The sequence below is a fragment of the Staurois parvus genome, unplaced genomic scaffold (assembly GCF_062004578.1).
Source record: "Staurois parvus isolate SC_StPar_1 unplaced genomic scaffold, SC_StPar_1.0 ptg001146l, whole genome shotgun sequence".
NCBI lineage: Eukaryota > Metazoa > Chordata > Amphibia > Anura > Ranidae > Staurois > Staurois parvus.
This window is the reverse complement of record NW_028318942.1, coordinates 662,710-734,798: the sequence shown is the minus strand read 5'-3', so window position 1 is coordinate 734,798 and position 72,089 is coordinate 662,710. Positions and strand designations below refer to the sequence as shown.

At 42.8% G+C, this 72,089-nt stretch overlaps 1 protein-coding gene across 1 annotated transcript; it reads right to left on the bottom strand.

The window, feature by feature from the left end:
* Positions 1-20,423: 20,423 nt before the first annotated feature.
* LOC149439222 (SLAM family member 5-like) lies at positions 20,424-62,176 on the bottom strand. Its single transcript, XM_089659274.1, has 4 exons — positions 62,020-62,176; positions 34,267-34,584; positions 28,098-28,364; positions 20,424-20,619 (listed from the first exon to the last, which is right to left on the bottom strand). The coding sequence occupies exons 1-4, from the start codon at positions 62,174-62,176 to the stop codon at positions 20,486-20,488; spliced, it is 876 nt and encodes a 291-aa protein (XP_089515400.1). The 3' UTR covers positions 20,424-20,485.
* Between the last annotated feature and the right edge of the window lie 9,913 nt (positions 62,177-72,089).

Sequence of the window (72,089 nt, the reverse complement as noted above, 5' to 3'; positions counted from 1 at the left end):
GGGGACAGACAATATTCAAGTGGCTCTAAAGTCTAAAACAGACAGATCCTCCATAATAAAGGTCCTAAATAAGTTGAAACTGACAGCTGAATTTCTGGCTGAAATTGCAGGAGATATGGTACGCATCTAAACAAATCTCATGGTGCATGTAGTAACAGCGAAGGGACTCTCTGGCTAAAACACTGGGCCATTGATGCAGCCTCCAAGCAGGGACTTTGTGTTATCCTCTATAACAGTTATTCTCTGTTTGGGAAAACACTATATGTGGCCATTCGGAGGGTTATTGGGGGTAAATCTGGACTGATCTCCAGGACAAGAAGAGACAGCGGTCCTTTCAGACCAAACATTTTTCTCGCCAGTGCAGAGAAGCAAGAACTTACAGACTGAGGGAGATAGTATGTCAGGTCTCAGTGGCCAAGGACCCTAGAACCTTTCCTGCAAACAGGAAAACACTCTTCCCAGGCCACCAAGTACTCTGATGAATTGTTGTTGAAATGTCGTTGAGGTTTTTCCTGCCCAGGCTCTCCATTTTTCAGGGTCTTTATGGACAGAATTACAGATCAATGAATTGTCAATGTGTTGAAGAGTGGCTGCCACATCAAATTTGTCAAGAAGCCAGAGATCTGTTTATCGTTTATCAGCTTACCCAGAGAAGAGGTGGTCACTGAATCATTACGTAGAAGAATTATTGCAATATAAAGCAATCTGTCCAGTTGTGGGGGCAGAATGTGGCAAAGACATATACACCCTAATATTTCTTGTGAAAAAAGCTAACAGCAAATTCAGACATCAAAAACCTAAACTCATTTATCAAATCAATCAACCAATTTATTATTGGATGAAATACAGAAGATCAATTACAAGTCAACTACAGTGGTTGTGTCATGGGGGCCTGGATGATTTCTGTAAATTTATCGGATGCTTATCACCATAATCCCATAGCAAAGTCTCACCAGAATTATCTATGGTTCTCAGTACATTGGAGGCATTGTCAATTCCAGTTGCTCAACTGCTTACCTTTTAGTCTGGCCAGAGCCCCCAGACCTTTCTTGAAGATTTTGTCATTGGTAGTGGGAATTCTTTGCTTATATCATCTGCTAAAGTTTCATTATTTAGAAAACACTCTGCTTCTGGTGTTCTGCATTCTTACTCCAGACTTCACTACTCCCGAAGATTTGAAGGCTTATTCCACCAGAAGTGTGTCATCCTTTCCTTTTGGGCTTCGTGGGCAAAGATATCACTGGAAGAGAGGTGCGAGTTGGTTCTCCCAAAACACATTCATTAGCCATTACTTAATGAAATTTTCCTCTTCACCATCGCTTCCTTTCAGTATGCAGTTTTGTCAGCTGCACATGCAACCAATTAAATTGATCAGCAATACACTTTCTTGGTATTTAGTGTTTTCTTTTCTTGGTTGAATATGCCCCTCACTCCCCTTTTTGTTTTCTTGTTGTCATAATTACTTAGTTATATTCTCTGAGGTTGCTGACATGGAGGCCAGGTAAATGGAAAACAGGTTTAGTTTCTATATGTACTGTCATTTTTTGTAGATTAGTAGTCAGACTCCCTGGCACTTGCACCCTTCCATCAACCTTGCAGGGTGGGAGCATAACACATTTGACAGTTTTGCATTATCCTAGCATTGACTTCACTTGTCACATGACATCTCAGAGACACAAAAATATTGGCGCCATTGGTGCCTGGAATCTGCCAGATGCTGTGACTTCAAGTCTGAATAGGGAACTTCATAATGTCCACCATGTGTCATTGGCTGCAGGTCATATTCTGATCAATGTCGGAATAGTAAAAAATCTCCACTCATTGCCCAATATACTATAATTTATTAGTACTTGCTTAGGAGACAAATGCCATCTTGCCCCAAAACCATCTTCCAATGCATTGGATACTAGGTCATTTTTTTACACATGAGTAAATGGACAAAATACAGATTAAATCACCAAATTTATCCATCAAAGTCCATTTATTGCATGCCATTGGAAGCTTTTACATAAAGTACATATAAAGGTATAATGTGTTGTATACTTGTGAAGTATATAACTAAGTGAATACATGTATACATTTAATTGCATGCCAGTAAAACAAGAAGATTTTTAGTTAAGACAAAATTACAACGAGCATACATATACTGCTGTGTATTCTTTAGTTTCTATAGATACTGTAACAATAACTGACTTCAACAATTTACACAATTAAATTAGACTCTGAACTTATCAAAGTAAAAATTTTAAGTTAATTTAACGTAACTATGGTCAGTTTTGCCAACTTATAGCTATATGCAAAGGGCCACCAAGAGGGATACAGCCAGCCCTTCCATACCGGGCCAGTCCCTGGATCAGCAGGGGGGCCCAGGTTTGACTTTGAAGCAAGATGAGTCCCATACTGTTCAAAGCATAGAATAAGTTCAGGAACCTCCACAACAGTTGTCACAGGTTCACAAGGGAATGCTGCTCATATTCCTCATTCGCTGACTGTCACTTAAGCATCAGGGATGGCCAGAGAATTAAGTAAACATATATAATTTATTTCAGGTACTTATATAGCGCCGTCAATTTACGCAGTGCTTTAGATATATATATTGTATGTTCACATCAGTCCCTAACCCTCAAGGGGTGTTCAATCTAAGGTCCCTAACTCACATTCATACATACACATACTAGGGCCAATTTAGACAGGAGCTAATTAACCTACCAGCATGTCTTTGGAGTGTGGGAGGAAACCAGAGTACCCCGAGGAAACCCACGCAAGCACAGGGAGAACATGCAAACTCCAGGCAGGTGGTGCCATGGTTGGGATTTGAACCTACGACGCTAGTACTTCCAGGTGGAAGTGCTAACCATGTAGCTACTGCTCATCTTCCTCATTCATTGACTGTCACTTAAGCATCAGGGATGGCCAGAAAATTAAGTGAACATATACAGTTGTGTCCAAAATTATTCAACCCCCAATGCTGTAAAGGGGTTTAGGGACTATAGTGTACATTTGGAATTGTATTCAGAATCAAATCCTACAAGGACGTTGTAACTACCCAAATGCAACTAAAATGACATCAATTGTTTATGTAATACAGTAGTAAATGGTTCTTATGTGGTTTCTTCATTGCCACAATTATTCAACCCCTTAAAGACTACCACTCTGAAGAACAGAGGTTCATACAGGTGCTTTCCATCAGGTATTGAAAACACCTGTGGATGTCACCGAGCAGCAATCAAGCATAATAAGCACCAATTAGGCAGCTTTAAAATGACTGTGATACTCAGCTCCTTCTAGACATTTACTGGTGTGGTTACAAACATGGTGAAGGCAAGAGAATGGTCCAGGAAGACAAGAGAAGAGGTGATTTCTCTTCACAGGAAGGGCAATGGCTATAAGAAGATTGCAAAGATGTTAAACATACCAAGAGACACCTTAGGAAGCATCATTCGCAAATTCAAGGCAAAGGGCACTGTTGAAACGCTACCTGGTCGTGGCAGAAAGAAGATGCTGACTTCGACTGCTGTGCGCTACCTGAAGCGTAGAGTGGAGAGAAGTCCCCGTGTGACTGCTGAGGAACTGAGAAAAGATTTGTCAGATGTGGGTACAGAAGTTTCAGCCCAGACAATAAGACGCACACTGCGTAATGAAGGCCTCCGTGCCAGAACTCCCAGGCGTACCCCCTTGCTGTCTCCAAAGAATAAGAAGAGTCGACTGCAGTATGCCAAAAGCCATGTGGACAAACCACAAAAGTTGTGGGATAGTGTTCTGTGGACTGATGAAACAAAATTAGAACTGTTTGGGCCCATGGATCAACGCTATGTTTGGAGGAGGAAGAACAAGGCCTATGATGAAAAGAACACCTTGCCTACTGTGAAGCATGGTGGAGGGTCAATCATGCTTTGGGGCTGTTTTGCTTCTGCAGGTACAGGGAAGCTTCAGCGTGTGCAAGGTACCATGAATTCTCTTCAGTACCAGGAGATATTGGATGGAAACGTGATGCAGTCCGTCACACACCTGAGGCTTGGGAGACGTTGGACCTTTCAACAGGACAATGATCCCAAGCATACCTCCAAGTCCACTAGAGCATGGTTGCAGAGGAAAGGCTGGAACATTTTGGAGTGGCCATCGCAGTCACCAGACTTAAATCCGATTGAGAACCTCTGGTGGGACTTAAAGAAAGCAGTTGCAGTGCGCAAGCCTAAGAATGTGACTGAACTGGAGGCCTTTGCCCATGAAGAATGGGCGAAGATACCCGTAGATCGCTGCAAGACACTTGTGTCAAGCTATGCTTCACGTTTAAAAGCTGTTATAACTGTAAAAGGATGCTGTACTAAGTACTAAGATTGAATGTCACTTGGGGGTTGAATAAAACTGATAATGCTGTGAGCACAGAAAAGACATTTGTGGTTATTTCATTATAACTGTTATGTTATATTTGTCTGACCTACAAGTGCCTCTTTAATGTAAATGTAAGCAAGATGACTGAATGATCAAAAGCAATGTCAAACTGGCCAAAACACTCAATTTCAGTGGGGGTTGAATAATTTTGGACACAACTGTATAATCCCTTTGCAATCCTCCAGTGATAGCCTACATTGCTGGCCACTTGAGCTCAACTTTCATTTATCAAGCTGCAGGTGGATGGAGAGAGAGCCACACAAGCTAATTGTTTTGGGGCAATTTCAATCAGACTTGCTCTGGCCCTACCCTTGTCTCTTGCCCGGCAGCTAACAACGTTTTCATTAGTGTATGTGACTAGCAGATCACACCTGCACCAGCAAGAAATAGCCCTCGGCTTGGGCATGTGGTGGGGTCACCTTCAGGCCTGCTTCTGAATGGCTGTCCAGCTTCTGATTGACTTAACATATATTGGGGTCAGCTCCTGTCAGCCAAACAGAAGTGCGCACTGACATTTAGGGCCTGTTTACAATATGGCATTGCTACAATGCACATTAGAAGCGTACATGTGATTCAGTGCCATTTGCTTTGAATGGTACCCCAACGCACCTTGCGATGGATATACATTGTAGAGCACTAACGTGTGCTGTGTTGTCAGAGATTGGTATGTTCAATATTCTTTGGCAGCACAAAGCAATTCCATTGCAAGATTTGTTGGGATAACATTCAGAATAAATTGCACTGCATACCCGTTTAACATGCAAAAGCACATGGTAACAACTGGGGGTGTGTGGGGGATAACAGACGGTGTGGAGACCCCATGTCAATCAGGCTGTGCAGGGCACCATGATTTCTAATCATGGGCACATCTATAAATCATTCTTCCAACATCTACAAAAATGCTTTTTACCTACACATGGCATCTGGAAAATCTTTAATAAATCCCTCTACTTGTATTTAAAAAAGCTGTGCACAAAACCTCATAATGATGGGAGCACACATGCAAATGCAATTGTAGGCTACCTTCCTAAACCCCTTCACGTCGGCGCCTTCTGGCCCTTTAAGAGTTTCAGAAGCCGGGAGGTGGGACGGGCGGGGTTTAGGGATCATGTGACCGCCGTGGCGCATTGTCACGGCGGTCACATGATCGGGAAAGGTCCTGATCGAAAGAGGAGACTGGGACCTTTCCGCGAGTACCGAACATGTGTGCTGGGAGCGCGCAGGGTGCGCGCTCTCAGCACATATGCTTTTTTTTTTAATAGAACGCAAATGAGTGACCACTCGGCGTCTAGGCCCAGACGCCGGGAGGCCACACATTTGTGTGCGGCCGCAGTGAAGAGCCTAAAGGTATTAGCACTTGGGGGTTCAATTGCCCATTTGCCCCCCAGCATGTACAATTAATAATAATAGACAATGTATTTTCAGTAAACTGTAAACTGCTAATTCTCATTTTTATACTGTACCTTCTGATACTATCAGTGTAAGTTTAATTATGGCCCCAGATATTAGGTCTGCACTCTGTCCACTACATACTGTACAGCTTCTACCTGTCTCTGCAGCATTAGCATATTGGTAGAAGCCCAGTGAAATCATCAGTAGAGAAATTATGGAACACATGTAAATGAACACCATAACCATAAAACAATTCCTGTCCTGTCTGATACCTGTCCTAGGCAAGAACTGATGGAAAGTCTTTCCAATGGGAACAGAGACAACAACCAACTCTATACCTCATTAAACACAGTGGGTGGTTATTTACAAAAACTAGAGAGTACAAAATCTGGTGCAATTCTGCATAGAAACCAATCAGCTTCCAGGTTTTATTGTCAAAGCTTAATTGAACAAGCTGAAGTTACAAACTGATTGGTTGTACTGATGTACAGCTGTACCAGATTTCAATTGCGCCAGAACTTTGATATGCCCTTTATTGCCACACACAATTTACTTCAATATTATACTATACTATTTATTGCTTATGAAATCCTGCATGTTGCAAGATCTAGGATGGTCTTCTTCCATACTACAAGTTGTCTTTAGACTTTTGAAATTTGTTATCTTCATACTCCAACTTTTTTGCTTTTAACCTCCCTAGCGGTATGATTATTTAATATTTTTGGTGCTGAAAGCGGTACCATTATTTTGCATGGAAATATGTAGTTTTTTTATTGTAGGCTGTAATTTTTAGGAATAACTCACTGAAATCTGTCTGAACAAGATTCTAAATCATACATTTCATTCAATAATATAATCAAACCCAAAACACTGAAATTTAAAATATAGCGCCAAGTTCGCACATCGCTGAGCAAAGTCGCAAAATCGTTTTCAGTGTCTGATGACGAATTTCTCCACGAATCATTATCACTCAATTCTGCAAGTGGTTCTGATTTACTATCGCTGTTCTCTAGCTGATCTAAACCCGCTTTTGACCTAAAGGGACACTTTTTGGACGCCATGGACTTTTCTAAGTTTCCAGGCAGAAAGAACAATCAAAATGCAGACAGGGGACAGGACAAAGCACTAGGGACAAAATGTATGTGAAATGGGTTGAAACAGCAATGTTTTACTATGTAAAATCGTTTTGAAAAAAATGACATTTTTTTTTAAATTTCAAATTTCCTGCCGCCGGCGGCGCCCGTACGTCCCGACGTCACAGGGACCGGAATACAGGAGCCGGATGCCGGCATCAGCCGGAGGAGATGGCCGAGGACGCTGCAGGGGACACATCGTGGGAGCCAAGGACAAGGTAAGTGCTTCAGGGACTCCCTATGCAGCGCCGCATGGTAAGCCCGAGTGTAGCTTGGGGTTACCGCTTTTGGTACAGGCATTTTACCCCGAGCTACACTCGGGAATACCGTTAGGGAGGTCAATAAGCAAATGATATTTCACAAGCTTTATGTAATTAACCTCCCTGGCGGTATTCCCGAGTGTAGCTCGGGGTAGAGTTTCAATACCAAAAGCGGTAACCCCGAGCTACACTCGGGCTTACCATGCGGCATTGCTCAGGGATTCCCTGCAGCGGTTACCTTGTCCTTTGCTCCCGCGATGTGTCCCCTGCAGCGTCCCCGGCCATCTCCTCCGGCCAATGCCGGCATCCGGCTTCCGTGTTCCGGTCCCTGTGACGTCGGGACGTACGGGCGCCGGAACCGGCGGCAAATTTGAAATTTTTTTAAAATGTTATTTTTTTTAAAATGATTTTTACATAGTAAAACATTGCTATTTCAAAGCATTTCACATACATTTTGTCCCTACTGCTTTGTCCTGCGCCCTGCCTGCATTTTGACTGTTCTTTCTGCCTGGAAACTTAGAAAAGTCCATGGCGTCCAAAAAGCGTCCCTTTAGGTCAAAAGCGGTTTTAGACCAGCTAGAGAACAGCGATAGTAAATCAGAACCACTTGCAGAATTGAGTGATAATGATTGGTGGGGAAATTCGTTATCAGACACTGAAAACGATTCTGCGACTTTGCTCAGCGATGTGCGAACTTGGCGCTATATTTAAAATTTCAGTGTTTTTGGTTTGATTATATTATTGAATTAAATGTATTATTATTATATTGTTATTTTTTATGATAATTTATTAAGTAAGTAATTACTAAGAATTGCAGTAACACCAAATTTCACAATGCAGTAACACAATACATAACACCAAATTTCCATGCAAAAAAATGGTACCGCTTTTGGTACAAAATTCCTGACATAATCATACCGCCAGGGAAGTTAAGGAACTTTCATTAAGAACAAAAAAAACAACAAAAATCTGCTGTTTAATATCAAAAAGGTTAAAAAGAGAAAATAAATTTGTATTATTGTAAAAGCAGGGTGTAGCGCTAAAATATCAATAAATCAATATAAATGACTAAACGGCAAACATTTGTACTTATATCAAATAACAAAGGCACATGGAAATAAAGTGCCTTAGTGATATGAGAACGTGTCAGTTCAATAAATATTCATTCGGTACATGCATCATATAAACGCATCATAGATAAGCATAAAATCCAGTGACAAAGTGCTTATATCTGAATAAAGTGAGATGCAAAGTGATAACTGTGTCACTAAATAGTGACCAATAAAGTGCAAAGTGCCAGACGTATTAATTAGACAATAGTCCACAATTAAAGTGCATAGGAGATCGTGTCGATCTTCATAATCCAGTGATCTGATCTGGTATTATGGTGATAAGATAAATGATAAGATTGCACACTCACCAGATACGCAATCAGACTGCGCATTTAGAAATACCAATTTCAGAAAACTGGAGGTTCTTTGATTGTCTGGTCAGGTGCCACTCACTGCCTGGTATCCACTGCCACACTTGGTACAGCCGCTCTGTGGGTGTTAGTAGCTCACAAGGAGCCCCAAAAAGAGGAGGCCAGATAGTGTATTACCTTTTTAACAGGTGATGTTTATTTCAAGTGTACAGTACAAAAAAAGTGAGGGAAAACAAAATCACTGACCATCTGATAATATCCAAGATGGCCGCAGGGGGTGTGGTAGGCACACCCCCTATGAATACGTGCCATTGCACGAAACGCGTCAGGGAGGAGCTACAGCAGATCAGATCACTGGAATATGAAGATCGACATGATCTCCTATGCACTTTAATTGTGGACTATTGTCTGATTAATACATCTGGCACTTTGCACTTTATTGGTCACTATTTAGTGACACAATTATCATTTTGCATCTCACTTTATTCAGATATAAGCACTTTGTCACTGGATTTTACGCTTATCTATGATGCGTTTATATGATGCATGTACCGAATGAATATTTATGAAACTGACACGTTCTCATATCACTAAGTCACTTTATTTCCATGTGCCTTTGTTATTTGATATAAGTACAGATATTTGCCGTTTAGTCATTTATATTGATTTAATGATATTTTAGCACTACACCCTGCTTTTACGATTTCATTTGAAGGTTTTATATGGTACCTTTTGGTGTTTAGCAGCTTTTTTGGATTTTAAGCGCTCGCTTGCTCTTTTTGATTACGATTTCAAATTTGTATTATTATTAACTAGAATTGTATATACGCCAGTCTCACCAATTCCCCTGGAGCCTAACTGAATTGGTCTCTGGTTAAAGTCTAGCTCAATGTCTACTATGACTTTAAATCGTTTAATCGGGTCAAATCAGCATAACAACGGAGACCTGAAACCAAATCTTGATCATACCCAAGGGGTCCCATCAATGTGGGTGTCAGGGCTCCGGGTAAGACCAGAGGTATTTGAACTGACGCAGGGAAACGCAGGCTTCAGATATGTTATAAACAATATAATTTATTAATACTAATAATACAAAACGCAGTGCAATACTAAAACATAAACAAAGTGCAAACGAATCAAACCAAGCCACCCACAGATAACAATACATACAATGCAAGCGTAGTCAGGCCGGCCGGGTCAATAACAATCGGGCAGGTAGGAACAGGAGTAGCAGGCAGAGAGTAGTCAGGTCACGAGCCGGGACAGCAACTTACGGGCAGGTAGGTACAGGGGGTCAGGCAGAGAATGGTCGGGGTCACAAGCCAGGGATCAAACAGGAGAAGTCAGCAGAGGTCAGGATCAGGCAGGGTCGGCAACGAGTCAGTCAGGCAGGAACAGGAACAGGAATGCAGGTAACAAGATACAGGGCCCATAGAAAAACACACACCAAGGCACAGACTGCAGGTCTGGCCATCCCTTAAATACACCTCCGTAATCAGCTTCAGGTGTTTGGCTGACTGCAGGGTTGAGTCTCTGATTGCTGAGAGCACCCGCTGGCCAGCCCTGGTACTGCAGCCCACAAGGCAGGTGAGTCCCACCATTACTGGCAAGTCCATTCCTGACAGTGGGAGGTATGCTCAACATCTTCTATCCAACCCTAGAAGCAAGAAAGGTTATTTTTTCCTGTAAATTTTTTCTTTTTTATTTTAATACTTTTTGCTTGGTTTGTAATTTCTGTTTTATAACTATTTGTTACCCTCTTCTATGCACTGCCTGCCTAGAGATATTAAATCTAAAAATGAACCAGCTGGTCTTTGGTTGCTATCCTGAATTGACAAATAAACATTGACTGTAGTGTGGCTAGTTGTATTGCCATTGCCAGTATGCTAAGTTGTAAATCACTGTTAATCTATGTGGGAGTGTTGCTGCACTCTTTTCCGAATTGCAGCAGCTGGCTGACAGAGATCGAGATGGCAACTCTGATTGCATACAGATATAATACATTTATGTGAAAGTTTATCAAAGGCAGAGACAGATCAAATTGCCAGGCAGGAATCGGAATCTGTGGGCATTAGGAAAGGTGACTGCAAAGGATCCTGGCTTGCAGGATAGCTTGGAGGTGTGGGGAATCACATACGTCAGAATATACATGCAAATTCAGTGCATAAGAAGTAGGTGACCTTGGCAAACCATAATATATGGTCAGGGGCGGACTGACAACTCATGGGGCCCCTGGGCAATAGGGGATTCATGGGGCCCCTGTGTCCTTGCCCAAACTCAAAAAAGCCTATGAAAAAGGTACCGGGGGCATCTCATGGGGCCCCCTACTGACCCCGGGCCCTCGGGCAGTGCCCGAGTTTCCAAATGGTCAGTCCGCCCCTGTATATGGTAAATAACAAGTCCATAAAAGTTCAATGTCCATGATGAATCAAAACACCCAGATGGCCGCCAACCCAGAGTATGCCAAACTCTAAAGGCAAATACAAAACAGAAAGGCTATGAGCTCTGAGCTAGCTGCTTCCTCCAGGGGCCCCCTTGCAGGATCAGCATGCTCCAAGCAGGTAGCCTTACCTCTGCTTGGCACACTGCTCTTCTCATCCTTGAGATGTCACATCCGCCTAGGCTTGTGGTTAATGCTGGTTACAGAGACTTCTGGTCCGGTCTGCAGCGTTCCGGGATCTCCCCCACCACCAACAGTGACTTCACCCGATGCCAGGCAGACCTCCTAGGATGTGGAGGACCATTAGCGGGCCCTGGATATCTTTCCTCTATTATTGATGGGCAATTTTATCATCTTCTTCTTGTAAGGTTTTTTTTTTTTTAACTGTGGCTCAATACATTTTACCTGCATACTGCACTCAGAAGGCGCCTCTCTCTCTCTTTTCTGTTTTGTAATCACATAGGTCAGTAAGCACAAGATTGTATGCCAAGATTTTCATTGTGTTGTTTATCCAGTGTGAGTGAGTCTCCCTCTAGTGGTGACTGGTGGTAAGAGATTGAATGGGTGTTTTTACTAACCCTGGAAGTAATATTGTCTGGTTTAGCCAACTTGTAACTGCTAGTATGTGGCCTGCGAAGCCAGTGTGTTAAGTCTAAACAAAGCATTCTGGTCTCCCATACAAGTCTGATTTCTGGGGATTCATAGCTTAAATATTATTGAGTGCATTGTTTCATTGTTATGGCCACTAATATTCTTTGAAAGGGAACCTTGGGGCCCTTGCAATAATGGATCTTCTGGTCAATTTCTGTGCATGCACTACGGGCATCCCTCGACCCTATACTACCGTTGGTACCCCATTCCTACCATGGTCCGTGAATCTTGGTCAGTTATGTATCAGTCCTCTTTGTCAAGATGTTTTTTTTTTTCTTTCACAGCAGAATTGTTTCATGATAAATAGAACATGTAACATTGACTAACAAAAACCCACTTATTTTAACATCTCAGCTACATCCTATGAAGGCTTGTATAGAGGGTTATGCATTTTTGAGAGCATGGATTCACATGGTTGCCTCTTTCATGCCAAGAGAAGTTCTGTTAAAAGAAAAGTTAAACAAAGAAAAGAAGATGAAAACATAGTCTTAGATTGTGTCCTTAAAAAGGTAGTATGTGAAGAGACTATTACATTGTCCGCAGGATAGTCAACTGCAATGGTGCAATCAGTGATGCAATGCAGGGTTTCCGCAGTGTTCATGTTAGAAAGAACAGCCCCAAGTGTGAGCTGGAGAAGTTCACATTATAGAATGGACATGACACTGAGGGGGGAGTATATCATATTTTTTTGGCTAGGCTGGGATAGGGAAAGGTTAGAACCTCTGATAGGATTTAATAACCAAATCATAGAAATACAGAAAGGGTTGCCAAACTAAAACTTTATAAAAGAGTCCAAAATAATTTTAATTGCCATTAAAAAAAGTCATATATCACTTTTTTTTACCAACAATTAGGATGGCCTTGGACTTCCAGTGTTGGTCTGGTGTTCCTTTCTGTACTTTTATAGTTTGAGCCACTGTTGGGTGGCCATCAGGGGAAGCCTTGCTTCACCATAGCTAATTATTATTATTATTATACAGTATTTATATAGTGCCAACAGTTTGCTCAGTGCTGTACATTATAATGGGAGACAGTACACGAGACAGCACAATAACAATACACGAGGGGTTCGAGGGCCCTGCTCCTTGGAGCTTACAATCTAGGAGGGAGGGGATAGTGGTACAGGAGGAAATAGCTGTGGGGGATGGAGTTGTAGGAAGAGTGGAGGAGATCAGCAATTAGGTGAGGGCGGGGTAGGCTTCCCTGAAGAGATGCTAATGAGCTTGTTTGAAGTTTTTCTTCATCCAACTACACTTGCAAACTCTAAAAATTCCCAGCACCTCTGAGTATGTTGTTCTGGAGGATTTGATAGCTGTCTTTGTCCTCACTGGTGAAATTCACTCTATTTGTTTCAGTGACCATTGTCTCCAGGGAAGAAAGTGATAGGAAATCCAAAATGTTGCAGTTGTCATCAGAACAGGAGAAACCTCTAATAGGGACATCTGTTCCAGTGACAATGGTCTTAGAGAGGTTTTCCTTCACTTTGTAGAGGGTTCTTCTCACTTTTTGATGTGTCTCCAGAACAGAAAGTAAAAGGAAACCTCCCCAACGGGGCACAGAAGCAAAAATAAAGCCTGACAAGGCTTCAGATTGCAGAGAATGTTTCTCTAATTTGGAAAAAGATGTTGACATATGTTCTATCCATTTGCTAGCTCATTTTCTGAATGAATGCAAAGCGTTCTTGGATTGGACAAGGATGTCACCCTTCACCTCCCCACCTTGTCCAATCAGAGGGCGCTTTGCACTTAATAAGAAAATACAAAGTATTCTCTGAATGGGGCCCATGCTGAGCAGCTGTTCAGTGTAGGGGCCAGTGATCAGTGGAGCAGTGAAGTTTACTACAGTGATTCCCAACTTCCACAAACATCGGCCAGGTATACTGTATACATAATTACACTGGTCCAAGCTGGACCAATGTAACAATGTATAAAATATCCATAACTGGAATTTATCTTTAAAGTACTAAACCCAAGACCAAAAATGTGATATATTTCAGCTTACCAGCTCTTAGATAGTGAGTACATTTTTTTTTCTATTTTCAGCCTTTTCCCTCTATTTTTCCTTGACGATCCTGCCTGTAAAACACTTTCCTGAGCTAAGGTGACAACACTCTCTTCCTGAATTGTATCTTAGGAGATGCAGGGTTGTCATCCTAGGACAGAACTACAGAAGACCCCTCTTTTCTCCCTTCTGTAACTTTGGGGTTGTTCTGTGGTTCACAGAGGCAAGTAACATGAACAGAAATTATAACACTACTTGAGGCTTCAGCCTCAACCATGGAAGTTATGAGAGTACTAGATATATGGTAGATCAACAGGTATTTTTCTGTACTTGCAGCATTTTTAAATAGACAAAACATTGGGGATATAAGCATGATTTAGCAGGATATACAAAATTTACATACAGTGATATCATGTCCTGATACACACGTTAAGTTAACCTAGTAATTGCATTTCTTTTAACCACTTCAAGTCCCCTTACCCCCTTCCTGTCCAGGCCAATTTTCAGCTTTCAGTGCTATCACACTTTGAATGACAATTGCGCGATCATGCAACACTATACCCATATGAATTTTTTAGCATTTTTTTTTTTTAGACAGATAAAACTTTATTTTGGTGGTATTTATTCACCATTGGGATTTAAATTTTTTTGCTATATAAATGAAAAAGTCCAAACATTTTGAAAAAAAATGTTTTTCTTATAAAGGTTTGCAAATAAATAATCTTTCTTCATAAATCTTGGCCAAAATATATTCAACTATCTTTTTAGTAAAAATTAAAATAGCCTAAATTAGTTTATAACCAAAAACAATTTTTCAAACAATGTTTTGACATTTTTATTTTATTTATTTATATTATTATTTATGTTTTTTTTTTAACATACTGTCACCCTAGCAGTACAGTGTCACCATAGTGACAGTGTACTACTTGTGAGGGGTGATGAAGATTTTTTTTTTGTTTTTTCTTTTTTAACACTGATTGCTTTTACACCCATAAAGGCTGTAAAAGCAATCATTTCTCTTTCTCTTTCTCTCTGGCTGCATTCTTGCAGCCATTGAGAAATAAATGTGTGAGCTGTGATTGGTCACAGCTTGTCACATGGTACAAGGCTGTTGTGAATAGCCCTGTACCATGTGACCTCTGTGATCATTTACATATTTCACTAGTAGTAAGCAATGATGTCAGAAGTGACATCTTGCTTACTACTATTCATGTGATCACTGATTGGCAAATCAGTGATCACATGATCGATACCTCACACAGAGGTCCTGTACAGTGATTGGTGTCTGGAGGACACAGCGGGCACCGGATCGCATTGCCGCGCGCTCCCAGGGAGTGTACCCAGGCAGGGAAGCAGGAGAATGTTTATAAACGGCCACCCGCTACTGCACTGCTCCCGTCTGGCCGTTCATATACATGGACCAGAAGGGAAGTGATTAATGAGCAACATATAGTTCACTCTAAAGTTGAACTCCGGGGTAAAGAAAAATCCTCATTGTAGTGGGGTTCCCCCTCACTGCAAGGGTTAAAGTGACACTTAACAGTAGCCTTATGCTAAAACATAATCTATACACATCCAATACTTAAAGGCCCTGTAATCTATTTTTAATGAAATCATTTTGTACTGTGTTTTTATGCCTCCTTGAGAATGGGACCACGGAGAATAAACACAGTCAGGAGCAGGAAGTTGGACCAAAGCAGCAAAAAATTTTTAAAAAATGGAGATTTGGAGGAGGCTGAGAGCAATAGCCTGCATAATTTTATTTAGGAATACATACTTGAATAGATTTTTTTATTTATCTCAAAAAACCTGAGTTTAGTGTAATTTTAAATGTTCATTTACGCCTAAGGTACCTGTAACAAGGGCTTACTAACCTAATCCCTCACTACAGCACTCCCCCACCACTCTATGTGAGCCCCCCTTTCCTCTATGGCACTCCAGCAATCACAGGCACTTGGGCATAATCAAGTACAATAGCCCTGCATTGTACTAGAGGATGCTGAGGGCCACCTACAAGCCTGAGTGTCAGGGAGAAGAAGAAAGTGGTGGCTGCTGAAGGAGCATGGACTTTGGTGAGTAAAATTCCTATTACTGGTACCCTAGACATGAAAGAGCTTCCTTTATGGACATAACACAACCCTGAGGGTATATATACTTACCAAGCCAAGCTCCCACACCTCCTTTCTGTTGCAACATCCCAGACATCACTGGTCCTCCCACACTACAGTATCCAACCTGGTGATTGGTCAGAGACATACTCCCCTTTACCCAGAAACCTTGTTTCGGTAGTAAGGGCTTAAGTAGCTCAGGTAGATGGGGTAGTACATTGCTTTGGGTGAAGTAGAAGGGCTAAGGAGGAGCCTGGACGTCAAGACGCTACGCCGCCGGAGCCACGTGGAGGCCCGGCGGCCATTATTCAGAGTGTCAGGGTTAGTTTGTCTTGCTGACACATCTTTATGATACCTGCCTACTTTGAATTGGATACTATAATTTTTAATAAAGCTGCTTTTTATAACCTACTACACTATGGGTGTCCTTCCCTAAAACTCCCCCGAGGAGCTTTTGCTTGCAGAATCCTGATCTTGGAATCCTACACCTAATTGGGAAGAGGAGGATCTGTTGCTGCATCCACAGAGGAGGGATCCACCATTCCTGTAACTGGACCAGCTTTATTCCCTTCTGGATTGAGGATCCATGAGCTCTAGATGCACACTGCGTTTATGTGTCTTGCTTCTGGTGAGTGCGTTTTTCAGCCGTTTCCACACGGATCACCAATTTTGAATCCTCATTTGTCACTGGACACGTTCTTATGACCAAGACTTTTAGTGGACTTATATCTGTCTTATTATCACTACCTTTAGCGCTGCACTATTTTTATGTTAAGTAGAAGGGCTGTTTCTTCAATATGCTCTATGTGGAAAATAACATCATTGCATTATAGGATCACCCTTCGTCATTGTATACAGGCAAATATACGATGACCTTTCCTGGTGCACTGCACAAGATAATTGGCCATTGTATCGACACCTTTAGGTTCACCAAATCTTTTTTGCCCTTGGTTGTAAAATGTTTTCTCCTTTACCTGGGTGTCAGTTCTTGGGGGATTATCAGTGCGAAATGTTGGTTCACAATACATGCTGAATTTGTTCTCCACCTAAAAAAAAATGAAAAAAATAAAAACATGTACAGGTTTGGTAGATTGATTCATCTTCTGAATTCTTATAGCTTTTGGGTACTCCAGTAGTAAGCTCCCCCAAGGCCCTACTGCAGCTCACCATAAAATGTTAGTCTTCCTGCTACACTGATGTATGCTCAGGTGTTCCCAGCTTTTTTTTTGCAGTCTCCAAAATACAAAATAAAGTTAAAAGTCCAAAAGAGAGAGTAGGACTAGTTCATAATTTTCCTAGACCTAGGAAGCCAAGCAGAGATCTTTGGGCTCTTTCAACCATTTAAAAAAATGCATAGAAATTAGAAAAATCATAGTTACGAGTAGGGAACTTCAAGTTAGAGTGGATATAAAAAGTCTACACACCCCTGTTAAAATGTCAGCTTTCTGTGATGTAAAAAAATAATTTCAGAACTTTTTCCACCTTTAATGTGACCTATAAATTGTACAACTCAATTGAACAACAAACTGAAATCGTTTAGTATAAAAATAAAAAAACTAAAATAATATGGTTGCATAGGTGTGCACACCCTTAAACTAATACTTTGTTGATGCACTCTGTCCACTCTTCCTTGCAAAAACACTCCAAATCTGCGGCATCTTCTGTGCACAGCCCTCTTCAGATCACCCCACAGCTTTTCGATTGGATTCAGGTCTGGGCTCTGGCTGGGCCATTCCAAAACTTTCATCTTCTTCTGGTGAAACCATTCCTTTGTTGATTTGGATGTATGCTTTGGGTAGTTGTCATGCTGAAAGATGTACTTCATCTTCATGTTCAGCTTTCTAGCAGAAGCCTGAACGTTTTGTGCCGATGCTGACTGGTATTTGGAACTGTTCATAATTCCCTCTACCTTGACTAAGGCCCCAGTTCCATCTGAAGAAAAATAGTCCCAAAGCATGATGCTGTTCTTTTGGTGATGTGCAGTGTTGTTTTTGCGCCAAAGATATCTTTTCGAATTATGGCCAAAAAGTTAAACCTTGGTTTCATCAGGTCAGAACACATTTTTTCACATGCTTTTGGGAGACTTCAGATGTGTTTCTACAAAATTTAACCAGGCTTGGATGTTTTTCTTCGTAAGAAAAGGCTTCCAACTTGCCACTCTACCCCAGAGCCTAGAGATATGAAGAATACGATTGTTGCCACATGTACCACACAGCCAGTACTTGCCAGATATTCCTGCAGCTCCTTTACTGTTGCTGTAGGCCTCTTGGCAGCCTCCCAAACCAGTTTTCTTCTGGTCTTTTCATCAATTTTGGAGGGACGTCCAGTTCTTGGTAATGTCACTATTGCGCCATATTTTCTCCACTTGATGATGACTGTCTTCATTGTGTTCCATGGTATATCTAATGCCTTGGAAATTCTTTTGTACCCTTCTCCTGACTATTAACAATGAGATCACTCTGGTACTTTGGAAGCTCTCTGTGGACTATGGCTTTTGCTGTAGGATGTGACTAAGAAAATGTCAGGAAAGACCTACTAGAACAGCTGAACTGTATTTGGGGTTAATCAGAGGCGCTTTAAATGATGGCAGGTATGTACTGACTCCTATTTAACATGATTTTGAATGTAATTGCTTCATTCTGAACACGGCTACATCCCCAGTTATAAGAGTTGTACAGTTTATAGGTCACATTAAAGGTGGAAAAAGTTTTTAAATTCTTTATCTTTGTCTCATTGTTTTACATCACAGAAACCTGACATTTTAACAGGGGTGTGTAGACTTTTTAAATCCAATGTATGTTGGAGTGTACAATCTCAAATTTCAAGTAAATTCAAGATCCAACATACAAACCTCTTTGGCATCTAGCAAAAGCTGAATACCAATTTTGGGCCAACTGAATTTTTCCCTATGTTGGGAGAGTTAAGGGCTGACTCTTAAAGCCTAACTGAAGCCATTTTTTACATTGAGTGGGTAAAATATAACATTTCTGTAAAGTTTTTATTCATGTGTAACTAGTTTCTTATCAATGTGACACAAGGACAAAAAAAATGAGTGGAAGTGTTATTGGGACAGAAAGACATAGACCACACTTCCAACTTTGTGGTAATAGCTTGGGGAAGGTAATTTTCTGTTCTAGCAAGACCGTATCAACTGTGCACACATCCAGCTTCATGAAGACATGGTTTGATGATAGTGGAGTGGAGGAACTCAAGTGGCCTGTACAAAGTCCTGACCTCAACCCTACTGAGCTCTTTTGGAATGAATTGGAATGCCACTTGTGAGCCAAGTCTTCTCTCATCAGTACCTGATCTCACAAAGTTTCTTTTGAATGAATGAGCACAATTTCCCAAAGACACCGTTTGGAAGCCTTCCCAGAGGAGTGGTGGATATAGTTAAAAAGAAGTGAAACTAAAGCCTTTTTACGAAATATTGCTGGTAGGTAGGTTTTAATTGCAGAAAAGGCTCTGTATGTCTTTTTTGCAATACAAGCTCCTCTTCTGCTTGCCAGATATATTTCTTATGCATCCTCAGCTAAGTGCACATTCCTAACATGCCTTGGTGCTAGGATAAATTAGATATGGTCCTGGGTCAGTCAATGAAGATGGCCGAAGACATTAAATCTAAAGTTGTCCAGAGAACATGTCAGCAGTGGATACAGAGAAACAAGTGATATTGCAGCTGTCACAGCACTGAAGGGGATCCTTTGGTTCTAATGCTTTGCTTTTGGAATGGGGTATTCAACAAGGTCATATCGTTGTGATAGTCAGGTTTCATCTTCACAATGAGGTCATCACAGAGGACAAGAGGTCACTCTTTATGTGTGGAGGAAAAGAAATGTAATTTCCAAACACGGAAAGGTTTCTTCACAGTAAGAGCTGTGAAACTGTGGAATAGACTCCCTCAAGAGCTGGTTCTGGTCAGCTCAGTGGATTGCTTTAAAAAAGGTCTGGATTCTTTCTTAGATACATAGAATATAACTGGATACTAACATTTATAGGTAAAATTGATCCAGGGAATATCTGATTGCCTCTTGGGGGATCAGGAAGGAATTGTTTTCCCTGCAGGAGCAAATTGGATCATGCTTTGCTGGTTTTTTTGCCTTCCTCTGGATCAACTGTGGGTATAGGGTTATAACTTTTTTTTTTTTTTTTAATGGTTGAACTGGATGGACTTTTGTCTTTTTTCAGCCAGACTAACTATGTAACTATGTAATGTAGAGATATACACTATGTGCAAAACATTCGCATTAAATGCTTTATTCTGCCAACATACAGTATGTACCCTGTGAGTACCTCTATACGTTCTGTTCTACACAGTGCTCAGTTTTCATCCCTGGAGCTGCAGGCATACAACCATTAACTCCAAAAACACTAGTCAGCAAATCTCACCTTTTCTGCACAGAGAATTTTATTTTCTTACTGTTCCTAACCTGTCTTCATGTATTAACGCAAGGTGTGCATTATAGTAGATGACTGTATTTCTATGGATGATGGCAGAGAAAAACAATGTGTGGATGAGATCGATATAGGGACAATCTGCATAGATGACTACAGTTTTAGAGGCCCAGGAGAATTCAGAATTTTCCAGTTCTTGAAAACCATAGACCCACAAGTAGTAAGTACTACTGTTTGTATGAATTTCTATTTAAATGTATGCAATAGACAATAGTCTAATACAGTATAGACTACAGGGTATAGAGTGGCCTAAATAAGAATATACCTTTTCTTCTTATCTTCCAAATCACCAAAAACAATATGAACTTCGTCAAAAGCAAGCAAATAGGTATGATGTAAGTTATTCGTTTTACTGCAACACCATCTGCAATAAATGAAAAAAATGGTTTATTATTAATAAAATCTAATAAAATTATACAGTATATGCATACAGTATAATGGTTGAAATTTTCTGCTATATTAAAATATTAAATGCGTCAAGTAAAGCTTATATTAATACCTATACAGCTGCAAAGAATTCCCCATAAATAACAATGAAAGTTAAAAATGATCTATATGCAGGAATAGGGACTGTGTACATTTTCTAACCAAGTAAATGAGAAAAAATACTTTTTCGTTTTTATATTTTTTGTGGAGAAGAGCAAGAGAAATTAATTTAGGGTCATGGAGTGTAGTTGACTGAGCCCCACAGAGTGCTTAACTGATCAGAGAGTGATACATGACTGGAGGAGAGACAACTATGTAATTTTCCCGCAACCTGGTTCTCCTCTCGAATTTCTTTTTCTTTTTCACAGGACTATTATTCAGTTCTGTTGGGCTCTGTCAAATTCAGACTTCTGAAGCCATCAGAGTGCCAAGCACATTTGTGAAGCACTTTTTTCCTTTTATAGTGGCTATATGGCCATACTACTGCTTTTTAACTGTGCCCCTTAATGTTTATTTAGAATAATGAGTGGTATAGAGTAGGTCAAAGCTGAAGAGAAGCCTCCAGGACTTTTTATGTGGCCCTTGCACCTCTCCTGCAGCTCTGCTCCCAGCTTCTTCCCTGCAGTGGCACAAGGTAAGTGGGGTGCTGTCAGGAATGGACTTGCCAATAATAGTGGGACTCACCTGCCTTGTGGGCTGCAGTACCAGGGCTGGCCAGCGGGTGCTCTCAGCAATCAGAGACTCAACCCTGCAGTCAGCCAAACACGTGAAGCTGATTACGGAGGTGTATTTAAGGGATGGCCAGACCTGCAGTCTGTGCCTTGGTGTGTGTTTTTCCATGGGCCCCTGTATCTTGTTACCTGCATTCCTGTTCCTGTTCCTGTTCCTGCCTGACCGACTTGTTGCCGACCCTGCCTGATCCTGACCTCTGCTGACTTCTCCTGTTTGATCCCTGGCTTGTGACCCCGACCATTCTCTGCCTGACCCCCTGTACCTACCTGCCCGTTAGTTGCTGTACCCAGCTCGTGACCTGACTACTCTCTGCCTGCTCCTCCTGTTCCTACCTGCCCGATTGTTATTGACCCGGCCTGCCTGACTACGCTTGCATTGTATGTATTGTTATCTGTGGGTGGTTTGGTTCGTTTGCACTGTGTTTATGTTTTAGTATTGCACTGCGTTTTGTATTGTTAGTATTAATAAATTATATTGTTTATAACATATCTGAAGCCTGCGTTTCCCTGCGTCAGTTCACATACCTCTGGTCATACCCGGAGCCCTGACAGGTGCACTGTGATGTAAGGGTGGGTGGGGGACTCTTGACTTCTGATAGTGGGGGGCTCTGGACATCTGCTAATAATTATTATGAGAATAGTACAATTTGCTGACAATTTGATACTGGTGGTATCATCCACGAGAAACCTTATTGGAGACTGCTCAGACAGTACTTAATAGCAGAACCATCTTCTGCCTCAGCAGTCTCCAGTAAAGTTTCTTGTGGATGATACGAGCGGTGTGCGACCCTCCATCCCAGACTTGCATCACCTACAGGAGTGTGAGTGGTCTCCGTGCCGAACTGCACCTGCCCTTCACAGCTTACATCTTAAGTTATTTGTAAAACTAGTAATAATCAAAAGCACAGGCAATTACGTAATATGATAAAGAGCAGATACATTTATAGGCTTACAGATACAACCGGCCCTTTGAGGGCAACCATAATGCTGATATGGCCCGCAGTGAAATTAAGTTTGATGTCCCTAATCTACACCATTTATTTTTTAAAATAATAAGCTGTTTATTTAAACATACTGTATATAAGATGAAATTATATATCACATCAAAATCAAGATCAAATCAAACTTTTACATTACAGAATCACCAGCTAATAGTTGCAGGAGATTTCAATGCAATGCAAAAATGCAGCCTAAACTGAATTTGGATTCCACCTCAACAACAGGATTTGTTCAACAGTCCCGGGTTCTTTTCAAGACCTTGAAACATCAGTTGCAACAATTAAGTTTGCTGGACTCATGGAGAGAGGTAAATCCTCAAGCTAGAACAAATTAATCCAAATCAAAAATATATAAAGATAATAAATAATAAAATTAAATAAATAATTAACATAATGTCTCTAGTGACAACTAAATAGTGAAAGTCCCCAAAAAATTTGATGTGATCCAAAAATATATAAAGTGAATTAAACAAAAAGTCTCTGGTGGTATAAAATGTGACAAATCCAAATAAAAGTGATCCAAAATAAATAATTGCAATTCCTGGTGACTACTTATTGTGATTAGGTTATGCCTCACCTCCTTTTAAGCCTATTATAGGCTTACTCTGTTTTTTGTTCACACATGGAACTTTGTGTAATATGTTGCACCATATAAAGAATGGTGGGTATCCCTAAATTGCTTCCCAATGCTCCTTTCCTCATATGCCACTATCCCTGCAGGGATATATCCTTTTATCGTGTTACGCGATAAAAGGATACATCCTATATCGCGTTACGCCGCAGGTCATGTAGCTTCTTCATGGGGTTGTGATTCACAACCCCCTGATGAAGCCACGTGACCTGTGGCGTAACGCGTAGGGGAGGGGCTACGACGTCACTCTGCACCCGTGGACGGCGAGTATACTCTGTGTGCGATGCACACAGTGATCAGTATCTCATTTTAAACAAAGCAGTTTTATATTCTATTGAATCTGCTAGTAACGTTTCCCTCCAGAATGCTCCTTCCCTTACTTGGCCCAGGGGGGTGCAGGCTTACTCACTCAGTCCTTCTCCTGGGCTGCTGGTGGGTCGGTGGCTGCTAAAGTACTACTAGCTGGGCTGCTCCTTCCCTGCTGCTGTAGGTAGGCCCCATCCCACTGGACCCCTTAAAGGCTCCTACATCTATGCCTCTCTCACATCTTTCACCAAAACTCTCCTGCAGCTGAGCAGGCTCGCTCACTTTTAAGGATTGTCCTGGCCCCTTGCAAAGCCTTCTGTGGTGGATTGGCCAGGCTCGCTCAGATCCACCTAGTGCTTCTAGACCTTTCTGCAAAGTTCTAGAGCAGAGAGCAATTTCAGAGGGCTGGTCTGCAGAGCCTCTCATCTCCTGACCAGAGTTTGACCCCTGCTAGCTATTACACCCAGGCTGCTATTCAGCCCCCCTAGCTAACAATAGAGGTCTAGCTCCCCCTAGCTGACAAGGAGAGTGCTACATGAATATACTGATGCTTATATGGATTCCCATTACATGGGCACAACTTCACATCGGTTAGACAGGATGCAAATGTATTGCAATTCCAAAATGCTAGGCATAGGGGTTGATTTACTAAAACTGGAGAGTGCAAAATATGGTGCAGCTTTTTTTTTTTATCAAAGCTTAGTTGAATAAGCTGAAGTTAGAAGCTGATTGGCTACTATGCACAGCTGCACCAGATTTTGCACCCTCTAGTTTTATTAAGCCGGAGTTCACACTTGTGCAGTGTGGGACACCGCATGTGATTCAGACAGGAATTGCACCACATTCCTGTTTAAATCACATGCAATTCTTTGCAGTGTGATTTGAACCCATTCATTTTGTATGAGCTCAATTTGTACCACAGCACATAAAAAAGGTGCAGGCATCTTTTTTTTGCTTCACCAGAATCAGGTCGCATGGGTGTTCACACCCATGCAATCTGATTCCTGCAATCACACTGCGTTTTGCGACCGGTTTTGGGGCTGCCCATGTGATCTTGGGCCAGCAGCCCATTGGCTGCCCTTACTGAACCTGACAGCCAGGACACATGAGAGCTTCTCCACGTCCAGCTGACCTTGGTTTGTTTGTCAGAGTCCTGCAACGTGGTAGTGAGTCGCACATGCTGGCGTGCGCTCCAGCCCCACATGTTATATACCATTATGAACATCTCATTCCACCATCATCTCATCTCATCCTATAGTCTATCAATATTCAGCTAAGTTGTAGTGGTTCACAAATGTTGGCAAACTCTATTTACAATTCACCTTCCTTTATATATATTTTTTATTTTTATGTGTGTATGTATATATGTATATATATATGTGTATATGTGTATATATATATATATATATATATATATATATATATATATTTATTTTATTTATTTTTTTATTTATTTATATTTTTTTTTCTCATCATATACCACCTATGACCTTCCTATAAGTGTAAGTGTTTATACATTTGTCATATTTATTATTTTCTTATAACAGTTCTCTCATTCATCATTTAACTATAATACAGTTTTTAACCATCATTTAATTAATTATTATATATATACTATTTTTTTTTTTTTGTCTATTTTGATGCTTGACGGGTCATGTGATGTCAGGCTCCACCTTCGGGTGGTTCTGATACAGCCCCTTTGTTACCATTTAGTAACTTATATAAAGAGAAGTGCAGACTCCTGTAGTGTTGGCTCTGAGGAAGAGGTTGTGTCCTCGAAACGCGTTAGCCAGTTGGTCATCCAGGGTTCCATCGTATGGACTCAGATGTTGTTTGGATCATACACCTTGTTCAGTTTGACATGCCTGTGTTATTATGTCCATTGTGAGTATACCTATTTTGTTTCTTTAATAAATTATTTTAAACGATAATGCACTAGGTCGGTGCGCCCTTTTTCTGTTTCTCCATTTGTATCCAGTGTATTCGGACGACCCCGGTCTGTTGAGGGCAGCAAGCAGTGCATATTCCAGAAAATTCCAGAACATTCCTATTGGGTCTACTGAGTCCTTTCCTAGCGCAGCAGTAAAGGGTTTGTTGTGTTGTAATTAATTTAACATTGACATAGATTGCATGAATGGAGCGCGATTTCAATGCGGTATGGAAAACGCTCAGGATTCACTGCTTTTTCTGCACTGCATATAAGTGAAACGGGGCTAAATCAACCCCCATAGTCTCCAATGGTTCAGAGTAAAATTTTACCAAAATCCTAACAGATGCATGAATCCCAAATAAAACCAACAAATATAGATCAAATTTTACCCAAGATGTGTGAAACTAATTGAAATGGTTACACTCTCAATGTGATTCTGGCAATAGGGGGAGTATGATGACTTAAGAGAGTTGTTCCGGCAGCAGCATTGGCAGCAGGGACGGACTGACCATTCGAGCACCCAGGGTCAGTAGGGGGCCCCATGAAATGCACCTGGTACCTTTTATAGGCTTTTTTTGGATGTGCTTTGAGTGTGGGCAAGGATACAGGGGCCCCATGATCCCCTATTGCCCGGGGGCCCTATGAGTTGTCAGTCCACCCCTGAGTGGCAGTGATGATGGAGAGGAATATCTAGGATCTGGAAGGAGATCACACCAGAGATTCACTGCATACCACGGATTGGAGATCAATCCAAGCGCTTTTTGACCTGCTTTTTACAAGGGGTCAACTTATTGCGGTGAGTGCGGTGGATAAGGGGGAGCACAAATGGGAGCACTGATCTGATCATCACAAATTTTGTGTAAAGAGCATGATCACTGAAGCACCAAGATCACTAGAGACTGAACTGAACTTTTATTATGTTTATTCATAAGCACAGAGAGAGAGGTGCACCGTAGCACTATAGGTACTTTGACACCTTTTTATGTTGTAATAGCAATTTGTTTGGTTGGGCATACAGCATTTATTTCAGACACTGTGAATTTTCAGTATATAGAGGTTTATACCTAGTTGGGGAGGCGTATTATAGCACCTGCACTATATTGACATTAGTGGATATTCCATTTATTTTCTTTCACACACATTTATTATTACAGGTACTTATATAGCGCCGTCAATTTACGCAGCGCTTTACATACATATATATTGTACATTCACATCAGTCCCTAACCCTCAAGGGGCGTACAATCTAAGGTCCCTAAATTACATTCATACATACACATACTTGGGCCAATTTAGACAGGAGCCAATTAACCTACCAGCATGTCTTTGGAGTGGGGGAGGAAACTGGAGTATGCCTTGTCGGAATCCTGCGCATGTGCAGATTCAAGCGCTGCGGCGATCTTCTTGTCCCCTGATAGCTCCTCTTACTTTACATATATATTGTACATTCACATCAATCCCTATCCCTCAAGGGGTGTACAATCTAAGGTCCCTAACTTACATTCATACATACACATACTAGGGCCAAATTAGACAGGAGCCAATTAACCTACCAGCATGTCTTTGGACCCACGCAAGCACAGGGAGAACATGCAAACTTCAGGCCGTGGTTGGGATTGCAAACCAACGACCCTAGTACTGCCAGGCGGAAGTGCTAACCATTTAGCCACTGTGCTGCCCATATAGGTTGTTCTTTAATGTGTAAACACAGTTTCCTATATAGGTGAGGGAGGTGCACTGTAGCACTTTATATACATTTTTGTTACAAAGACAGCACTAAACCATTTTTTCCACATTTTCTACACTTCCCAACAGGTTTGTATTAGGTGTTAGCAGGGGAAACATTTGGAAACTCGGGCACTGCCCGAGGGTCCGGGGTCAGTAGGGGGCCCCATGAGATGCCCCTGGTACCTTTTTCATAGGCTTTTTTGAGTTTGGGCAAGGACACAGGGGCCCCATGATCCCCTATTTCCCAGGGGCCCCATGAGTTGTCAGTCCGCCCCTGGGTGTTAGCCGCCCATCCTTATTATATCATTGCACGGATCCATCTGTTTTTTCAATGATCTTTAGATGATCTCCAAGGTGGCCTCCAGCCTCTCCAGGAGTTCCTTATCCACAGGATCTTCAACAGCAGAGTCACCTTTGGTATTCCATCTCAAGCATCACCTTCCACCTTCCAGACGCCCATCCTCAGAGGCTGCTTATAACTAGGACCTGCAGCAGCAAAGCCACCAGACAGGAAGGCACAGGCAGGCTTTGCACCATAGACATGTAAAGGCCTTCTAGACCACGGGCCTAAATGTATCACAATGCCCTACACACATCTTCCCTAAGCCAAAGTCCAAGAGGACAAGTGCTCACAAGGTCCACCCAGGGGCGGACTGACTATTTGGAAACTCGGGCACTGCCCGAGGGCCCGGGGTCAGTAGGAAGCCCCATGAGATGCCCCTGGTACCTTTTTCATAGGCTTTTTTGAGTTTGGGCAAGGACACAGGGGCCCCATGATTCCCTATTGCCCGGGGGCCCCATGAGTTGTCAGTCCGCCCCTGGGTCCGCCCACAAATATAATGTCCTCTCCAGCGTGCACCTCTGGCAATAATCCTTCTAGTGGTTGGCCAAAGGAAATGTACATATTTATAACACAGTATTACTCTCAGTCTATTGCCAGGGCCACGTCCTAGCAATAATGGCATGCAATCCAACCAATCCAATTCAGCCCTTTACTAGTCAGAACAAGTTAACTATCTTGACCTTGATTACCATAGGTTATTACCCTATTCATAATACTTTGCTTGGATGTGCTATGAATGAATGTATTACCTTTTACATGACACCTTGCTTGTTTGGACACGTTCTTCTGGTCAGCAGGATTGTGTACTGTACATTGGAACTCCGTGTCCCAGGAGTAGTTCAGTGATACATGAATTGTATCTCCACTCAGCTCATAGACAGAGTTAGTGTGCTTGTATATCCAGTTATAGTTCAATGATGAGGAGTTTGTTGGCACAGAACAAATGAGAGTCGCATTACACCAGTGACTGGTCCTCTCCTCCAGTACAATCCTTATAGATGGGTCCGGGACGGGCTCTATAATCAGAAAACAGGGAAATTCAAGTTATATCATGTTATATTTGAACAGTACAAAAGTGCCAGAACTACTGCTTTGGAATGTGCAATATATCTAATTTTTAGGGTTTTTTTTTCAATTTATACTGATCAGAGATCAGTTTTGATTAAAATAGTAAAAACATTTTAATCAGTGTATAGGTTGTAATAATACATTATATCCACATTGAAGTAGATATATTTGCCTATTACAGCTTTACTTTATGCTTTGCACACAGTAGTTGTGGTTTATTTAGGGCCGGGAAAAGGATTGGATGGAAGAGGCGGCAGCCCTTGGCGTAATGGTTTACTGTAGGGATGGGGGCACCTTCCTTCTGTTTCAAGGCTGACAGGGGTAGTAACAGTGGCAGTGATTTTGACCATCGAACAACTGTAGGATCCCCTAAATTTGCACATCATGAACCAGGGAAGGGGGGGCGCAGTTTGGCATCTTTGTCCTGGGTGCCGGATAACCTTGTCCCGGCACTAGGTTTATTGTTCCTTCCATCAATGCAAGTCTAGGAGTCAACCAACTCATCAAAAACAAACCACATTTGTTAAGAAGAGAGTTTTTGCAAATGTTTGGTGTGTTTCTGCTTACCTCTTTCATCCTTTCCTTCTATCAGCATATTTCCTGTTGGCACATGTGGAATGCAGAAGAACCTCATTGGTTAAGAGAGTTGACTTTCCATCACCCAGTATAAATGCTGCTGGCTATTACAGGGGGGAACATTGAAACAAACATATGGACACTTACTCTAGTTACACTAAAAAAAACATGTAGCCAGTAATGATGGGCTTGATATTCAAATCGAATGTAAGTTCGACTCAAACATCGGCCATTTGGCGGGTTATTCGCCCACCATGCCCCACAATGCACTGTGCACTGATAGTGCATTGTGATTGTCCAAAGCAGGTCAGGTGCAATGCTTTCGCCAATCACAGCACAACCAGCATGCCCCCGTCGATGACATCACAAGGGGGTAGGGTCACCCGGCGACATCAACGGGTGGCCTTGTCCCTTGCTTATTTAGGAACTGTCAGGCCTGCAAAGCAGTTAGGTGGCGGGAGCCAACGTTGAGAGCGGAGTTTTTTTTTTTCTTTTTTCAGGATGACGGTGGCGACGGGTATCGTGATTGACATTGGATCTACTTCAGGGGACTTTTTTTTATTTTTGTTGTTTTAATAAAGGACTTGTCAAAGACTGTCTACTGTCATTTTTTACATTACACTTTTTTTTTGTGAATGAGTAGCGGAATCATGTACCCCATACTCAGTCTTCCAGATTCTGATAAGCCTCCCACCCACAGACTACCACAGTCACCGGCCATGGTTGTGGGGAAGTGGTCCTTCTCCTCATCAACATGGGGACAAGGTGCTTTGGGGGGGAGCCCCCCTGCCCCAAAGCACCCCCCCCCTTGTTGAGGGCATGTGGCCTGGTATGGTTCAGGAGGGGGCGCTAGCTTGCCCCCCCCTTTCCTAACCTGCCAGACTGCATGTATGGATTTAGGGGGACCCAACTGCATTTTTTTTGTTTTTACTTTTGGAGTGGGGGTTCCCCTCAAAACCCATACCAGACCTGAAGTGCTTGGTATGGATGGGGGCACACCATTTTTTTTTGCTTTTTTTTTTTAATTGCTGGAAATTCTTTTTTTTTTATTCAGCTGTCAGCAGGGAGCTCCACTAACAGCTGATACATTACTGCATAGTTTTCACTACTAAAATACCATACGACTTAATAAAATAACTCATGCAATATTTTGGTAGAGGTTTTTAGTGAATGCCAACATTTTTTTTTTTTAAATGCTGAGCAGTATCTTACCACATACTCTGATGAGTATCTGTTCGATTCAAATTCATTCTATTCAAAATTTGAATTTCAGAAGGCAGTTAACTTATTTCTATTTTAATATATTCTATTGTTTTTCTATTCTATTCTTTGATTTTCTATTTTATTCTAATCTTTTCTATTCTATTTGATTTTATTCTGTTCCTTTATTTTCTACTTTGCTCTGTTTTACTCTATTACTTTCTATTCTATTCTTTGATTTTCTATTCTAATATTTTCTATTCTATTTCAATTGATTCTATTCTTTTCTATTCTAATCTTTGATTTTCTATTCTAATCTTTTCTATTCTTTTCTAATCTATTCTTTGATTTTCTATTCTAATCTTTTGTTGTTCAAACATTTTTTGAGTTTTCCAAAGCCAAATACAAGCGTAGGACAGTTGAAATACATGTACATGAAAAAAACATAAGAATAAAGGGGAATAGGTTGCCCTACGGCAAAGGGAAAAATGAAATACAAAAACATTTATCAAGTAAGCATGGAGAAATATTAGGGAATAATGTAACACAAAGGGAGGTAAGACATGGTTATGCTAGAGACAGGGTGCACTACTCCCAAAGCTACATGAAGGTTCCATGCATGGCGAGGAAAGAAAAGCGGAAGTGAGTAGGAAAGAGGAGGGGAAGATTAGGAGAGACCAAGGGGGGAAATAGAGGGGGGGGAGGGATGTGTGACTTTAGGAAGGGAGGAGGCAAACTCAGGACCGGACCAATGCATAGTTCAGCACATAGGGCCACCACAGAGCGAGACTAGGAGATGTTAAGGGAGGAGCAACGAATCATCGAAATTTGATGGGAGGAAACGTTCCACCCATGGGGCCCAGATCGACAGGAACTTAAGTACAGAATCCAGAATGGTGGCCTCCACTTTGGCGTGAATCATTGCTTGTGTTACCTTATTCTTAACTGCTAGAATACACAGAGATGGAGACTTCCACGATTTGGACATAATCTGTTTAGCTGCCGTAGTGATTTGCAAGAGGAGTTTGAATTGGGATTTGGAGGGGGACGAAGATTTAAAAGGGCTACGGTCAGGTCTGGTGATAGTGGTATTGCAAAAAGCAGGGATAGCATATGAAAAATGTTGGCCCAAAAAATCTGGGCAACCAGGCAAGACCACCAAATATGAAAGTAGGTTCCTACCATCGCACAGCCCTAGAAACAATCAGAAGAATAGTTGGGGGTATATTTAGCAATCCTCGCCAGGACCAAGTACCACCGAGTCAAAACTTTGTAGTTAGTCTCTACAGCTACTACATTCTGTGAAGAGGACTTGGTAGCCGACCAGATGCGATCCCAATCTGTAGAGCTCAACTGATGCCCTAGATCTTTCTCCCACCTAGCGACATAAGTAGGACTTGGCGAAAACTCAGGAGTAGAAAGAAGATTATAAAGGGCAGAGACAAGGCCTCGCCTATGCGGGTCCCTGTAGCTAGAGGGTTCAAAAAAGGACATAGAACGGGTTGAATGGGATTGGACGGTGAGCGGAGCGTAAAAATGCTGCAACTGAATATACCTAAAGATTTCTGACGCCGGTATAGAGTGTGACTCAAGGAGAGAAGGGGAGGATTTGAAGCCCCTATTGGTCAAGAAGTGGTGGGCGCAGTGCAGGTTTGCCGAGGAAGACCAGGCCAGGGGGGGATGACCAGGTTATGAAGATACGAGAGTAGGGGATTATACGGCAACTGAAGAGAGTTGTAGGATTTTAGCCTGTTCCAGAAAGAAATATAAAGATATGTAATTGGATTATGAAGCGGTTGACGGTCCGAAGGCCTAAGCCATAGGATATTAGCGACGGAGAGGGGATCGCAGCCAATCGATTCAAGTACAACCCATTGAGGGATTTTGTGCGTCGCATGGCATTTTGGCAATTGTGCAAGATGCGCTGCTTGGTAATACTTAGTAAAATCTGGGAGACCTAGGCCGCCCATAAGCTTAGATTTATGTATGGTTATGCGAGGTATACGAAGACGGACGAAACCGCATATATATCTGTAAGCACGTCCCTGCAGAATGTGGAGCAAATGTACAGGCACTGGTATGGGTAAGACTCTAAACAAATACAATATTTTAGGAAGAATGGACATTTTCACAACTGTGATTCTACCCATCCAGGCCAATGGCAGGGAGGACCATTTGGTCATGAGACTAGTAAGGTGAGTTAGCATAGGTAAGTAATTGGCAGAATAAAGGTCCGAAGGGCTAGAAGTCAGTTTAATGCCTACCTGTTGCAGATCAGCCAGTTCCTGAGGTGGTACGGAGACATTTAATGCTATCACCTTTTGGGGGTTAAAGTGAAGGCCGGAAATAAGGAGCATCTTGGATGAGGCTCGAGCTAAGGCCTACTTAATAGGTTTAGCCTGCGGCTGAGATTGATGCTTGGCGGCTCCCCAGACCATCACTGCAGGTGCTGGGGATGTCACTATGACAACCGGAGGAGTTGCGGGGCTGAGGAGGGCCAGAAGCAGCGTCCGGGACGCTTTTTCCCCCACTATGCAGCAGAGCCTCCGGCGGACATGTCTGTTCTGGTGACCCAACTCATGCGCACCCCTATTCTAATCTCTTTCTGTTATATTCTAATGGATTCTATTCTTTTCTATTCCTTTATTTTCTGTTTTGTTCTGTTTTACTCTATTATTTTCTACTGTATAATGTTCTATTCTTTTCTATTCTGTTCTTTTCTTTTCTATTCTTTTCTATTTCTTTTATTTCTGTTATATTTTATTTTGTTCTTGTTTTCAAATTTGAATGTGTTTTCAAATTCGAATTTCGCTCGAATTTAGTTTCATTGTTTCAGATTTTTTTAAATTCGTTACTATTGTAATTTGGATATGTCCGAATCTCTGAATAATAGAAAATTTGTCCAAATTTTGATTCAGAATGAAACACAATGCACATGTCTAGTTATAATAGCACTAACAGTTTATTTATTTCAGGTACTTATATAGCGCCATCAATTTACGCAGCGCTTTACATATATATTGTACATTCACATCAGTCCTTAACCCTCAAGGGGTGTACAATCTAAGGTCCCTAACTTACATTCATACACATATTAGGGCCAATTTAGACCAGATCCAATTAACCTACCAGCATGTCTTTGGAGTGGGGGAGGAAACTGGAGGACCTGGAAGAAACCCACACAGGCACAGGGAGAACATGCAAACTCCAGGCAGGTGGTGCTGTGGCTGGGATTCGAATCAATGACCCTAGTACTGCCAGGCGGAAGTGCTAATCATTTAGCCACTGTGCTGCAGTCCAAGAGTTGACTGTGGAATATTTAGTAGCAAGGAAATGTCACGGATGGACTTATTGCACAGGTGGCAACCTATCACAGGACCACACTTGAATTCTCCTGAGAGCGACCCATTCTTTCACAAATGTTTGTAGAAGCAGTTTGCATGCCTAGGGGCTTGATTTTATACAGCTGTGGCCATGGAGGTGATTCGAACACCTGAATCCAATGATTTGGAGGGGTGTATATAATAGAAATAATATAAAATAGAAATAAACAGTTTTTTCTCATTTTGAATAGATAGAGTAGGGGAGGGTTTATAAACCCTGTCAGGGTTTTATGCCATATGTGTCCCATTGGGAAGATTTGCCTTAATTTCCTGTCTCATAGCCAAAGCAGGAAGTGAGATCTGTTATCTGACATGAGCTGCCAGCCCCAGTGATTGCTGGTCTCCCTGCATGGTGGCTTTTGTGTGCAGTGCCCTTACCCTGTGTTACATGAGACTACATTACCAAGTTTTATTTTTATGTAAAGTGTGTTTTATTGCACCAAATCCATGCACTATATGCTTTCTTTTTGTTTTGATTTTTTTTTTTTGCATCCTTGCGATGTTCAAAGAGCTCCAAGGGGACGTGGAAATTAAGGACCATTACATGGACAAAGGTGCTAGATTCTGCACAGAGGGACTAATATAGGGTGGATTGGATAGATTTTTTTCTTTACTTCATCATGTACCTTTTAAAGGCTTCCCCAATATATTTTTTTTATTTTTCTTGTGATATCTTCAAGTGTATACGTACCATATACCATGAGCATAAAATGTGTGAAACGATCTTCCTCTTCCTTGACAACAAATTGCGCAGTATAATTTCCACTGTCCTCCATCCTGAGATCCTTAATAATTAATGTTGTCCCATTATGAAGCAATTTCAGCCGTCCATCAAACTGTTTGCTGTAGAACTTTTCCTGATGACTATCGGACAGTGCAACTTTGTATGACTTTCCTTTGCTCTTAAAATGCCAGCTAATCTCTTCTACCGATGATAGGAAGTTACTGGGCAGTTCTACTGTCTGGTGTAGAAGTCCAATCACTTGGACAAGTAATATATCCTGGTTAGCTGTAGGAAAAAAGTAAATCAGAAACAGATTCTTTTAATTTTTTGCTCACATTTTTCAGTAAGGCACATATCCATATACATGTTAACAGTAGCATTAAAGACATTTTTGTTTTCACTTTGGTAACAGGAAGGGAGGGTTATAACCCTTTAGAGGGTTTTTTTTGCCATGTGTCCCATTGGAGAGATTTCTCAAAGGCAAAACAGGAACTGAAGGGGAATCCTTCAAAAGTGAGTGAAATTCCTGGTTGTCACCAGTGCCATCAGAACTTGTGTTCCCATTGAAAGATTTCCCCAATATTACTGTTCTGGAAACCACCCAAAATTTGTGATTTTCTTTCATTTTCAGTGATAACGGTAAACAGAACAAACAAAGAGGTGAATTACCTTAATGGGGGTCCTCTCCACTATCCAAAATGAAAAAAAAAATTGCCCTTAGTTATACGTTATGAGTTTGCATTAGTAGCAGAAAAAAAGACACACGGAGGAGCTCAGATACCAGTAACGGTTGACTGAACTGAATTTACTCCCCCTTGTGGAGAGGCTTTTAAGGGGACGATATGATCACCATGTATAAATACATAAAAATTGTCCTTTTAGTAAATAATACAATATACATAGTAAATTATACAAAGTTATTAGCATTAAAGTAATATTAAAGGCTCAGTTTTTTTTTTTTACTGACAAACGTGTCATACTTACCTGCTCTGTGCAGTATTTTGGCACAGAGCAGCCCTGATGTTCTTCTTGTCCGGTTCCCTGCTGGCACCCTACTGTTACTCCTCCTCCCTGCCGAGGGCTCCCATAGCAAGCTGCTTGCTATGGGGGCACTCATGTGGGCTTGCTCCCGAGCCCTGCTCTGTGTGTCCATTGGCTCAGCCCTACACCCTCCCTCCTTACTGGCTGTGATTGACAGCAGTGGCTCACACTGCTGTGTCTCAGCCAATCAGGAGGGAGAGAGCTGGGAAAGCTCCTGCTCCTGTGCACTTACTTCGATCAAGACTGGGTTCAGTTAAGTATTGTGGAGTTTGGGGGGGGGGGGGGAGCACACAGAACGTTTTTTACCTTCATTCATAGATGCTGTGAAAAGCTGTGAAAATGTGGAATAGACTTGAGCTGGTTCTTGCTAACTCAGGTTGCTTTGAAAAAAAAAAAACAACTGAGTGTTTTTCGAAATTCATACTATAACAGGCTATTCATATTTGTAAGTAATGACACTGTAGATTGGAATGTCTGATTGCCTTAGGATATCGGGAAGGATTTTTTTCCCTGCTGGAGTAATTTGGACCATGGGTTTAGCATTCTGTGAATGTAGGTTTTCAATTTACATTTTTTTTTAATTGTTTGATGGAATTGTGGAACTTTTTCTACCTGACATATGTCAAACCACCAAGATTTTTACAGTGTTCCTCTGCTTTAAATGGTATATATGGAGAAAAATCCATTTTGAGAGTGAAATTCCAGCACCACAGCTTCTCAAAAAATATAAAAATGCAGCTTTATTTCATCCATCACATAAAAGAGGAATCTGTACCAATGCATATTGACGCGTTTCTGCCTCCTACAGAAGCCTTAATCTCAAGGGGGTCACATGCTTGGAAGCCCCTCCCACCAACTCCCGATTGCCAATGGTGACAGTGACAGCTTAGCCAGTGCACTGGGAGTGCACAGTAAGCATGCTCTCAACACACAACACCATGGATGCATATTTGCGGCACATGGGTGATAAGGCCCACCCGCACATATACATGCGGCAAATGGGTGTTAAGGCTCACCCGCACATATACATGTGGCACATGGGTGTTAAGGCCCAACTGCACATATGCATGCGGCACATGGGTGTTAAGGCCCACCCGCACTTATGCATGTGGCACATGGGTGTTACGACCCACCCGCACATATGCATGCGGCACATGGGTGTTAAGGCCCACCCGTACATATGCATGTGGCACATGGGTGTTAAGACCCACCCGCACTTATGCATGTGGCACATGGGTGTAAAGACCCACCCGCACATATGCATGTGGCACATGGGTGTTAAGGCCCACCCGCACATATGCATGTGGCACATGGGTGTTAAGACCCACCCGCACATATGCATGTGGCACATGGGTGTTAAGGCCCACCCGCACATATGCATGTGGCACATGGGTGTTAAGGCCCACCCGCACATATGCATGTGGCACATGGGTGTTAGGACCCACCCGCACATATGCATGGTCAGCCAGCAAGAGGGTAATGAAGGGATCCATTCATTAAATCTTCTGGCTACAGAGCAGGAGGGGAAGAAAGTGCGAACAAAGTGGGTAGGGGTGGGGGATTGAAAGGGCCACTGAACACTAATATTGTAGGATTGTTATGGGTGGGATTTAAGTGATAAACCAGCAATTAGGGGGAGGGGGGGGGGAAATGCCACTGACCAACTATGTTGTAGGATTGATTGGGGAAGGGTCAGTAAAAGTGTCATTGGGGATTTTAATCCTTTCATTGTCAGACCAATTTTCACAGGTTTTTTTTTTTGCACAAATATTAAAATGTGCATATTAGGCCTAAAGAGTAGTTAAAACCCCGAGACATTATAGATTTTCTGAAAGAAAACTGAAAAATGGTAGTTGCAATTTATCACCTCATACAGTATTATCACAACTGTGTAGCAAATGTATATTTTAGGTAAAAATATACCACAATTATTAGTGCACAGAAAAAAATATATTACCCAGTTTTTCGTAATATATAAAAGATGAATTTGCATCAACTAAATCGATACCAGACATGTCAAGCCTTATAATTGCATGTGCTAGTGAAACAGCTACAAACTTTCTACCAAAATTGTTTATAAGCAACACTTTAAAAGCCGTTACAAGTCATCAGTTTAGAGTTAACAGTAATTGACGGCCCCAGAAATGTTGCTTTCACTTTGCTGTGCACAGCAACACCTTACATGTATGGCGCAATCATCGTTTTTGTATGTAGACACATGCATGCATTTATATTTGTATGTAGGTGGGGGCAGTCTGCAATACATTTTTTTAAATGTTTTTTTTAATTTTTTGTCTGTTAATTTTGCTTTTTTAAAGGTTTTTTTTTTACTTAACTTTACTGCTATTACAGTACAAGGGGAACAACAGAAGGAGTATCAGATCAAATTCCTAAAAGGAGTCCAAAACAATTTTTATGAATTACAGAACACCAATGTGTTTTGAGAGCAAATCACTCTCTCTTTTTCTTTAGAGATCAGTATTGATTGTAAATGTTTAAATGGGGAAGTATGTGCCAGAGAATTCTCAAATCCGCTGCTTGTAGAGAAATTGGGTGGGGCAGAATTATGCCAATAAAATGGCTGTAACAAACCAACATTCTTTATGAATTTGGTCTGGTGCTCCTTCAGTTTATTTTGCTCCAACCAATACTTCTGTTAAATTAGATTATGGGTGCGCAAATAATATACCACTAATTTTGTCAAAAATCTTACTGTTTGCTAAAAGTAGCTGCCTACATGGTAACAGAGATCAGGTTCAGGAAGTGGTCAAATTCGTAGTAAAGTTACTTGGGTCCTGCAACATGGGGGAAATGTTTTTTTTTTTCTAAAAAGTGGAGAAACATGCAAGTGCTTATCTTTTAATACTACATAACTTTCATTGAAAAAGTGAGGTCCGGTCGCATGGTCTCAGAGATGTTTACAGTCCCAAGGCATTTCCATTATTTGGAGACACGGGGCACAAGAACCAATAAAAGTGGATAGCTTTGCAGAATATGTAGGTAGGAAATCAATACTTCCTCTAAAGCTAATTGGAAACCTGGACTTACTCCAAGGGGGTAAAAAACAACATAGGAGGGCACCAGAAAAGTCCACTCATGAAGACCCTCTCTAGTCTTCTGCATTCTAGCAAGGCCTTCAGCTGCATCTGACATGACACCAGTCATTGCCACAGCCTCACTTGAAGCCCCAAGACCTTCCTCCCATCAAGTTGAGGCAGCTCAATCATCTGGCGCCGTTGTTGCCTCAACAACATTCTCAACTGAACTCCTCAGATTAATTCTATCCAAAATAGAGCTCATAATATTCCCCACATGCCTCTTCCCTTGACTTTTCTGTCAAGATCAATGGGACAATTATTAACCTGTCCCTTCATGCCAAGGTGCTGGGTGTAATCCTGGAATATCCTTTCGGAAACACTGCCCAAATCTTGCCATGTCAACCTACATAACATCTCCAAAATACGCCCCTTCCTAACCAATGATGCCACAAAGCCTCTAATTAACTCCCTGGTCATCCCTCGCCTTGACTACTGCAACTCTTTCCGCATTTGATTACCTTTACATAGGCTAACACCCCTTCAGTCCGTCATGAATTCAGCTGCCAAACTCATACATCCTACCAACCATTCAGTGTCTGCTACTCCTCTTTGACAATCCCTCCACTGGCTTTTGCTCACCCAACAAATTAAATTCAAAATACTAACAACAACTTACAAAGCCATCCACAACTTGGCCCCCAGCTACATTTATAACCAAGTCTCAAAATACCAACCAAAGCTTTCTCTTTATTCCTCCCAAGACCTCCTGCTCTCTAGTTCCCTTGTCAACTCCTCCTTTGCTCACCTCTGGAACTTCTCCCGAGCTTCTCCTATGCTCTGGAACTCCTTACCCCAATCTGACTCTCTCCTATTCTCTCCACTTTTAGGCAATCCCTGAAAACCCTTCTGCCCCCACCTAACAACTATATTTTTATTTTCTTCATCAGCTCATCCTCCACAGTTATTACCTTTTGTATCACTTGTCCCTACCTCTTAGAGTGTAAGCTCTCATGAGCAAGGCCCTCAATTCCCCTGTATTTAATTGTATTGTAACTGTGATGTCTGCCTGCATGTTGTAAAGTGCTGCCAAACTGTTGGCGCTATATAAATCCTTTATAATAAAAATAATACCTATTATCTGCCTTCATTTCACCCATGAAGCTCTCCCCTCCTCTCTTGTTGCCTCACTTTCCTCCTCCACCTCCTTCCCCCTGTAGGACAATAGCAGCCCTCCCCCTCAACCTTGGAGCTTTACTAATGCAGGCCATAGATGGGTCGAAAATCGGCCGATTTTTCGGCCGAAAATAAAATCGGCCGATTTTCGGATCGTTAGTGGGCTATTTGTTCGGCCGTTTTTCGGTATTTTGGCCGTTTTTTTAGTCGGGAAAGTTGGAAAAAAATCGGCCGATTTTGCCGATCGGACGATTTTCGCGGCAATAATGGGCTAATCGGCCGATTTTGTACCGATGAAAAATCTGCGCATGAGCAGTGACCTGCAAGAGGAAGACAAAAAGAAGAAAAAGAAGAAGAGGAAGAAGAAGAGGATGACGAAGAAGAAGAGGATGATGATGATGATGAAGAAGAAGAGGATGATGATGATGATGAAAAAGAAGAAGAGGATGATGATGAAGAAGTAGAAGAAGAGGATGATGATGACGAAGAAGAAGAAGAAGAGGATGATGATGATGAAGAAAAAGAAGAAGAAGAGGATGATGATGATGAAGAAGAAGAAGTAGAAGCAGAAGAAAAGGATGATGATGATGAAGAAGTAGAAGAAGATGAAGAAGAGGATGATGATGAAGTAGTAGAAGAAGAAGAGGATGATGATGATGATAAAGAAGAAGAAGAGGATGATGATGATGATGATGATGATGATGATGAAGAAAAATAAGAAGAGGATGATGATGATGAAGAAGTAGAAGAAGAAGAGGATGATGATGAAGAAGTAGAAGAAGAAGAAGAGGATGATGATGAAGAAGTAGAAGAAGATGAAGAAGAGGATGATGATGAAGTAGAAGAAGAAGAAGAAGAAGAAGAAGAAGAGGATGATGATGACTAAGAAGAAGAAGAAGAAGAGGATGATGATGAAGAAGAAGTAGAAGAAGAAGAAGAAGAGGATGATGATGATGAAGAAGTAGAAGAAGAAGAAGAGGATGATGATGAAGATGAAGAAGAGGATGATGATGAAGTAGAAGAAGAAGAGGATGATGATGAAGTAGAAGAAGAAGAGGATGATGATGACGAAGAAGAAGAGGAGGATGATGATGAAGAAGAAGTAGAAGAGGAGGATGATGATGAAGAAGAAGTAGAAGAAGAAGAAGAGGAGGATGATGATGATGATAATGAAGAAGTAGAAGAAGATGAAGAAGAGGATGATGATGATGAAGAAGTAGAAGAAGAAGAGGATGATGATGAAGAAGAAGAAGAGGATGATGATGAAGAAAAAGAAGAAGAAGAGGATGATGATGAAGAAGATGAAGAAGAGGATGATGATGAAGTAGAAGAAGAAGAGGATGATGATGATAAAGAAGAAGAAGAAGAAGAGGAGGATGATGATGAAGAAGAAGTAGAAGAAGAAGATGATGATGATGAAGAAGTAGTAGAAGAAGAAGAAGAGGATGATGATGATGATGATGAAGAAGTAGAAGAAGATGAAGAAGAGGATGATGATGATGAAAAAGTAGAAGAAGAAGAAGAGGATGATGATGAAGAAGAAGAAGAGGATGATGATGAAGAAAAAGAAGAAGAGGATGATGATGAAGAAGAAAAAGAAGAAGAGGATGACGATGAAGAAAAAGAAGAAGAGGATGATGATGATGAAGAAGAAGAGGATGATGATGACGAAGAAGAAGAAGAAGAAGAAGAGGATGATGATGATGAAGAAAAAGAAGAAGAGGATGATGATGATGCTGATGATGATGATGAAGAAGAAGTAGAAGCAGAAGAAGACGATGATGATGATGAAGAAGTAGAAGCAGAAGAAGAGGATGATGATGATGAAGAAGTAGAAGATGAAGAGGATGATGATGATGATGAAGAAGTAGAATACGAAGAAGAGGATGATGATGATGATGAAGAAAAAGAAGAAGAGGATGATGATGAAGAAAAAGAAGAGGATGATGATGAAGAAGTAGAAGAAGAGGATGGTGATGATGAAGAAGTAGAAGAAGAGGATGATGATGACGACGAAGAAGAAGAGGATGATGATGATGAAGAAAAAGAAGAAGAAGAGGATGATGATGAAGAAGAAGTAGAAGAAGAAGAAGAGGATGATGATGAAGATGAAGTAGAAGAAGAAGAAGAGGATGATGATGAAGAAGAAGAAGAAGAGGATGATGATGAAGAAGGATGAAGAAGAAGGATGAAAAATAAAAGGAATTCCAGTCGGGCAAAAAGTGTCTCTGCAGAGAGCTCTGCTATTTCTTTGACAGTTCCTTGACATTTACAGCGGTTGCAACATTGTATCTATTTGTTTCCGAATAAAAACATCTGTATCCTAAATGGAAACAAATAGATACATTGTTGCAACCGCTGTAAATGTCAAGGAACTGTCAGAGAACTGTCAGAAATAGCGGAGCTCTCTGCAAGGACACTTTTGCCGGCTGTAGACGGGATGAAAATCGGCCGATTTTTTTTACCATTGATGGTAACGTCGGCCGCTTGAACAACCGATTTTTCGTTTTTTAAAAGAAAAATCTGCCGTTTTTCGACCCATCTATGGCCTGCATTACTCCAATTACTCTTCTTCATCCACCATACTGGCAGAACAGTCCCCTGGAGCTTCTGCTTCTCCAAACTCTCCTTCCACCACAGCCCTGTCAACTCATCTGTTTGGTACTAACACAATCATTCTTTTGGTCCTCCTTGTTGTCTCAAGAATCTGTCAACTCTGCTGTACACCACTGATTTTCACTAGCCCATTGAATCAAATAGTGTGATGGGGTGGCACAGTGGCTTAGTGGTTAGTATTTCTGCCTTGCAGTAATTGAGTCATGGGTTCAATTCCCAACCATGGTGCCTCCTGCATGGAGTTTGCATGTTCTCCCTGTGCTTGTGTGAGTTTCCTCCCACACTCCAAAGACATGCTGGTAGCTTAATTGGCTCCTGTCTAAATTGGCCCTAGTATGTGTATGTATGAATATGAGTTAGGGACCTTAGATTGTATGCCCCTTGAGGGCTAGGGACCTTAGATTGTACGCCCCTTGAGGGTTAGGGACCTTAGATTGTACGCCCCTTGAGGGTTAGGGACCTTAGATTGTACTCCCCTTGAGGGTTAGGGACTGATGTGAATGTACAATATATATGTAAAGTGCTGTGTAAATTGATGGTGCTATATAAGTACCTGAAATAAATAAATACTGAAAGATTTAATATCTGCTCTCACTGAACTGAAATGCTGCTCTGCAAACATTGAATCATAATAAAATCAAAACATCAATAGAAACAAATACATATTTCAGGGCTCATTTGATTTGGGTTTTTAAAACCAAGGGCTTTTCCATGGACAAATCATGGAACTTTGCATTCACAGAAAATTGGTAACTGCAATGACACCTTCTAATTTAACAAAACTCTCTTTGCCTTGATTGGCTGCTTTAATAAAATGCAGCTGATAAGTCTCTGGTCCAGGTTCATAAGACATAAGACGACAGATTTTCAACATCATGTCTGGACGACTAGATGACTGGACAGTTTAAAAGCAAATGTTACATCCAGGGGCGGACTGACCATTTGTAAACTCGGGCACTGCCTGAGGGCCCGGGGTCAGTAGGGGGCCCCATGAGATGCCCCTGGTACCTTTTTCATAGGCTTTTTTGAGTTTGGGCAAGGACACAGGGGCCCCATGATCCCCTATTGCCCGGGGGCCCCATGAGTTGTCAGTCCACCCCTGGTTACATCTGGCAAGTCACACCTCACACCCCTCTGTATCAGCAAGTCCCCCCACACATACTTAAGATAACCAATTCTTTCTAAATGGTCCCACAGTCTCCTGGGACCTATCTACTGATCCTTGTCCTATGCCCTGTTGACCCCTGTACACTGCCCCGTGGACCCCATCCTCTGCCCTGCAGATTGAGGATGTGTTTGTAAAGGAATCACAGAGGTTGTGGGTGGGGGGCACAGCTTTTTTTTTGTGAATGGGTAGCGATACCATGTACCCCATACTCATTCACGTGGTGGGGAGCAGGATCTGGGGGCTTCCAGATTCTGATAAGCCCCCGCCCGCAGACCCCCACAACCACAGCCCAGGGTTGTAGGGAAGGGACCCTGACAACGCCAGGGCATGCTCCTAATGAGACGACGGATAGTGTCCTGGGGTATTTCCTCCCAGATCTGGACCAGGGCATCACTGAGCTCCGAGACAGTCTGAGGTACAACCTGGCATCGTCGGATGGACCGAAACATGACATCCCAGAGGTGTTCTATTGGATTTAGGTCAGGCAAGCGTGGGGGCTATTTAATACTATCAATTCCTTCATCCTCTAGGAACTGCCTGTATACTATCACCACATGAGGCTGGGCATTGTTGTGCACCAGGAGGAACCCAGGACCCACTGCACCAGTGTAGGGTCTGACAATGGGTCCAAGATTTCATCACGATACCTAATGGCAGTCAGGGTGCCATTGTCTAGCCTATAGAGGTCTGTGTGTCCCTCCATGGATATGCCTCCCCAGACCATCACTGACCCACCACCAAAATGATCATGCTGAACGATATTACAGGCAGCATAACATTCTCCACGGCTTTTCCAGACCCTTTCACGTCTCTCACATGTGTTTAGGGTGCACCTGCTCTCATCTGTTAAAAGCACAGGGTGCCAGTGGTGGACCTGCTAATTCTGGTGTTCAATGGCAAATGCCAATTGAGCTCTATGATGCTGGGCAGTGAGCACAGGACCCACTAGAGGATATTGGGCCCTCAGACCACCCTCATGAAGTCTGTTTCTGATTGTTTCGTCAGAAACATTCACACCAGTGGCCTGCTGGAGGTCATTTTGTAGGGCTCTGGCAGTGCTCATCCTGTTCCTCCTTGCACAAAGGAGCAGATACCGGTCCTACTGATGGGTTAAGGACCTTCTACGGCCCTGTCCTGCACTCCTAGAGTAACTGCCTGTCTCCTGGAATCTCCTCCATGCTCTTGAGACTGTGCTGGGAGACACAGCAAACCTTCTGGCAATGGCACATATTGATGTGCCATTTTGGAGGAGTTGGACTGCCTATGCAATCTGTGTAGGGTCCAGGTATGGCCTCATACTACCAGTAGTCACATGGACCCTAGCCAAATGCAAAACTAGTGAAAAACAGTCAGTGGCCTCCACCTGTAAAACCTTTCCTCTTTTGGGGGTTGTCTTATTGTTGCCCATCTAGTACACCTGTTGTTAATTTAATTAACACCAAAGCAGCTGAAACTGATTAACAACCCTCTCTGCTACTTAACTGACCAGATCAACATCTCAGGAGTTTAATTGACTTGATGCTAGACTCTGATTAAAAAGCGTTCCTTTAACTTTTTTGAGCAGTGTATATATGTATACACCTGTATATATACTGTGTATACATATATCTCAATAAAGTGACCTTGGTGTAGAGCTATTTACTTTCAGGTCATTACAGGGGACAAGAGGGCACTCTTCTTTACATCTGGAGGAAAGGAGATTTAACCTACCCATACAAAAAGGCTTCTTCACAGTAAGAGCTGTGAAAATGTATGGTTAGCACTTCCGCCTGGCAGTACTAGGGTCACAGCAGCCGCACAGGTACCGACAGGATTTAGTGAGGTGGTGATCACAATCAAACTATATCATGCAGCCATATTAAATGGTACAAGTAAATGCCTGTTGGATTGAAAATGTGCCTGACCTGATGGAGAAAAGGAAAACCAATGCAGACACTAAATCTAAGGACTGAGTCCCCACTTGCAGAACCTGCTCAAAAAGGGGACCCCAGATGGTGACACGCTTGAGACACGTATATGAATTTTGGAGTATCCAACCCAAGTTGCAATTGGAAGGTGTATGACCCTGTCCTTATCTTGGCAATTGATGACCGCTATCCGATACTACAGGATAAATCTTACATGTGTATTTTTGACGCACTTCTGGTGAGTGTGCAATTTTTATCCCAGATTCACCGTGTGATACACTGGAATTTTATCCCACGCACCTATTAGGATCTATCGGATCCCCACGCTCGGCCTTATTTTGGGACTTTTCATTTCACTCAACCTCACCTTAGTGTGATTTGATATTTGCACCTAATTTATAATATGTCATTTATGCTATTTTAGCACTGCACCTTATATATATATTTATTTACATGTACTTTACTGGAAGGTTCTTTCTTGGTTACCTTTTTTGGTGTTCTAGCCGCTGTCCTTTTGAGATCCCCGGATAGCGCTCGCATATTATCTTTTATTACTTATCGTTAGTTCGAACCTCAGCCACGGCACTTCCTGCATGGAGTTTGCATGTTCTCCCTGTGCCTGCGTGGGTTTCCTCCATGTACTCCGGTTTCCTCCCACACTCCAAAGACATGCTGGTAGGTTAATTGGCTCCTGTCTAAACCGGCCCTAGTATGTGTATGTATGAATGTAAGTTAAGGATCTTAGATTGTACACCCCTTGAGGGTTAGGGACTGATGTGAATGTACAATATATATGTAAAGCGCTGAGTAAATTGACAGCGCTATATACGTTCCTGAAATAAATAAATAAATAAAAATGTGGAATAGACTCCTTCAAGAACTGACTCTGGCCAGCTCAGTAAATTGTTTTTTAAAAAAGGTCAGGATACATTCCTAAATGCACATAATATAACAGGATATTAATATTTAGAGGTAATAACACCAGGGATAGTTGATCCAGGACATTTCCGATTGTCTCCTGAGGGATTTAGGAAGGGATGTTTTCCCCACTGGAGCAATTAAGATCATGCATTATTGTTTTTTTCTTTCCTCTTGATCAACTGTGAGTATAGGATTGTGTATATGGAGGATTTCAATATCTTTTTCTTGTTGGTTCAATTGGATGGTCTTTTTTTAGTCTCACTAATTATGTAACTATACCAAGATAACCACTTGCATACAGAGCCAGTGCAGAACAATGCATGGAATGTAAGTAATGGGGAAATGGTGAGCTACACAGTCCACAGACAATACTGGTGATTAGTACTTTACCCTCTGCTTGCTTTTGGGCACAGCTACCACACTTCAGGCCCTTTTAAAATCTAGGTGCACTTTTAAAGTGATTGTAAAGCTTAATTTTTTTATAAACATACGATGGTTTAAACAAAACAATGGTTTTGCAGAGAGCCACCCAAACCTCCTCTTCTCAGGTCCCCCGCCAGTGCTCTAGGCTCTCCTTCTCGGTGCGACCCCATAGGAAGCTGCTTCCTATGGAGGCTCCCCTTGTGGGCTGTCTCCTAAGCCAGGCTGTGTGTTTCCATTGGCACATACAGTGCAGCTCAGCCCCACCTCCTGCTCTCTGCTCACAGAATTTGATTGACATTACGATGATTCTCCCATGTGATGAGCTGTGAAGGCAGATGGTGTTCAAATCAGAAAAATCACAGATTCATCCCTTTCATTCCTCTGAAATGTACCTCTACAGCAGTGGTTCTCAACCTTCCTAATGCCGTGACCCTTTAATACAGTTCCTCATGTTGTGGTGACCCCCACCATAAAATTATTTACCCTGTAATTATAACTCATGTAGTGTCGTTTTACATCCAATACTACTGCTTTCAACACAGCAGCTGCTTTCTACACAGTAGCTGCTCTTTACACATTGGAAATATGTGTTTTCCGATGGTCTTAGGCAACCCCTGTGAAAAGGTCGTTCGACCCCCAAAGGGGTCGCGACCCACAGGTTGAGAACCACTGCTCTACAGAGAAGCACACAATTTATAAATCCAGGCACTTGTGATTCATTAATTGTGTGATTCTATACAGATTAGACAAATTTGCATGGATGAAGAGATTTATAAAATTCATAATTTTTATATGTATTATTTTCAAACAGATTTAGCTATCAGTACATTCAGCCTCTACCTGTGCCATTCCCCTTCCTCATCTATAGAACAGATTGCTCATGTGAGCCCAGCATTTGTGTTTATGGCTTTCACAGATCCCAGAGGACCGTCATATAGTGCATGCACAATTTACAGCTCTGTTGTGTCTAAGAGCAATTGAAAGGTTGAAGCAACTTGAAAAGATCCAAATCTGGCCATATACTTGGCAATTTGATTATATATCAAACTTTTGATTCCTTTTTATATCAAAATCCAAAGAAATGTAAAGATATATAATGGTGGCTGCATGGAAAAGACATCTAATTGCCCCTGAAGAATTTGGTCACTTTTAATTAAATCGCAGTAGCCTTTTTTTCCCATATTCTCATTTGGTCTATCAGTAAACTGTATTGAAGCTGTCAATTAATTATTATATCAAATTTACATTCAACCAGGTTTTGGTGGTTGATTGAGCTTATGAGTGGTAGATTGCTTATTTTCTCCCAATTGCTTTCAATCGTATTTGCAATTCCCAGTGTATCAAAAGTGGTTGAAATCTACTGACAATTACCATGCTTATGAGCAGTCTCCTGTGCCTATTTATATAGGATATAGGGACAGCAGCTTTAAATAACAACAGAGAGAATTAGCAGTTCTTTTGGATGCAGGCTAGAACAGTCAGTGATAGCCGGCATCCAACATTAAAGTGATTGTAAACCCCCACCTTGCAAATCAACCTAGAAAGGCCAAACATTTGTGTATAGATATAAAATAACATTATAAATACTGTTTCCATTTTCTTTATAAGTGATCACATTCCCTCTGTTTTCAGCTGCATAAGAGCTGGGGGAGGAGAAACAGCAGTATACTGAAGTTCCCAATGAAAGGCTGTGCAGGGAAGGAGGGGTGTCAGGACAAGTCTAATTGGAGCAGAACTGGCTGAGTTCCCAGCACAGCTAGAAAACTGACCCCAGTGTGTTCTCCTGCTTAGCGTGGTCAGTTTTTAGTAGGAAAGCCGAGAACTAGGAGGAACACCAGGGATTTCACAAGCAAAAGCAATACAAAGAGTACAGGATACAAGTACATGGTACAGCAGGCACATATTAGGAGAATGAAATATTGGGTTTACATGCTTCAAGTTAAGTAGCTAAAATAAAGTAAAATTAAAATTCTCAGTTTGAGCATTCCCATTCTGCCTTGTTACATAAATATCGCACGTGTGATATAATTTTAATCAGCAGTCTTTGCTGGTTATAATTTGGAACTAATTATCTGGCAGTGCACAAATGATGTAAATGTTACTCAAGGGAAAAGTACAAGAAAATAATTTTTTTTCCTAATATTCCACTATCTATTTTCAACAAAAACATAGAAAAATAAAAAAAATCTATACCAGAATCTGTTACCAAATTAAGTTCGTATGTGTATGAAAAATAAATGGTATATAGTACATTGGGATAGACTACAAACACTAAAAGATACAGGATTTGTGAGATATCTCGGAAGCAAGATGCCCTTGGACTCCAATCATTTCAACAATAGCCAATGCCCTAAGCCAGTGTTTCTCAGTAAATAGTATGTATCTCTCTTTATAAAAATATATGTATTCCTAATACCTTTTGTATCTGTCCCCTTATCCATTACATGAGTACATTTGTTACTGTGTGTTATTTTGTTACCATTTACAGTAACGGTGTCCCAGTGATTCTCAAATGATATCTTAGTTTTTAAATAAATACAAAACAGTCGTCATGTGTGTTGTATTATTTGGTAGGTTTCTATATGCTGTAATCATTAACTTCAAAATTAGCAACTGAATCTTTAGACTTATCCTTGAGAAACAAACACTGTACAACACAGATCTGAAAAATGCATGAAATGTACTACAGTTTTTCTACCCTCTATATATAAATAAATATAAATGTACATACTATGTGTGTACTCACCACAAGTTATGCAAAAATATAGCACACCAAAAAACAGTTCTGCTCGCCAGGTCATTGTTGTGTCTCAAACAGTACAGACTCACCTTTAGCAAGTTACTATGTTTGTTAACCATACAGATTTCCTTCTCTAACTACTCCTGCTAGCTCATAAAGCTCTTAAAGCAGAAATGTCATGACACTTTCTTAAAATGGCAACACACAGAACCTAACAAATAGACCCTCCTTCTCAGTTACACTTCAAAACTTGATAACTTTATAAAGTACATAGTTAGGTGACTAGGTAAGATTTTGGTGCATTCTGAACTTGGCCGAGTTCCATTCTCCTGTTTATGAGAGTGGGAGTTGTCCAGGATTCCAGATGTCTGTGGTTTTATGGTAGGACCTAATTACAAGTACCAGTACGCCAATTAGAATGAATGCCTTGCCCAACCAAAGTGTCAGGGCTCCGGGTATGACCAGAGGTATGTGAACTGACGCAGGGAAAAGCAGGCTTCAGATATGTTATAAACAATATAATTTATTAATACTAACAATACAAAATGCAGTGCAATACTAAAACATAAACACAGTGCAAACGAACCAAACCAAACCACCCACAGATAACAATACATACAATGCAAGCGTAGTCGGGCAGGCAATAACAATCGGGCAGGTAGGAACAGGAGGAGCAGGCAGAGAGTAGTCAGGTCACGAGCCGGGTACAGCAACTAACGGGCAGGTAGGTACAGGGGGGTCAGGCAGAGAATGGTCGGGGTCACAAGCCAGGGATCAAACAGGAGAAGTCAGCAGAGGTCAGGATCATGCAGGGTCGGCAACGAGTCAGTCAGGCAGGAACAGGAACAGAAACAGAAACAGGAATGCAGGTAACAAGATACAGGGGCCCATGGAAAAACACACACCAAGGCACAGACTGCAGGTCTGGCCATCCCTTAAATACACCTGCAATCAGCCTCAGGTGTTTGGCTGACTGCAGGGTTGAGTCTCTGATTGCTGAGAGCACCCGCTGGCCAGCCCTGGTACTGCAGCCCACAAGGCAGGTGAGTCCCACCATTATTGGCAAGTCCATTCCTGACACAAAGGATCTGGAACATGTGTTAACCTGCTTACACCCCAAGCTGATCCATCCTCCAGCCTATAGGTTACTGGTCCCAGTTGGCTGTGGATAAGATATACTGAAGGCTGATTTGGTTTGTGGCTTCTTTATCTTCACCCACTGGCCAGGAATAAAGGCAATTGTCTTGGAATTTATTTTTGCAGCATTGTACGTTTTTGCTTTGATCTGGAATTTCCACAGTCTACCATGCAAGTTTAGGGGATTCCTCTACTTTATTTGGTGGCATCAAATTTGTGGGGTTCTTGAATCACAAGCTTTCATCAGTTTTGCAGGTGATTCCCAAGTGGCTCTATAAAGAACTGACCTGTAGTGTTATAAAACAGTAACTATAGCCTTGCTGAAGAGGAGACCCTCAAGCAGATGTGTCTTTAGACAATTTTTAAATTTCTGATTAAAATGTTCTATACATCCATTGGCTTTTGGATGATATGATGGCGTTAAGATATGCTTCATTACCTTTGATTTAAGGAAAGTCTCAAATTTTCTTGAAACAAATTGTGGACCATTTCAGTAATGATTTCTAGGGGTTGTCCCTACCTTGAGAATCATCCCTCCAAGGCAGCGATGACGACTTTAGTGGTCATGACTTCTGCTGTAGCCACCTCTGGCCATTTTGAGTGCAAAGTCATAAGCTACCAAAAAAGTATCTGATGTTTTGGTGCTGCTGTATATTCTCCACATACATCCAAGTGGATTGTATGCAATGGGACTTTGAGGGAATGTCTGACTTGTAATGGATCAGATGTTTTCTTCTGATTTTGCCACAGAAAAAAATCACGATTCACAATTGCAAACTAAAGATTCCATTTGGTTGTACCAGGCCAACACACTGCTTTTCTGAAAAGTTGTTTTGTTTGTACCACACCCAGATGACCTTCATGAGCCATTTTTAGAACTCATTGGGGTTTATTTACGAAAGGTAAATATACTGTTCACTGCCAGTGCAGTTGCTTTATATCCAAGGGGAAGCTCTGAAATGAGGCGAAGCTCTGCTGATTTCTTTCATCCAATCATGTGCAAGCAAAAATGATGTTATTTTATTTTCCTTGCATGTTCTCCTAAGATCTAGAGCAACTTGCAGTGCACAGCCTATTTGCCTTTAGTAAATAAACCACATCGCTTCAGTGCAGCAGGAATTACTGTGTCCTCTTAGAAGGCCAATACCTTTCCAAGGTGACAACTCAATTCTTGCTTTGCAGTAGGGCTGAAGATGTCCTGGTAAGACAGTTGGCCATGGACCATGTATGTAGGTCAGTAAATCTTGACTCACTGGATCATTATTAGATGTGGACACCATGTTTTGCACTGTAACAGGAAAGATTGGTAAAATGGATATCTCAAGTGGCTGCACAACGTCTTGGTCTTCTTGTCCCACTTCTGCATTGAGGACAACATGGGACAAATAATCTGCTACCTGATTTACCTTTCTTGGCCTATAACTAATGGCAAAATTATACTAAAACAGCCTGTCTGAACATCTGTGTATACAAAAAGGATGGAGGCCACACCCTGACGCTGACAAAGTAATAAGAGCTTAGTGATCAGTAAACTTTCTACCATAGAGAAAGTGATAGCACCATTCACATGCCCATATACAGGTCAATGCCTCATGTTCCCATGTAGAATATTTTGCTAAGCTGATTAAATTCCTAAAGAAGATATTCTTGCAAAAACAGTGATCTTTAAGGTTTTTTTTTTTTTAGGAAATCTGGGGCAGTGATCAAACCACCAGCTTAACCACTTGCCTACTGGGCACTTTCACCCCCTTCCTTCCCAGGCCAATTTTCAGCTTTCAGCGCTTTCGCACTTTGAATGACAATTGTGCGGTTATGCAACACTGCAACCAAACCAAATTTTTATAATTGTTTTTGAGACAGACAGAGCTTTCTTTTGATGGTATTTAATCACCACTAGGTTTTTTAATTTTTGCTAAACAGACTAAAAAAACAAAATTTTGAAAAAAAAGGTTTTTGTTACTGTTAGAAAATAATATAAGTAATTTTTCTCCTTCACTGATGTGTACTGATGAGGCTGCACTGATAAGCGGCACTGATAGGTACTGACAGGCATCACTGATGGACACTGATAGGTGGCACTGACTGGCACTGATAGGGGGCACTGATGAGGTGGCACTGATGGGCATTGACAGGCATCACTGGTGGGTACTGATAGGCGGCAGTGATGGGCTCTGATAGGTGGCAGTGATGGGCATGGATAGGTGGCACTGATAAGTGGCACTGCTGGACTGCACTGATGAGGAGGCACTGACAGGCATCACTAATAGGCACTAAAAGGCAGCTCTGATGGGCACTATGTGACATTGATGGGCACTGATCAGAAGGAATGATGGGCACTGACAGGCAGCACTGATAGGGCTGCGTTGATAACCTGGGCTCTGATGATCAGTGCCCTGATTACCAGTGTAGATGTCCCCTCTGAGGAATACTGCTTACCAGCTCTCCTCTCCTCACGCGCTGTCACTGTGAAGAGAGGACTGCCGATAGCCGCCATTGCCTGTTTATATGTGATCAGCTCTGACTGGACACAGCTGATCACATGGTAGTGCCTACATCATCAGCTCTTTACCATGATCAGTGATCTGCTGTGTCCTAGGGACAGAGCACACCACCGATCACTGCAGGCTCCCCCCGGGGTCGTGCATGCGCAGCTACAGTGGGAAGACATCATATGACATTCTCCCAGAACAAGAGAGCTCCAGCCCGTCTGTCGTTTCCTTATGGGGTGTGTGGGAGGCGGTTAAACTTGAGTATAGGTAGGGATTTAAAGATAAAGATTGCTGCATACTCAGTACATTTAATAAATTATTTGCTGCTGAAAGTACTTAAAAAAATGGGCGTTTAAAGCCTAACTTTGGGCAAAAAAAAAACTTTCCCATGCAGTGGGGCCATGCCTGCATTTTTGTATGGGATTGGAGAGAGGAGATATACAGTACTTACTTGATCCTCCGATCCTCCCAGCAGAAGACCGGTCCAGCACTTGAGTTGTAGACTGTTTCTGACGTCATCAAGCCCAAAGCAGGCTCCAGAGACCAGGAACAGTCCACCGCTGGACCGTGAGGGAGCGCCATTTTCCAGTGGAATGAAGGATCGACTAAGTATACGTTTTCTACTCACCCCTAGACAAAGCAAACAGTTGATTCATACAGTGAGGGCACAGCCCGACTGCATGGGAATTTTTTTTTTGCCCTGAGTTGGGCTTTAATATTACTTTAAGGCAGGATCTCTGCACTTGCACAAAACTGTATTTATGCACATCAATATCATTTAAATTCAAATTTAAATATCAAAAATTTAACCTTTGAGAAGATAATTTTGTAGCATGACATTATATTAGGCCTCAGTGACGCTAGCATATTTTATCACCACAGAGGAAGTGGTCCAAGAACAGTAAATAGCAGGCGTTCTCACATATGGTCAAAACGTGCAGGGCAGCTCATGACTGCTTGCAAGCTGAACATATTCATTACAGAACTAAAAACACCAACCACAGCTAAAATCCAAGCCATGATATCAGACACAGCAGCATCACGGGAACTACAGAAAACATTCTAGGAGACATTACTGCTCAGACACTGTCTCAGTCCATTTAATTCCTTCTAAAAAGTTATGACACTAAACCTGGCCTTACATGCTACAATCTCATTGTACAATCTCTCTACAATCTCCTTTAGGATGCACTGCGATGTCCTACCTGTAGTGCAACTCAGGGCTTTTGTTCTCAGAGAATAGGTACAGGAACTCCCCCCTTCTGAATCACTTCTTGTCTCCACCCCCAACCCACCCTGGAGCACAGTCCCTTGGTTTGACCTCTACCCACCTCCTAGTATTGTTCCTTATAGAGAATACACAGCCAAGTATCATTTTATAAAAATCAATAATGCAGCGCTAATAACAAAAAAATCACACACACATATATATATATATATATATATATATATATATATATATATATATAGGATATATATAGGTGTGTATCGGCGTACCGGATTACTGTAGTCGGCTCCCAACCTCCCCGTACAGGTAAGTGTTCCCCATGCCCCGGTGCTGGAGCTGGGGTGCTGTATTCGGGGCTCTGTTAGGCTGATTTGTGCTGCAGTCCAGTGCTCGGTGCTCTGCAGTAGTGTTCTACTGTCAGTGACCTTTGAAACTGTGGTCCCGGCTCCTCCCTTGTAATTCTGGGCTGATTCCTCACCTTTCTTATCATCAGTGATACCCCACGAGGTGAGATCTTGCATGGAGCCCCAGTCTGAGGGAGACTGACAGTCGTCTTTAGCCTCTTCCATTTTCTAACAATTGCTCCAACAGTTGATCTATTTTCACCAAGCTGCTTGGCAATTGCCCCGTAGCCCTTTCCAGCCTTGTGGAGGTCCACAATTTTGTCTCTGGTGTCTTTTGACAGCTCTTTGGTCTTGCCCATGGTAGTAATTGGCGTGTGACTGACTGTGGGGTGGACAGGTGTCTTTAAAGAGCTCAGACAGGTGCTACTAAGTTAGATTAATGAGTGGAGTAGAGGTGGACTTCTTAAAGGCACAGTAACAGGTCTTTGAGAGCCAGAATTCTTGCTGTTTCTCAGGTGTTCAAATACTTATGTTCAGCAGTGCAAGACAAATAAATTCTTTAAAAATCATACAATGTGATTTCCTGAATTTTTTTTTTAATTCCGTCTCTCAGAGTGGGAATGCACCTACAATGTGAATTTCAGACCCCTCCATGATTTCTAAGTGGGAGAACTAGCAAAATCGCAGGGTGTTCAAATACTTCTGTTCCTCACTGTGTATGCCATTTTTTTGTTATTAGCGTTGCACTATTTATTTTTATATTTATATATTGATTGGTTATCTTAATTTGGTGTTGGCTGCTAGTGATCAGGGCTCATTTCCATATCAGTGCAGGAGGATTTCTAGTTTATCCAAGTATCATTTTGTGGTGCTAAGTAATTTGTATGGAATTTGTTGAAAACAAGAAAAGCAGTAAAATAGATCATCTGCAGCCAGCAGCACTAGATCCCCCAAGCAGCAGAATACCACCCCAGCAACAATAGACACTCAGCAGCAACAAGAGATCTCCCAGCAGCCAGCATCAATATACACTTCAGCAGCCAGCAACAATAGACCCCTCCCTCAACTGTAGATCTCTTCCAGCAATAGATCCCCCATCAACAACAATAGACCACTATGCAAAAATAGATCCCCTCCAGCAACAATAGATCTTATGCAGCCAGCAGCAATAGACCCCCCCCCAAGCAGCAAAATACCACCCCAGCAACAATAGACCCCCAAGCAGCAACAACAGATCTCCCAGCAGCCACTATCAATATATTATTCAGCAGCCAGCAACAATAGACCCTTCCCTCAACAGTAGATCTTTTTCAGTAACATTATATCCCCCACCAGCAACAATATACCACCATGCAAAAATAGATCCCCTCCAGGGAAAATAGATCCCCCAGAAGCCAGCATCAATAGACCTTCCAGCACACCTCAGCACCCATTGCTATTACATACATTCCGTGCTAGATGTGCCGGTACTGCGTTCCCTCATGTACCAACTGAAAAAAACCCTGGTTCTATCCCTGCAAAGGCTGCTGATTTGTCCCAGGTTCTCTTCCCTCTGTGTAGCAGCAGCCATTCACTCCTATGGCTCAGTAAACAGTCTAGGGCAGCCTTTCTCAACCAGGGTGCCCAGGCACCCTGGGGTGCCTTCAGGCTTCTTCAGGGGTACTTTGGCAAAATGCCCAAAAATTGTATGCAAACCAGCAGGTGGATCAATCCTGCCTTTTAGTATGCAAAGTTACAGGTTTCCGTTGCGCACTTTTATGACTTTCTAGCTGCCTGCATCCTAACAACCAATGACATCATCAGTTGATAAGAAGGACGTCGGGTGCATACACATCATCCTTGTTTGTCCCCTCCCTCAGCACTGGGGTCACATTAGTAGAGTGAAGGAGAGAAAAATACACGTTGGGTGTACTGGATGTGTGCGGAATAGTTTTTTACATTTTAGATTGGGGTGCCTTGAGATTGTGCAGAACTTTAAAGGGTGCCTTGAGATTATCCATAATTTTAAAGGGTGCCTTGACTGAAAAAACGTTGAGAAACACTGATCTAGGGCAGGAGTGCTCAACCCATGGCTCTTGGAGCCCTCTGATGTGGCCCTCGACCTCAAATCAGGAAAGCACATGTACAGGGTAGGCAACCCATTAATCATGATCTTGCCAACCCGCCATACTAGAGCTTTAGAGTGCATCTAGCCAGCACTGGCAGCGGAGGAAGCAGAAGAAGCTTAAGCTGATGCTTCTTCTGTAGCGCTGGCTACTGTCCCAGGTGGAGTGATACCAAGTTCCCTTTGCTTGGGACCTTTCTAGCAGCCTGGAGACTGAAAGCAATATCAGCAGAAGCTGGAAAAGGAAATTAAGGCCAGTGTATTAAACAACACACACATTTTGCTTTTGCAATGGGCATATTAACACTTATAAAAGGGTAGCTATTAGGCTGCTTTCACACTGATCCCTAGGTACAGTGCAATGTACCTGCTGCTTGACTAATGCACCATAGATAGGCTTGTCCACTCCTACTTCCACCATTACCTATCCATACCACTCCCCACCCCCTTAACCAAATAAACTTTACAAAAAACATGACACCATTTGGAGTAAATGGCAAACATGGCCTTTTATTAACAACTTCACATTTTAACATACATCAACTGTTCCTTAACGGAAACCAAAGAATTGTTGTTGGTCTTCAAAGGCACCCACAAACGATCCAAAATGCACCTGCGGACAACCCTATACACTAGTCCTCCAGCCACAACCAACCAGCTCGGAGACAACCATACCGTCCGCAGTGCAGCACCACCACCTTCCAGTTAAACCTTGGTTAACTGGGAATATCCACCGGGCCCCCCATACCACGGATGGGGTCCCACACCATTGTTTTACCTTCCAAGATGAGAACCGCCTCCAAAGACCAACAACCGCCCGCGAACCAACAGAAAAAAACCCCTTTCCAACTGACGTTCTTTTTTTTTTTTTTTTTTTCCTTCTCACCTGCCCCCGGACAAGACCCTATACCCAACCAAACAGGGAGGGCGGGAGGGAAGCTCTGGTCCTTGCACACGTCTAGCTCCACTGACGCCCCTTCCACAGAACCCCCCACCCTAAGGTGCCGCAGACCCCTCCTACACTCCACATCTGCCAATCCTATAATTCCCCAATCAATTCCCCACCCCCTGGAGCTAAATTTAACCCTTTTTGTTCCCTACACCACTCTGGGCCTAGTCATGTATGCCCTGCGCTATTTCCATTCTTCCCTATTCGCTACGGGCATTTCTTTCCTGTGGGTTAGCTGCACTGACTCCATAGACTTCTATTATATCCTGCGGGTTTGGTGTGCTTTGGCAAAGCACAGTTAACCCGCAAGAAAACCACAGGTACACTGGTAAACCACGGTGCATCAGTGAGAAAGCAACCTTATAGGGGCCTCAGGACAGTAAAGGTTTTTTCACATTTGTGGTTTGGGATGCAGTAAAATGCTATAGCTGAGACGTGTTTTTACCTCACCCTCCCAACCACTGGCAACCCCACCCCATGCTCCAGGGGGCCCACAAGGCCTGCCTGTCACATTCTGTTTTACATTTGGAAAGGAGGTGCAGCAGGGGTGACATATACAGGAACCAATACCCTCCATTTTCCTCCTGCAACCGCTGAAATATGGCTTCTCCTCTTCTCCTTCCCACCGTTATTCAGCAGCTGTAGGAGGAAAATGTTCATTATGAAAAAAAAAATTCTAAATTCTGAACCATTTAATTTCATTGTGGCCCGTGACTGGTTACCAAATCACTTCAGTGTACCTCGCTCTTCAAAAGGTTAACAACCCCTGGTCTAAGGGTTGCCTTTTTCAGGTTACTTGCTGAATAACTTGGATGAGCTTAAGGAAGCTGTGGGATTCTCCAGAACACTAACAGGGTAACAGGGATGTAAGGACACTCTTCCCCTTGCAGCTACTTCTCAAAACAGTCCCTCAAGCAGTGGGACATGAGGTGGACAGCACTGGGACACCATAAACAATGTTCTAGGTCAGTCTTAATCAGGGTGGATAAAAATCAATGATTTTTTTAAAAAAATCAAAAAAATCGGATTTTTTTTAATTTAAATCGAATTTTTTTTATTTAAATTGGATTTTTTTTTAAATAAAATGCTTTTTGAGGAAAATATATTACCATCCAAAGGTTATTCCATCATGAAATAAAGATTAGTTTTTTAATTATGTAGAATAAGGCTGTATATGTTTATTTTTTTTGGTAAATAAATTCCATGAATCCATTCACAATGTCATGCTCTTCCAGAGGTTTTTGTAAGATTATTGGGCAGTTTCTCTGCCTACAAGATATTATCACAGATGTTCGGTTTACTTTTGCAGTTCTCAAAACTGAATTTGACTCAGCGGAGATCACAGGCCTCTTCTTCACAGCAAAAATGTTATAACATGAACAGAGTTAAGAAAAAGACCTTCATCCTAACTTCTACAAACCTATGAATACAGAATCAACCCCTTCAGTGCTAAGTTTCAAGAAGTTCAGTGAATAGAAGAGAAACAATATTTTTCTGATTGTTTGGAGTGGAATAGATCTGCACAAGAAGAAAGTGAAACTAAGTGTGAGGAGGAAGGGGCTGACAGTCTAAGTTTCTTCAAATATATAGATTTTGTTTAGCCAAATTAGTTACCAAACATGGATGTTTGTTTAAGTCAGGCATGTCCAAAGTCCGGCCCGCGGGCCAATTGCGGCCCGCGTTCCGGACTGAAACGGCCCCACAGGTGAGCTACCCAAATATATAACTTACGGCCCCCGGTAGTGATTCCCTGAAAGCTAATGAGGACTCCAGCGATCTCTTGACATCATCAGCTGGCACAGGAAGGAGAGCCCAAATCTCGCGACGTCCGAGATCTCGTGAGATTTGGGCTTTCCTTCTCTGTGTGCCGGCTGATGATGTCAATTCCCGCTCGACAGATCCCTGGAGTCCTCAGTGGCGTTCGCAGAATCACTAGTGGAGGGCCGTAAGTTATATATTGGGCAGCTCATCTGTGGGGTCCGGAACGTGGGCCGAGGGATCCCAGGTGGTGTGCAGGGAATTACTACTGAATTTACCGTATTTTTCGCTCCATAAGATGCACTTTTTTCCCCAAAAAAAAGGGGGGAAAATGTCAGTGCGTCTTATGGAGCGAATAAAAAGCGGCCGGTCCGGTATTTCTGCCGCCACCATGTCAGAATACCGGGCCGGCCGCTCAGCTGTTGTCTCCTGCAGGGCCTTACCTGTTCCTCGCTCCAGCACTGCACAGTCTTCCCACGCTGGCTTCTGTGACAGCCGGGTGCCCACTGCGCATGTGCTGCGCTTTGTGAATGGTCATCGCAGTCTCTGGTCATCTGTACTGTGTCCGCAGTCTCTGGTCATTTCCTGTACTGTGTCCGCAGTCTCTGGTCATCTCCTGTACTGTGTCCGCAGTCTCTGGTCATCTCCTGTACTGTGTCCGCAGTCTCTGGTCATCCCCTGTACTGTGTCCGCAGTCTCTGGCCATCTCCTGTACTGTGTCCGCAGTCTCTGGTCATCTCCTGTACTGTGTCCGCAGTCTCTGGTCATCTCCTGTACTGTGTCCGCAGTCTCTGGTCATCTCCTGTACTGTGTCCGCAGTCTCTGGTCATCTCCTGTACTATGTCTGCAGTCTCTGGTCATCTCCTGTACTGTGTCTGCAGTCTCTGGTCATCTCCTGTACTATGTCCGCAGTCTCTGGTCATCTCCTGTACTATGTCTGCAGTCTCTGGTCATCTCCTGTACTGTGTCCGCAGTCTCTGGTCATCTCCTGTACTGTGTCCGCAGTCTCTGGTCATCTCCTGTACTGTGTCTGCAGTCCATTGGTTCAGAATTTTTTTTCCTGTTTTTCGCCTCTAAAACCTAGGTGCGTCTTATGGTCAGGTGCGTCTTATGGAGCGAAAAATACGGTATCAATTTGGGCTATAATGGTTTGGTGCTCAGGATCGCTTGACGTCATCAGACAGTGCAAGGAGAAACAAAGCCCAAATCTCGCGACCTCCGAGATCTCGCGAGATTTGAGCTTTCCTTCTCCCTGTGCGGGCAGAGTGATTTAACACCTGTTTAGATTTGTCATCCAAGTCACAAAATAAAAAGTATGCCGTTTTCAATAAACTTTTGCATAAAATAGTTCATTTGCATTTAATTTTAATGGTTCATCAGAATGTCGGGCAAAATGGTCGGCCCTCGCACATGTTCACTTCATCAAATCTGGCACTCTTCCAAAAAAGTTTGGACACCCCTGGTTTAAGCAAATAACATATGCTGGAATGTTATTGTTTCAGTTGAATAAATCTATTTAAATTGTTATTATTAAGGTAATGATTATTTTTCTCTTTCCTAAGTACAACAGAAAAGTTGTCCAAATACGAATGATTAACCTATTAAACTGGGGATAAAAAAACTAATATGAAAAGTTGTTGTTCTAAAAATCTTCATCTACTTGCATATTAAAGTTATACCAGCAAGAATTAGTCTTTATGTAGAAAACTAGGATTTAAATCAAGCCTTACTGACTAGTGATTTAAATCGTGATTTAAATCAGTTTGATTTAAATCAAATCCACCCTGGTCTTAATACTTGTGCACCAGGGGTTAACAGAAGCAACAGTCACAAAAATCCCTCTCTCTCAGGTCTGTACTCATAGTGTCCCTGGGGTTTGGATGTCTTCTTCTAGACTAGAAGAAGGTCTCCTTTGTGAAGCTCTAGATCAGATCCTCAGTGAAACCCCTCTTTTGGCTCCCAAAGAACTTGTAGCAGGCTAGGCCCCCCCAGCTATGCACAGTTGAGACCTCAATGAAACTAGTAGAATCTTCAGCTGCATTGGCAGGAAGAACTGGCAGCCCTTCTGACTGGGAACCTCTTATCTTGGGAAAGAGCACTGCTCTCTGAGGCTCCAAATTATTTATGCACTGCCAGCCACCATCTGGGCAACCTCCCCAGGGATTGGCTGGAGCTGCATAAATATTCTGGCTTCTCATTTGACTCTCTCACCCAATAAATTCTGGAAATATCCATAAGACAGGGGGAAGCAATCAAACTTGCAACCAGCACAACATAAAATAATGCTGCTCTGCTAATTACAGAAGAGCCAAAGAATTAAATTTGTCTAATCAAACTTGGCATGACTCCATATCTAAGAGGCTGCTACATACCGTAAAAAACAAGTCATCTGTATCCAGTTACTGGAGCCTTGCACTACATAGTTGTCATCAGGTCAGGCATAAGATGGTGGTTTTGTTAAAACACATCCATTAGGATAGTCAGATGGTTTTGCACATTTCAAATGCAATGGTTGATAAGCCATATCTGCACTAAGGGCCTACGTGAAATTATTGTAGCAGGGTTGGTTGTATGGTTCATACTCTGACTCACATTCATGGCCTACTAGGCCTAAATCAGGAGCTTCTTCACAAGGGGCACTGTTCCTGTGGTACCAGGTCAGGTCCATTGGGGGCTGCACACACCTGGCTCATATACACAAGTGGCATGGGTCTTCCTGATGCGTAGTCCAAACATGAGATCGATCACCACTACAGGGCTGGCCCACCTTCCCCCAAACACCACCAGTCCCCCAAATGAGCCAATATGTACACTTCTTGCTCCCCAGGTATAGGCTACCATGCGCTATGGGATTAAAAAGACTCAGCCACTTCCTTCTGAACTTCTCTTTTACTTGTAGGTAGCAACCCTGCCATAAGCAGGAGTGTCTTTAAATTTAGTCAGAATGGCTGTAGGCAGCCAATGCCAATTATAGTCTGGGTCTTGTTCAGCTTACCTTATGTCCAGGGCCAGTGCTATACTATTCTGTGCCATAGACAAAACCAGCTACTTGTGCCCCCCCCCCAAATTTTCTTTTTAAACAGTAGAAAACATTACATCAACAACACATAACACTGCTAAATTTCTTTTCATTTGCAAAAATAAGTGCCATACCAGCACCACTATTAAAGACAATATATATATTAACCAAAATATAACTTAACTGTAATAACCAATTAGACGGAGAAAAAAAAAGAGAAAGAGTTACAAAACTCAGTGATAAGCAGCCGGCAGCTGACTTGCAGTAGGACTGAGTCTGAGAGGAAGACTGGAAGTAACAGCAGCTCAGCTACTACACTGGTCCCAGACACCCAGCATCTTCCTCTGTCCTTTCTTCCTCCCCCTCTGCTGCCCCTCCACTAAGCTGAAGGATCATTCATGATGTGTCAGCATCCCACACGGTCAGTCAGCTTCCGCTCACCTCACCCCAACCATTGTAGCCCCCCTCCTCCTCCTGTCACCTCCATGACCAGCCATCCTTCTAGGCTCAGCTCACTTCCGATGGCTCCTGATGGGGTGCGTAGTCCAGGCTGCAGCTCTCAGTGAGGACAGGTGGCCTTCCATCACTACACCACTTCCCTCTCATGCACATTGGGCCCTGATCATCCTACTCACATAGGGTTAACCCTGCAACCAGAGCACCCACCTTCGTATTGATTGGCTCTAGCTGTGTAGAATAAGGCAGAGCCAGTGCTGGACATGCCCCATGCTGGACAGCCGGAGGATGTACCGGAGATGTATGGACTGATCCTCCGATCAGAGACTGTTGACTGCTACGTGGAATACTGTTATATATATATATATATACACTGTGACAGTATGAATGGCAAAGTGATGGATGGAAGATATGTGTCACCTCGCATGAGGTCATACTGTGAGGTGTAAGGTGGAGTCCACTCCGGGTTTTCGGGGCCACAATGGTAGAGGTGGTTCCGAACCAGAGTTTGAACTCCACTAATGACCACCAACAGGTGATACAAAAAGGGCAGAGCTGGAGCAAGGAGTTGCTCGTGGCCTGGGACTCAGAGAGGTATTCTGAGAGAGCTGTGTGTATGGACTATACCTGCAAGAAAAGGTTTGCTGTTACTTTGTTTTGGTGACAGGGAGAAGCCCTTCACCTCTTAGAGAGGAATCATCTCCTGTTTAGTTAGTGCCTGGATGGCAAGGGTTTATTTTGAGGTTTTGTTTATTTTGATATTTCTTGCAAACCTTTTTAATAAAACTGACAACCAGTCAGATTTTGACGAAAGCCTGCTGTGCGGTCTACCTTTGTCCCAGGGAAGGAGATCCCCCACCTGAGCTAACCCCACGTATGGTGGATTTGGCGGGCACTTCCTGAGCAAGTGGGAAGATGGAGGAAATAATAAGAGCCTTGCTGCAGGCCAATGCAGTACAACGGGAGACAAATCACCAGTTTGCGGAGGCCCAACAAGCAGACCGAGAGCTCCTTAAGCAGGTGGCCCAACACCTATTAGAATTAAAGAAGGAATCTGCAGATCCGCTGCCAGTGGAGCAGAAAATGGCGCGGGCCAGCTATGTTTTGCAGAAGATGACACCTGCGGATGATGTGGAGGCTTACCTCACAACTTTTGAAAGGGTTGCTGTTCGGGAAGGATGGAAAAAGGAGCAATGGGCCGGACTGCTTGCACCATTTTTGACAGGTGAATTCCAAAAAGCCTATTATGACCTGGAACCAGGGGATGCCCAGGACTATGAGAAACTGAAGGCTGAGGTCCTTGCACGCCTGGGTGTCACCATTGAAGTCCGGGCTCAGCGGGTGCATCAGTGGCATTACAGGGCTGACAAACCACCCAGATCTCAGATGTTCGATTTGATACATCTCTCCAAAAAGTGGCTCCAGCCAGAGGTATTGTCAGGCCCTCAGATTGTGGAGCGTGTGGTCATGGACCAATATTTGCGTGCACTCCCTGCCACTTTGAGGAAGTGGGTCGGCCGTGGAGACCCTAAATCTGCAAACGAGCTGGTGGACCTGGTGGAGAGATATGCAGCCGCTGAGGACTTTTTTCATTCACCTGGGCCGTACCCCAATGTCACTAGGGGTGGAAAACTATCCGGAAGATCCGGTAAGACTGTTCCATGGGCCAAAGGCTCAGAAAAAAACAATAAGACTATTGTGTCAGATAATGAGACTGTAGGCTTAGGACCTAGAGACTGGCCAAATAGGTCAGGAAGGTCCCCAAAGCCATTTAGAGGTTTAGGTACTGAACATATCAAATGTTATCGATGTCATGCGTTGGGTCATATTGCTGCAAACTGTCCTTTAAATGATGAACCTATGCAATGTGAAAATGCGTATTTAGGAAAACGCATGTCTCTTTTTGCACAGGTGGTATGTACTGCAGCATGTCAGAAACGCATGGCAAAGCAAATGTGTGTGATTGCCATTGATGAAAAGCCAGTAACTGCTCTGCTAGACTCGGGTAGTGTTGTGACCTTGGTTAAAAGTGATTTGGTAAACCCTGCCAGCCTACACCCTAGCATGATTGGAGTTATTTATCATGGTGATACACGTAATTACCAGACTGCTCTGGTAGAGATTGGTACTCCCTGGGGCCCTGTGACCCATTCTGTGGGGGTGGTGCCCTCTCTGCTTCATGAAGCCATAGTGGGGAGAGATTTTCCCCATTTCTGGAAGTTATGGGATAAGGAGGGGAGTCAGGAGGACCGAGCTCCCCCTGCTGGGGAAACACCGGAAACTCCTGAACTCACTCCTGACCCCTTTGACTGCCGAGTGGAAGTGGAAACTGTGGGTGTGTCCGAGGAAGGCGTAGATCTTTTCCCTTTCTCTGTAATGGCTGGGGAGCAGGAGGAGTTGGATCCAACCCCAGACATTGAGGATATAGAACAAGAGATGATCGCTGGCTCTAGTGAGAGTGGACAGAATGTGGTGCCTGACTTAGAGGTCAGAAAAGAGGATTTTTGTACGGAACAACTGAAAGATTCCACACTTAATAGAGCCCGTGAAAACATTAAAATGATTGATGGGGAACCAGTGGAAAATGATGTAGCGGTGTCTTTTCCCTACATGGCTCTTAACAATAACTTGCTCTATCACGTGGTAAAGCAAGGGGAGGAGGTGGTAGAACAGTTAGTGGTCCCCAAACCCTTTCGCCGGATGGTACTGGATTTAGCCCATGGGCATATAATGGGTGGACACCTGGGTGTAGAGAAAACAAAGGAGAGAATAACCCAGAGATTCTTCTGGCCAGGCTTACATGGAGACATCAAAGCGCATTGTGAGTCATGCCCGGAATGTCAATATTCTGCGCCCTCACCCCATTTTCGCAGTCCGCTTGTACCTCTACCCATAATTGAAGTACCGTTTGAAAGAGTGGGCATGGACCTAGTGGGTCCAGTAGTAAAGTCTGCCCGGGGCCATCAGCACATACTGGTTATACTTGACTATGCCACCCGGTATCCTGAAGCCATCCCCTTGCGTAATACCTCTGCTAAAAATATCGCCAAAGAGCTTGTCCGGGTGTTTAGTCGTGTAGGTATTCCAAAGGAGATATTAATGGATCAGGGCACGCCATTTATGTCTAGAGTTATGAAAGAGTTATGCAAATTTTTCAAAATCTCCCATCTCCGTACCTCGGTCTACCACCCCCAAACTGATGGGCTTGTGGAAAGGTTTAACAAGACCCTTAAGAATATGTTAAAAAAGTTGGTGGACAAAGATGGGAGAAATTGAGATTTTTTGCTACCATATCTCATGTTTGCTATACGTGAAGTACCTCAGGCATCTACAGGATATTCACCTTTTGAATTACTGTATGGTAGACATCCCAGGGGATTGCTAGATGTTGCAAAAGAAACTTGGGAGACAGAGTCCACGCCCTATAGAAGTGTCATCGAGCATATCTCACAGATGCAGGATAGAATCACAGCTGTCATGCCACTTGTTCGGGAACACATGGAGCAAGCCCAGGAGGTCCAGAGAAGGGTTTATAACCAGGGTGCCAGGATCTGTACCTTCAACCCTGGCGATAGAGTGCTGGTGCTAGTCCCCACCGTGGAAAGTAAATTCCTCGCAAAGTGGCAAGGTCCCTTTGAAATTAGGGAGAAAGTGGGGGAAGTAAATTATAAAGTTTACCAGCCAGGAAAAAGGAAACCCGAACAAATCTATCATGTTAATCTCTTAAAACCTTGGAAAGACAGGGAAAGTTTGTTGGCAGTACCAAGCCCCCAAAAGGACGTGGTTCCCGCGGCCCCTCAGGTACCTATAACGGAAACCTTGTCAGTAGCCCAACAAAATGATGTTAAGGAGTTTGTGAGGAAAAATGGAGATTTCTTCTCCCACCTACCTGGACTGACGACGGTCATACAGCATGACATAGTTACCCAGCCCGGGGTCCGCGTAAATGTCAAGCCCTATAGAATACCCGAGGCCAGGCGGGAAGCGGTGGCAAAGGAAATAAAGGACATGTTAGAGTTGGGAGTGATTGAGGAATCTCACAGTGAGTGGTCGAGTCCCATAGTGTTGGTCCCAAAACCCGATGGAACTATTCGTTTCTGTAATGATTTCAGAAAACTGAACAGTGTGTCTAAATTTGATGCGTACCCGATGCCTTGGGTGGATGAGCTCATTGACAGGTTGGGAACGGCTCGGTACATAACCACCTTAGATTTAACCAAAGGCTATTGGCAGATTCCTTTAACGGAAGCTGCAAAAGAAAAGACGGCATTCTCTACCCCCGAGGGGTCCTTTCAGTATAAGCGGATGCCGTTTGGTCTACATGGTGCTCCGGCATCATTCCAACGAATGATGGACAAAACGTTAAGACCACATCGCCAATATGCAGCTGCCTATTTGGACGATGTTGTCATCCACAATCCAGACTGGGAGTCTCATTTGTCCTGCCTGCAAGCGGTAGTAGATTCGCTGAGGGAAGCAGGTCTTACCGCCAACCCCAGAAAGTGTGCCATAGGCTTAGAGGAGGCCAAATATCTTGGCTACATCATTGGTCGAGGTCTCATTAGGCCTCAGATCAATAAAATTGAGGCGATTCAAAAGTGGCCCCAACCTGTAAATAAAAAGCAAGTCCGGGCATTTCTTGGGATCACAGGATACTACAGGCAGTTTATCCCCAATTTTGCCACCATTGCAGTCCCACTGACAGATCTGACGAAAGGTAGGGGGTCGGTCATGACTAAGTGGAATCCCGAGGCGGAGACCGCATTTCAAAGGCTGAAACAAGCTCTCTGTGCCCAGCCTGTGCTTGTGACTCCAGATTTCACAACAGAGTTTGTGGTACAGACTGATGCCTCTGACGTGGGACTAGGTGCGGTACTGTCCCAAATCAGAGATGGGGAGGAGCACCCTGTGGTCTACCTAAGTAGAAAACTCAACAAACATGAGAGAAACTATGCCATTGTGGAGAAGGAATGTTTGGCCATCAAATGGGCCTTGGAGGCCCTGAAATATTACCTGTTAGGAAGACCGTTCAAGTTGGTTACTGATCATGCCCCGCTCAAATGGATCTGTGATAATAGGGAGAAAAACAGTCGAGTGACAAGGTGGTTTCTCGCGCTACAAGTGTTCAAATTCACAGTGGAACACAGAGCGGGGAAACTGCAAAGTAATGTAGATGCCCTTTCCCGGGTCCATTGCCTGGTTGGGACAGTTGCTCAGCCGCAGGGGCTTGAGCAGAGGGGGGGGATATGTGACAGGATGAACGGCAAAGTGATGGATGGAAGATATGTGTCACCTCGCATGAGGTCATACTGTGAGGTGTAAGGTGGAGTCCACTCCGGGTTTTCGGGGCCACAATGGTAGAGGTGGTTCCGAACCAGAGTTTGAACTCCACTAATGACCACCAACAGGTGATACAAAAAGGGCAGGGCTGAAGCAAGGAGTCGCTCGTGGCCTGGGACTCAGAGAGGTATTCTGAGAGAGCTGTGTGTATGGACTATACCTACAAGAAAAGGTTTGCTGTTATTTTGTTTTGGTGACAGGGAGAAGCCCTTCACCTCTTAGAGAGGAATCATCTCCTGTTTAGTTAGTGCCTGGATGGCAAGGGTTTATTTTGAGGTTTTGTTTATTTTGATATTTCTTGCAAACCTTTTTAATAAAACTGACAACCAGTCAGATTTTGACGAAATCCTGCTGTGCGGTCTACCTTTGTCCCAGGGAAGGAGATCCCCCACCTGAGCTAACCCCACAACACACACACACACACACACACACACACACACACACACACACACACTATATTGCCACAAGTATTGGTACACCCCTCCAAGTCATTGGATTAAGGTGTTCCAAGCACCTCCATGGCCACAGGTGTATAAAATCAAGCACCTAGGCATGCAGACTGCTTCTACAAACATTTGTGAAAGAATGGGTTGCTCTCAAGAGCTCAGTGAATTCACGCATGGTACCTTGATAGGTTTCCACCTGTGCAATACATCCATCTGTAAAATTTCCTTGCCACTAAATATTCCACGGTCAACTGTTGGTGGTATTATAACAAAGTGGAGGCAACTGGGAACAACAGCAACTCAGCCACGAAGTGGTAGGCCACGTAACATGACAGAGCGGGGTCAGCGCATGCTGAAGAGCACAAGTTACTAACTGTCTGCAGAGTCAATAGCTAAAGACCTATATCTCAACAAACAGTGTGTATAGAGCTTCGTGGAATGGGTTTCCATGGCCGAGCAGCTGCAACCAAGCCTTACATCACCAAGTGCAATGCAAAGCGTCTAATGCCGTGATCTAAAGCATGCCACCACTGGACTCTAGATGTGTTCTCTGGAGTGACGAATCACTCTTCTCTATCCGGCAGTCTGATGGATGTGACTGGGTTTGGCAGTTGCTAGAACAGTACTTGCCTGACTGCATTGTGTCAAGTGTAAAGTTTGGTGGAGGGGGGATTATGGTGTGGGGTTGTTTTTCAGGGGTTGGACTTGGCCCCTTAGTTTCAGTGAAGGGAACTCTTAAGGCGTCAGCATACCAAGACATTTTGGCCAATTTCATGCTTCCAAATTTGTGGGAACATTTTGGGGATGGCCCCTTCCTGTTCCAACATGACTGCACACCAGTGCACAAAGCAAGGTCCATATAGACATGGATGAGCGAGTTTGGGGTGGAGGAACTTGACTGACCTGCACAGAGTCCTGACCTCAACCCGATAGAACACGAGCTAGGCCTTCTCGTCCAACATCAGTGACTGATCTCGCAAATGCGCTTCTGGAAGAATGGTCAAATATTCAACATAGACACACTCCTAAACCTTGTGGACAGCCGTCCCAGAAAAGTTGAAGCTGTTATTGTTGCAAAGGGTGGGCCAACTCAAAATTGAACCCTATAGACTAAGACTGGGATGCCATTAAAGTTCATGTGCAGGTAAATACAGGTGTCCCAATACTTTTGGTCATATAGTGTATATACTGTATGTACTAAAATGGTTATGTGTGTGGACAGGCTGTTAGAGTAAAGATACTATCATTCCCTATGTATAAGGAGAGGGGGCCTCTGCAGAGAAATTAAGAATTCATACAAAAGGTCCATAGGCCACACAGGGAAAGTCATAGTATGTGCTGCGCCCAGGCGCCCCTAGGTGGCAGTGCACTCTAGGTGGCTGCCTAGTTTGCCTAATCGAAGCATCGGCCCTGCTTATTCCCACCCTGGCTGTTAGTTCTCCCTTCTGTCAGTAGTGGGCACTATCACTGCTGGTAAAGGTGTGAAATCATACAGTGTGCTTGGATTATGAATATTCATGTATTTTTCCAGCCAACCACTAGGAGTTTCTTGTGCCAGTGGTGCATTATGGTAAAATGTTTGTTATACTTGGGGCTAGCTGTTCCATGGAAGGTGGTGAACATTCTTACAAAAGATTGAAATTAGAATGGAGTCCGAGTTGGTGCGGATTGACTCTCCTACAGAAAGAGGTATGTTGGGCACATAGTCTACCAGGAGCGGACTGACCATTTGGAAACTCGGGCACTGCCCGAGGGCCCGGGGTCAGTAGGGGGCCCCATGAGATGCCCCTGGTACCTTTTTCATAGGCTTTTTTGAGTTTGGGCAAGGACACAGGGGCCCTGTGATCCCCTATTGCCCCGGGGGCCCCATGAGTTGTCAGTCCGCCCCGGTTGTCTAGAGAGGGATTCTGTGTTGGGTTTGACTTAAAAGCCCTTTTCTTGTGCCGTGACATGTGAAGTGAAGGAGATCTGCTTTAACTTGGAGCATCTGTAACCCCAACACTCTTTACCATGGACTTTGAGCAATGCATTTCCTTTTAGTTTTACCTAAAAGTAACTGATCTGATAATGTCCCACTATTGCCTAACTGATCTACACTGAATCCTCCAGTCATAGTATTGTAAGTAGAAAAGCAAACAAAGGGCTCCACCATCTGAGTGCAGCAGTTTATTAAAGCAAATAGATGAAAGACATGATGCTTTTTATCATATGTGCACACGTGTTTTATCCAATTCCTTTAATAAACTGTGAAATTCCAATGGTGGCACCCTTTGTTTGCTTTTCTGCTTATCCTCCTACAAGGTGCTCCAGCTTCCTAGCCAACCCACTAAGTGGACATCCTTCTGGGACACGTCACATGTCCCAGGAGACTGAGGGACCATTCAAAAAGTGCAGCACTTCTCACACATGCGCAGTGGGAAGCCAGCTACCCACAAGCAAGATGGTATTGCCAGGGACTTGAAGACCGGCAAAGAACCAGCCTAGTTGATGACAGCTCTGGAATCCTGGACTGAAAAGTGTCTGTATATTAAAAGTCAGCAGCTGCAGTATTTGTATTTGTTATGTACATTTACGTATTTGTTACGTACATTTACACATGGACATGGGGAACGCAATATTTTTGGAGGGGTATTTAAAGGATCAGTTCACCTTTTTAAAATAATAATAAATGCCTATCTTTTTGCAGGTAAAAAAAGTGTGCATTTATTTTTTTATTAGGAGCCTGTAAAGCTTTGCACCTACTCAGCAGTTGGCAGGTGCAATTTCGGGCTCCTGCACATTATCACTGTAGCTGTCTGCCTGTACCTCGTATGTGCAGGCAGTTACTGAATGGCAGGAAGCATCAATGAACTACCTAGTGCACTGTAGCCCATTGAGAACTACAAGTCATCAGGCACAATGGCTGATGGTAGATGTAGTTCTCCCATTCACAGAACTCTGTGAATAAATGACACAATTGGGTGAGTGGAGCCCTGCTTTTTTTTTTAATTTTGACAGCCAGTGCAGGGCAGGGAGAAGCTCCCTGGCCCACTGTCACACTGTCACTGCTTGGGGATGTGTGGGGCTGCTCATTTAGTAACATGTTACACCCTGGATTCAGGTGTAGCATATTATGAAAGCTGAACTTATCCTTTAAGTGCTTGGGGGAACCTTTAAAATTTTACACTTAACTTTTTTGTTATCACATAGGAGACCAATAGCTCCCTGCCTGATAGCATATGTATAGTGACAGGTTCTCTTTAATTGCCTCTATTACCTCCTCTCTATTAGACCACTGATGTCTCACCTGCACAGCTGCTGGCAAAAGTGACAGCAGAAAGTGCCAATGTCAAAATACAGGGGTTCTTGGTAGCTAGGGAAGATCAGCAAATGTAGGTTCACTGCTCTCCCTCCCACTTTACTGACTAACCATTGTTAATAAATTAACCCCCCCCCCCCGGGTTAACCAGTCCAGTTCACTAGAAAGAGAGATGGGGGTGAGAGGGAGAGGGGT

Coding starts and splice junctions, on each gene's coding strand:
- LOC149439222 (XM_089659274.1), bottom strand. CDS start 62,176: ATGGTAGCCTATACCTGGGGAGCAAGAAGTGTACATATTGGCTCATTT. Junction 34,585..62,019: donor CACTTGTGTATATGAGCCAG/GTGTGTGCAGCC, acceptor TTTTTCCTACAG/CTAACCAGGATATATTACTT. Junction 28,365..34,266: donor TTTTATGCTCATGGTATATG/GTACGTATACAC, acceptor TTCTGATTATAG/AGCCCGTCCCGGACCCATCT.